Raw genomic sequence first — 72,089 nt, 5'->3', positions numbered from 1 at the left:
GTGAGAGTACACATTCAAGAACAGTCCCAACCGGGGACTATTCAAGACTTTCTCCTAATGAGAAAGCCTTGAACGGGTATCTAGGCATATGATGATACAAGAATTCTATATATTGTTGTATTTATTTGCAATTAAACTATACACAAGTTGCAATATCATGAATAAACTTTTATTAAATGGATAAATAGAAAGAAATATGGCTTAGTAAAGTTTATAATTCATACCAATATAGCAAGTACAATGGATGTACACTTATGAACTACCCACTTGAGCTCAATATGTAGTCCTTAAGCTAAACTCGTGCTTCACATATGAAACTATTAAAAAAAAAACAAAAATTAGCAACGTCACTAATTTTCTAATTTATTCACAATTCTCTAATGTATTCACAATTCTCTAATTTATTCACAATTAAGTAGCAAGATCACTAATTCTCTAATTTATTCACAATTCTCTAAATTATTCACAATTCTCTAATTTATTCAAAACTAAGTAGCAAGGTCACTAATTCTCTAATTTATTCACAATTCTCTAATTTATTCACAACTAAGTAGCAAGATCACTAATTCTCTAATTTATTCACAATTCTCTAATTTAATCACAATTCTCTAAATTATTCACAATTCTCTAATGTATTCAAAATTCTCTAATTTATTCACAACTAAGTAGCAAGGTCACTAATTCTCTAATATATTCACAATTACCCATTAAAACAACCTAAAATTACACATTAAAACATACCAAAATTCAACTAATTAAGTAACACTTTTACTAATCTCTAATATATATTCATAATTACTCATTAAATAAACCTAAAATTACCCATTACAACATACAAAATTTCAACTAAGGAACTAGGTTACTATCTAATCTACAATGTATTCAAAATTTCCCAATAAACAACCAAAAATTAAGAAAAAAATAGGGTAAAATTACATTCAAACCTTAACTTTATTTGCTTAACAATTGTTCAAAATGCAATTGAAAATAATATAAGTACATATTTCAAAATAATTGTTCAATTTTTAACAAAAAAAAAATTAAAACTTACCCTAATTAAGCTAGTTGGAGGTGGAAGCTAAGGGGAGGAGAGACTGAGGACGACCCAGCGGCGGTGGCGGCGGTGGTGTCGGCTGTGGAGTGGTGGAAGCGGCTGTGGTGGAGGCTGTGGTCGAACCTCCGAAAATGAAAGAGAAAGAAAGAGGAAAGAGAAGGACAGGGGAGAAAAAGAAGGAGGCTATGGATAAGGGTTTTCTATCCTCCGGCAATGCAGGTGGCGGCCGGCATTGAAGGTGGCGGCTGTGGTGGAGGGAAAAGGGGAGAAGGACAGTGAGGGTGTGAGAGTTTTCGAAAGCAACAGTGAGTGAGGGTGTGAGCTGAGAACGAAAATGAAAAGGAACGAAGGAGAAGGAAGAAAGGAGGGGGGGAGAAAGCTTTAGGCGGGTTTTTTTTTTCAAAAAAAATTGGCACCGGTTCACTATGGCACCGGTTCAAACCGGTGGCCTAAATATTTTTGCCACTGGTTTGAACTGAACCGGTGCCATTAAGCTTCCCCGATTTGATCTTCCCATTTTTTAGCCTTTTTTGCCACCGGTTTGGACTGAACCGGTGGCATTATAGGGGTGCCTTTTTCATTTTTTCAACTAGTGTATGGAATCTAGTAATATATAAAGTTCCCATCACTTAAATTAATTAAAGATCAGAAATTTAATATTTTAAAAGCTTCAAACACAAACTTTTTCACACACAAAGAAATTAATTTGCAATTTGTGAAAAAATTAGCCAACTTCTTGAGCACTAATTATAACTAGATAATAATGCTCAAAATAGGCTTATATATGCAGTAGGTTAATAATAATAACCGTCTATATAATGAACAATTAATATGCCATCAAACAAACAAGGTTTAAAGATATAATTTTTTTTTGGTAAAACAAAAACAGACTCGAAAACAGTGTTTGCGAGCAGAATTTGGCTTTTGGACAACTCTAAAAGGGTCAAAAGTGTTCCAGAATATCGATTCCACCTAAAATTCACGAGTCTTAGGTCGAAATTTGGGTTCTGGAGCTAAAAAACGACTTAAAATCGAGCTTAAAATAAACAAAACGAGCTTCTAATCTAATTAGCAAGCATAACCAGAAATTTAAAGCCATTTAAATCACCTTGAAAAAAAATAGTTACATAAATCAAATGAGCGAGGCTTCGACACTGCTGTTGGATTTCGTGATGTTCAACACCACGTGGAAACAAAACCCGACCCCAAGACCCGCACATAAATAAATGTAACTAAGCATATTAATCAACACTAATTAATAACATAATTAACAAGAGAAGAGGAAAAATGATTTTACCCTTGTAGCGTGTTGCGCTCCTTAGAGAGCTCGTTCTTGAAAAGCTAGTTCTGCAAGTGCGTGAACCTCCTACGAAAGTCCACCCTCAAGCACGACCCGTACAGCCCCTACCCCGGAGTTAAGTCGAGGCTAGATCAAAAAGAACTTAGAGTATTACGATTTTAAAGGTTTTTCTCACTTATTAGGAGATGCCTTATTGAGTTCAACTCAAAGTGGGTTTTCTCAAATTCCAAAGCTTGGTATTTATAGAGAAATTCCATGAACATTCCTCTCTCCTATCAATGTGGGAGAGTTGGTAAAATATCTTTTTTCCATTTTAATTTAAATCAAAAGATAAATGCAATGCAATCAAGAATCAACAAGTGGGATATCAAGAGAAAGGGAGTAGGTGAGGACCACAATGGGAGGGGACCAAATCCTTGCTCTCCAGGCTTCCCTTACAAACCGCCATATACTCGGCCTCCTCACTCCCCACACACTAGCTAGCCGCAGCCAGCCTTAGGCGCCAAGGCTGCCATGCTGGCGCCTGGCTCCCTTAGCTGGGCCTACTAGCCTTGGTGCAGGGCTACTGCCTCGCCCTAGCAAGCCTTGCGCGCTTGTGGGCTGCTGGGCTTGGGGCAGTGCGCGTCTCGCTAGCAGCAGCTAGCAGGCCCTAGCTTGATGCTAGCCTACTAGCGCTACTAGCTCGATAGCATGCTGATGCTGCTAGTGATGCTAGCACGCAATGCCCGCACCAACCAACGCTGCTAGCAGCCTCGTCTTGGTGCGGCGCGCATGCTAGCACCCATACCCCTAGCACTCGGTTTGTTTGGGGAATTTCGATGTTAGGGTTATGTAGCACTTGTTGATTGCTTGATTTTTACCATCTCGTTGTCTTATTAATCCGACTCGACTCGTGACACCGGTCTAGACACTCCTAGCTCGATATCCGACGTCTATGCTCATAATACTCTAATGACTCATTGATTCCTTTCGGATTAATTCGTCGTTAAGGATCGTTTACTTCATTGGGTGTGACCCATAGGGTTCAATCAAGCTGTAATATTAATTATACATTAATATTATTAATCGAAAGCGGGGTGGGAAGGGATATTATTTCATTAAGGGGTTACTAATTTCTAATGGGGTTGGGGCTAGGGTGTGCGATAGGGGAAGAGGAGGGGTGGTGGCAGGTAAGGGTTTGGGGGCTTTTATAAATTATTTTTTTATTTTATTTTAATATTTATTGATATTCAAAGTAAAACCCAGTGCATCGTCTGGGTTACACACTAGTTAATTACCTAAATAATAGCTACTACATGTTTACAATTACTTAGCATTTGAGCGGGAAATCTTTTCATGAGACAGCGCCATGTGTACAATTTTGAAAATAGATGACATCAACGGTTGTTACTTTAGTATTAGTTATAGGTTGTTAAAAGTTTCAAAAAAAAAAAAAAAAAAAAGGATAAAGTGAAACTAATAATCCCACCCTTGCCTCATCTTTCCAAAACAATCCTACCTTAAATTTTGGAAAAAATCCAACCTTAATAGCCTATTTTCTTGAAATAGACCCTTTTATCTACAACTTCTTTAACAGGTTAAATTTTTTATTTTTTTTAATTTTTTTTTTCTATAATCTTTCTCCTCCTATCTCAATACCTTCTTTCCTCGCAACCCATCATAACAACCATCACCCTTCTATGACTACCACCATATCACCTCCCAACATTCACTCCCACCACTGACCAGCTACCTATGAGCAAAAGAAAGCTCAAAGATCACTGCAATGGCATCCACAAACTTCCACAAATTCCCCTTTACTTAATCCTAACTATCATCAACAACAACAACAAAATCATCATCTTCATACATCCCACTTCACTAAACAAGCTCCAATTCTTTCGAGGTTGATGCCGGAACTTAGAAATATTCTGGGTAACCCGAAACCCCCAAACCCGACCACCCCATTCATCCTTAGCCACCCCTAAACCCGACCACCAATCCGTTCAACCCTAGCCACCCCGAAATCCTTAAACCCAACTAGCCCATTAAACCTCAGCCACCTAGAAACCCCCCCCCCCCCATAAACTTGACCACCCACTAATCAATTTGGCAGGGAAAGAGGTGGTTAGCTTCGCTGGGGATCCAAAGGGGAACGACTTCTTCGGCTAGGAAGAAGGGTAGGCTACTCCAGCATGGGCTGGTGGTTTAGGTGGGTGTTGATAAAAAGAATTGGAAACATGAAAGAACTGGATTTTTTATATTATATTTTTTTGTTTTTTAAAACTTATCTATATTATATATTAAATATATACTATATATTAAAGGCTTTTCGAATCAAGTCAACATACCACATGACACTCTCCAAGACATTTCGAATCAAGTCCACATGCCATGTGGCACTTTCCCAACATTTTTTATGTCTATTATCCCAAGTTGTTTCACATTAACTAAAACATGATTTATATAAAGATTCGAACCCTTGATCTCAAGGTTAATTAATAACTTAACCATTGAACTATGTCCTAATATGTGTAATGAGTAGATAGAATTGAACTTCTGAATGATCCTAGTACTTGGAATCCTATGGATGAAGGTATGGTCTCTATGGATCCTATCGAATTTCATTCCGAGGAGGAAGCTTATAAAGATCGTATTAATTCTTATCAAATAAAGACAGGTTCAAATGAAGTTGTTCAAACAGGTATAGGTTAACTAAATGGTATTTCTTTTGTGGGGGTCTTTCTTTACAGCTACAGAATCGGCTTAAATGTTTATTTATTTATTTTTTAACAGTGAGACTAAACAACAAACCAACTTAAAAATGACCAAAAAAGAAAATGTCGATGACGAGCCTGACCAGCTAACCAATGAGCTAGGGAAACCCAAAGTCGGGGAACCTTCACAATTCGACACGCAACAAATGAGTCCATCAGATGTCGCAAATCCTGAAGAAGCCAATGCAAAAAGATGCCATCATGATGTCGTTTCCCCTGAATAAAACACATGAGGGCTGAGTCTGAATAGATGAGGAACCGATGGATACCCCATCGACGAGCGCTGCGTTAACCCCAACAATAAGCTTGTAACTTAGCATATAGAGATGAAATGGCATGAGAAGCACCAACACCTCCACCTAAAACCTTCGGAGAAACTGAAGTACAGAAGATCCAACCAGCTCCAGACGAGGAATCACTGGCTAACCAGGAACCATCTGTCACCATATAGACATCCAAAGCACTGGAGGTGTCCCCTTTAAGCCAAAAAGAGTCGTCGGTGCTAGGAGACACTGGTCTGCGAGGCAGAAAAGAGCTAACCTGCTGAAAATATTGAGCTAAAAACATTGCAAACTCTTCATACAAGACAGGGAAAGCACTGAAGCCGGAGACACCTGTAGCTGTCTATACTTGCAATCATTCATGGTAAGCCAAATTGCCCAAAGTAAACCAAGAAAGCAAAACAAATCCTCCCAATTCCGAGTAGCCCTGAACAAGAATAATAAGTCCGTAATCCAGCACTCAAAAGGCTGATCACAAAGATGCTGTCGCTGGAAACGTAACGGCCCACAAAGCAAGAGATGTTGAACAAAGTCACAGTTCCGGAAAATGTGATCGACCGACTTCTCCTCTTGATGACAAAAGGAACATAACGGGTCCACCGATAAGCCACGAATCCTAAGGACAGCGGCCACTGGCAAAGCATTGTGCAGCGTCTTCCACCCGAACACTTTCCATTTAGGCAAGATTGGCAAACCACAAAACATCTTTCACTAGTGCGAAGGAATCATAACCGATGAGGGAACATGCACCCCCTGCATAAGCAAAGCCATGTAAGAGGTTTTTGTTGAGAAATCACCATCATTGATAAACTTCCAGTAAACAAAATCATCCATTAATTGATGAGGCCGCTTAAGGGAAAAAATCCAACTAGCCATAGGTGAATCGAAGAACCTGTGGACTAACGAAGAGTCCCATGCGTTTGAACGCGGATCAATAATATTAGAAACAAGAGTCGAAAGATCCGACTCAAGCACAGTCTGCCAGAAAGAAATAGGCCCCCCAAGGAACCCAAGTGTATGACAGAATCCGGACGCAGTCTCCCCTACCGACCCTCCACATCACACCCTTACCCACAACTGCCAATCCCTCTTACAGGCTACGACATCCCAAAGAAGGGCAGAGAATCCTAGCCGCTGGTTGTTGTTTAAGAGTAGGATATTTAGAGAACATGAGTTTGGAAACTAAAAGTTGTGGATTGTGCATCATCCGCCATTCTTATTGGCCCAAAAGAGCTGAATTAAAACTACCCAACTATCGAATCCCCACACCACCCAAACCTTTAGGAAAATGAAGAAGAGAAGTCGACTTCAAAGCAATACCCTTCGACGAGGGAAAAGACCGCCACCAAACCGAGCAAGCATATTATCAATATGTGCACAAATAGAGTGTGGAACCTTAAATATCAAAAGTACATTATTAAACGTAACGAAGCCACCAAAACAGAGTTAATGACTACCAACGTAACAGCGGCTGAAAAGTGAAGGAAGCTAAACGGTCCACAACCTTATCAATCATGAACTGAAAATCTAACACCTTTCTACGTCCTAAATCAACCGGTAAACCCAAATACGTCCCAAAAGAGGAAGCATTTTGAAGCCTCAAACTGTAACTAAAAAATCACGATGATCCTGGGGAGTGTTCGGGCTGAACTTAACAATGGACTTTCTGAAGATTAATTAATTGTATAGATTTCGAATAGAAGAGCTGAAGAAGCCCAATCACAGCATCACAAGACTGGGGAGACACCTTAAAAAACAGCAACGAATCATCTTTAAAGATGAGAAGAGAAACAAACGAGCTACCTCGATAGATACGAATACCAACAAATAAGGACTGTTGCTCCGCCTTTCGGAGCATAGAAGACATGAGCTCCATACAGAGCACAAACATGTATGGTGACAACCGATCCCCTTGGCGAAAACCGCACTTAGGAAGAATGGAAGGAGTAAGAGAACCATTAACAAGAACCTGCTAAGAAACAGTGGTAACGCATTGCTCAATGATTTGGATCCAGTACGGAGGAAAACCGCACGTCTTCAGGACTTTGGACAAGAAATCTCACCGAACTCAATCATAGGCCTTATTCATATCCAAATTAAGGGCCGCATAAAAGACTTCTGAACCTTAGTGTTGTTCATAAATGAAAGTAATTCTTGAGCAACCAAAGCATTATCTGAAAGCAGTCGGCCCGGTTAAAAAACATTCTGAAATTTGGATATCAAGGAGGGAAGAACATGACGAAGGCAACTTGTACTGCATTTTGCAATGCATTTATACAAGACATTACATAACGCAATTGGCCTAAATTGGGAAATCGTCTCAAGTTAAGCCACCTTAGGGAGAAGGACAATGAAGGTTCTATTCCAGTCCTTCAGCATATAACCGTGGGCAAAAAAGTACTGGACTGCAGAGATGACAAAATGGCCAACACAATCCCAATGGGTTTTGAAGAATGCTGAAATAAATCCATCAGGCCCCGGTGACTTATCGTCAGGAATGTCAAACATTGCTTTTTGAATCTCCTGTGAAGAAAAGGGACGCATTAAACCCAATTGCTAATCCAGAGAAAGAGTTGGAATATCTAATGTGTCCCATGGGAAAACTAGCACGTCCTCATGAGGTGATAGAGGAGTGTACTCCTCAGCATAAAAATCCAAAATCATAGACCACACCGTATCTCTTTTCGAAATTCATCCCTAGTTGAGTCCTTAAGACTATGAATCGAATTCCGACCCCTCCTGACTTGAACTAAAGAGAACAGTAGCCTGGAGCAAGATTCTCCTAAGGCATCCCACTTAATTTTGGCCCGCTGATGCCAATAGACAAAAGCAGCATAAGCTTCCTAAACCCTCTAATTGTGGTAAGTAAGGAAAAGGTCGGTCACAAGAGTTGTGTAACGAACCAAAATACGAAGAAATCTCCTGACACAAAGGTCTCCAATTAATACCCCAACTCTTCCTATGGGAAATACACCAGGCTCTGAGTTTATCTCGAATAACATATAACCGGTGAGATAAAGTTAACTGCGAAAATCCCAAAAAATGCAAGCAACAAACTTCCAGGACCAAGTCAAAAACATCTTTCGTAGCCAAACACCAATTTTCAATCCTATAAGGCCGGTGTATGTTAACTTAATCTATGGAGTTCGAAAAAATAATAATCGCATGACTAACGATGAGATGTACGGAACTTTAGGGGAGTCCTCTTGTCCAATGCCCCTACAGTTTTAAGCGTCAATCCTCATTCCGACCTTGGTGTCTCTGAGGGGGAGCCACCAAACCCGTATCAGAAGAAAACCTGAGAAGAACCTGATCCATCATGACTATTGCGATTTTTGAAGGGCAAGAGACACATAAAGCAAACTGAAGAACTCACACTACCAATATTCGAAGTTGGCAGAGGAGGTGCCGATGGAGGAGCATCAACAGCGGCCCTTTTTGCAGGACAAACCTTCCCGGCCTGCTTTGCCCATATATGACCCTATTTTTTCCTTTCTGAAGTGCAGAACAGGAACCATGAAAACCTTTTTTAAGCCGAGGAGCTTGCGAACCACCTAAGACCCCGATAGGGGCAGTAAGAGTAGTAGGGGCCGAGTGAGTCGAAGAATCCGAAGCTTTAGGGGAGTAATCCATGGAAACTGCCTCATCAACAAGAGGGGAAGCGATAAGATCCATGGAAGCAGTTGAGTGATGTGGAGAAGAGAAAGAAAACCGGCCTCAGGATGAGTCCGCCACATAGCCCGACGTTACTGGTGGAGTAGTAGGGAAAGAGAGTGAAAGAGATTGAATGAGATGGAGAAAGAGAAGGAACACCACCATCCCATGGCCAATTTCTAGGCCCACCTCCAAATGGATCATCAAAAAGCGGCCCAAAAGAACCCATAACGACTTTATTATTAATTACTGTAAAGCTACCTTTCCAAGAGTCAAGAGAGCCCGGGAAGTGACTGAACGACCTTCTCCTAGGGAATTCCCTATATCTGATCCTATTCCTACTTACTTTCTTCTTGTTTTACTCGGACTAGTGAAGAAGAAGAAAAGAGTTTATTTTCTTCCAAGCCTTCTCTATGCAGTCTGCAACAAAATATATATATATATATATATATATATATATATATATATATGTATGTATGTATGTATGTATGTATGTTTAATACCATTCACAAATATTGTAGTACGTCTGATAACACAAGGATCGCCAAGCCTAAAAACTAATTACAAAATGAAAAATAGCCTAGTCTAAAAGTGACATGTGAAAACTAATTAGCCTTCTTACCGGGTTACCAATTTAATTATGCGGTTAAAGGCCTCTTTTGAGAATATGGGGTATGAAGGTGAGATTGTTTTCATAATTCGAAAAGGTGAGATTGTTTTGAGGAGATAAGGCAAAGGTGGGATTATTTTGAGAAGTTGAGGCAAAGGTGGGATTGTTTTGAGAAGATAATTTCAATATTTATATATAAAAAAAAGGAGCAAGTAATACACACGTTCATAAAAGAAAGGTAGAGCAAATAATAAGATACGTACGAAGGGAGTAAGAAATACGGAGTATTAAAAACATGTGAGATCTTATTAGTTTTGTCTTATTGTTTATTTTATCGTAGTTTTTATAATTTTTGCATGTATAAAGTAGATCTAAAATTGTTATGACATGCGTTTTAAAGACATAAAAAGTTAAATGAGAGAGATAGAGGGAGTATATCTTTGCCTCACTTAGGGCATGTTCTGATTTACTGAACTGAATTAATTGGAGTTGAGCTGAAATGAAATGAATTATTTATGAGAGAAGAAAATGAGGAAGTGAATTGAAATTAAGTTGAAGAGAATAGGTCCTTATAAGGCCTGCTTCTCCTATTATGGCCACCATTCCCTTATGATACTTTTGCACAATTTTAGGCTTCATGAACCTTAAAAGTTCGAGAAATGTGCTTCACCCTCGACCTTTTAATGTGTTCCAAGGTTCTAATTTCCTCGTTAAAATCTAAAATAGACGGAAATATGCACTCCTATAAAATACAATATGCATTACAATTATTTAAGTAAACTCCCTTGAAAGAAAGGGCTCTCTCTCGAAAAAAAAAAGGGCTCTCTCGAAAAAAAAAGGGCGACCACTATCCTTCGATAGTTGTCTCCGATTTTCGGCGCTCCGACTGGTTTGTTGCTGCTTCTTGCTAATGGAAGACGAAATCGCAAACCTGTGTTCTCACCTTCGGATTGCGGAGGAGGAGAGAACGGCTATAGACCTTAGTGCAATTGATTGTAATGAGGATAATAATAACCTAACCCGTAAGCTGTTAGGCAAATTACTGACTGAACGTTCGTACAATATTGAAGCTTTTAAGAAGACAATGACTGGGATATGGGCGCCTGTCCGTGGACGGGTGCTTAAACCTAATTTGTTGGCTTTCCAATTCTTCCATTGGAAGGACATGGAGAAGGTGCTAAAGGGTCGGCCATGGTGTTTTGATAACATGTTGGTGTTGTTGAAATAGATTGAAGGGGGCGAGCAACCGGAGGAGGTAATATTGACTGAATCCCCTTTTTGGTGCGAATTAAAAATTTTCTCTTTAATTGTAGATCGGATGCTCATATGAGGGCGCCTTGTGGATGGGATGGGGGAAATCTTAGATATAGAGGAAGATGAATTAGGGATAGGAAGATATCTTAGGGTTCGGGTGATGCTTGATACCACACAATCTCTTATGCGTTTTCAGATGATCAAAGATCGCAAAGGCAGAGAACTACAGGTAGATTTCGCATATGAGATACTACCTTTCTTCTGCTTCGCTTGTGGCATAATGGGTCACTCAGAGAGATCGAGTCACGAGGTTTTTGAGGAAGACAAACAAACAGCTTTAGGGTGGAGTTCCCTCCTTAAAGCCACACCGAGGAAGGGACGCACTAAAGAGGTCGAGGACTTTGAAAATTTGAAGGCTGCGAAGCGCCTTACTTTTGTGACAAAAGACTCAGGAAAAGCAGAGTGCGGATACACGGGCTATTTCCCTAATGCCTATTATCCTTCATGATAAGCAGAATACCCTAGCATCTTTTGAGGAATTATGAATCGTGTTGCTTCTAATTAATACATTTAAGCTTGGCTTGTCTTAAAAAAGAGTACAACATGCATTACAAGAGTGTTACAAAGCACATATTCCGTACTCCTATTAATTAAAAAAGTTGGTTCTAGAGAGCACAAATTAAATAAGTTCACATAAGGCCAAAGGATGATGGTAAAGCAATCATTATATAAATAAACACGTCCCCTTAAATATATATATATATATATATATATATATATATATATATATATATATATATATATATATATATATATATATATATATATATATATATATATATAGAGAGAGAGAGAGAAATTCCCTGTTTCTCATGGTGAGAAACGAAATTTGTTTCTCATGAGGGCATTTTCGTGAATAAATCAACAACTTTTTCAATATTGTGGGCTCCACAGTTGAATAAAGTTGAAAAAGTTGTTGATTTATTCACAAAAATGCCACCATGAGAAACGAATTCGTTTCTCACCGTGAGAAACTGGGGCATCCTCTATATATATATATATATATAAACACGTCAGATAACTAACTAACCCCATTTGATAATCATTGAGAGCAAGAGCATGTGACCCCCATTACTCAATGTGTTACCCTATATGCATGTGAATTGACCACTCATAGATCAACCTCTTACAGATCAATCTGAATCAGATATGCTTGACATTTTCTTTTAAGGATGGGTAATTTGGGAGAAGAGTAAAAGAATCCTCACCTCTAAAATGTTTCTTAATATGTGTGATTTGTTCTCACAATTTTCACGTTTATATAGATGTGAGATATAAAATTTAATAGGCAAAACATTTCAGAATATATATATATATATATATAAGAAGAGGACTCAATTCTCAATAGAGTGGTGAAATAAAGGAAATCTCTTGAATGAACCCCATAAGATTGATCCCTGGTAATCTCTAATGTGCAGCTTTAATTAGGTGTTCGACAGTTACTCTTACAATATGTCGAGGTATATATATATACTTCGTTCTTTAATCAATAATCATACTTACATTATTCTTGATTGGGACGTCCTTAGTTTAATTGTTATGATTTTTAATTACTTCATATAGAGTTTGATTTTTCAGAATGTGTCCAAATCTTAGCTCCTAAACCAATACTCCATCATTGACTCGGTTGAAAGATTAAAAGGCAAATAAACCAGTTTGTATATGAACCCTTCCTACGGTGCTTTGAACAATTGCACTAGAGTGTTAATATATTCTGGACCTACACTACTACTTACAGCTTGATAAATTATATCACTATCTAAACTAGTTGAGTGACTCTTCACCACAACTCCATAAGTATACTATGGTACAGAGGTTGTCTCATTTATATTATATATTACATCTCAACTATTTTTATATATTACCTTTGTTTCATATCATGTGCGTTAAAGAGCTTGACATGGATTCCTGGGTAAACTTTGTTTGTCAATGTTAAATAAAATGAGTAAGATAGAGATCAGATGCATGTGATGAGTAGTACTCCGATAGAGAGAAATGATACGTTTCAAAAAGAAAAAAAAAATTATTTGTTACACAAAATGCGTAGCAAAGTTAGCAAGCAATTCAAATTCAGTAAATATTTCACATAATATGAAACAGAGGTACTACTTTTATAACTAAGTGTGTAAAACCATAGTAATTGATTTGACACGTAAAAAATAATGTAAATCGTGTATAATGACTAGATTAGATGTGACACAAATTGGATCGTATAACCCAAGTCTTACCTTGAATTGGAGCCCTAAATAACTAATAATGCCTAAAGATGTCCTTGTGTCCCAAGTATAAAATACGAATTCTTCAAAGAAAATAAAATGGTAAGCACAATGAGAATCTTACTATAGTTGATGATAGCATGCATACTATAAAAATGGGACATATGTGTGGTGTAGTCTCTAATAATTGCTGTAATCGCCAAACTTTTCATGGGGCGGTCTGTGGGCTCCGGATATCCATGTCAATTTAACTCCATTTACAAGTAAGGTAAACTTTACACACGCGTCAATAAGGGATAAGTTATTGAAAAGTAATGAATCAATAATTAATCAATCAATCAATAACTTAATATTAAAACAGGCACTGGGAGTGACACGTATCACATTCTGCTGCTGTTTTTTTCCCTCCAAAACTCCCATTTTTTTTTTTTTTATTTATTTATTTATTTTTGTTAACGTTTGATTCTATAATAATATCATTTCAAATATTTTATGTTATTTATATGACTATTTTTTTTTTGATAATATTTGATTTTGTTTCTATAATAATACCATTCAAAATCTTTTATGTTGTCTTTATGACAAATATATTCTTTTATTTTACTTGGTGTTCATAATTTTTTTTTATACACAATCCTTTTTAATTGTCTTTCAAATGGAGTATTATTAAATTTTGCAAAAAAATAATAATAAATTGATTCATATAAGATGTTAAAGAAATTACTTTAAAAAATACTATATTTTTTTCCACTTCCTCAAGCTAATATTTTATTTCGATTTCGATTTCAATTTCAATTTGACTATAAGTTCAAATTAATTATAATTTTATTTCTGAGATTTTACTACAACGTATATATTATTACAAATTAAGGACTTATAAAGTATAGTATAACTATAAAATAAATGTTGTGTTTGACAATTATATCATATGTCTAGACTTGGCAAATGGGTCATTCGGGTCAGGTATGGGTTGGGTATGGGTTGGGTCATTTCGGGTTGGGTCAAGTTCGGGTCAAAAGGTTATCAGGTCAAGTTCGGGTCGGGTCATTTCGAGTTTCGAGTTGATTTCAGGTCAACTGATAATCGGGTTGGGTCGGGTTTCGGGTCGAGTTCTAGTCGGGTCAAGTTTGGTTTGGGTCAGTTCGGGTCGGGTCAATCTTCGGGTCCAATTTTTGGGTCAACTTTGGATCGGGTCATATTCGGGTCGATGCATTGAGTTAAATTTAACTCTTTATATATATATATATATATATATATATATATATATATATTTTGACGAGAAACTCACTGTATTTATTAAGGCTACTTTTTTCATGAAATATAGTAATTGTTTGACTTTAGATTATTTTGTAATTTCATTTGGTATTGAACATTATGTAATGTACGCATTATTATTGTACTATTTTTTTTTTTTTAATTTTTTTGTAGACTTGTGAGAATTGTGACTTTTATTTCGAGCTTTAGTTAATTTTTTTAAGCTTATGGACAAACTCTGTAGAATAGTCATTAAATTTCAATCTTTTTACGAATTTTTAATAACTTATAGAGATAAAGGCCGAAGAAATCGAGAAAAGTAATGCTCAAAATATGTAAATTACTTACATTGTTACACATTACAAATCAATAAAAAAAATTAAGTCAGTTTGATTGCTGTTTTTTTCTGTTTTGGTTTGCTCAGATCAAATCTTTATTTAGCTTAAATAGATTCTAGTCATTTAAGGTATAAGATAATTTTGGTTCGGGTTACTTTGGGTTTGGAGTCTATTTGTGTCAATTAGTTCAAGTTAAAGGTCGGGTCACTTTGGGTATTGGGTCGTTTCGGGTCTCGTGTCGGGTCGGGTCGTTTAGGGTCTCGGGTCAACTTCGGGTCATCTCGAGTTGGGTTGTTTTGGGTCGGGTCAATTCAGGTTTCGGGTTAAGGTCGAGTTAATTCCACTTCGGGTAGGGTATGGGTCGGGTCGGGTTGATTCGGGTTTTGGGTCAATTTCGGGTCACTGTTTTCAGGTCGATTCGGGTCATGGGTCGGGTCATTCGGGTCGGGTCATCGGGTCTGGATCAGAATCGCCAGGTCTACATATGTCTAATTGTAGGAAAAGGTAAACTATCAATTAATTGTAGTCTAATTATAGGAAAAGGTAAAACATCATATGTTGTTTGATTAATTTTTAATGTTTATTAAAAATTTATTTATAAATAAGTATTTAATAATATAGCCATTAGCTAGACTAGATTTAGCCAAGCCACGCCTGAAAAAAATACTCGGGTTTAGGCAGCCTAAAAAATCCATTTTTGTTTATTTTTTGCTTGCTTATTAATATAGATAGATTATGACATTATAATTTCTATATTTGATGTGTATGCTTTATTAAATTTTATTTGTTGGATATTATTACAAAAACTAGATTTACCGTGCATGGCACAAGCCTTAAGCTAGTTATATACTAAAAGACACACCAGTAATGACACATGTCATATTTTCGGTATGTCCCTTATTTTGAAATTTTTTTATTCTTAAAAATTCCATATATAAAATTAATTGTATACATAAATATAATATTTGATATGCCTTTTATTCATAACCTACCAACTAAAAACCAAAGTATAAAACAAATTTCTTATGAACATTAATATAAGATTTAATGTATCCTTGCATAATATTATATATAGTAAAATCATATTTAAAAATATTCATTTGACAAATAAGTTTTTGTTTTATAATAAATTTATTATAGTATTTAACTAAATTTACTTATATAGTGTTGGCCCTATTCACTTAACCTTAAAAAATAATATTCAGTAAAACTAATTTTAGTTCAGTAAAAGTAATTTTAGTTTAGCAAAAATAATTTCAGTTCAGTAAAAATAAGTTCAGTTAAGTAAAAATTAGTAATCTTAAAGAAAAAAAATATAACTAAAAAATTAGAAAAAATAATTTTAGTTCAGTAAAAATAATTTGAGTTCAGTAAAATTAATTTCAGTTCAATAAAAATAATTTAAGTTCAGTAAAAATAATTTCAATTCAATAAACTTAATTTCAATTTAGCAAAAATAAGGTAAAGTGAACAGGGCCTTAATTAAAAATAATTATTAAAAAAGTTTCGTGTATGACACGAGATCTAACCTAGTGTAAAAAAAGTGAAAATTATGAATGGAGGGATACAACATTAAAATATAATAGTTATTTGTCAAAAAAGAAAGCGTAACATCTAAAAAATGTAAACGCAAATAAAAGTGTAGAATTTAGGAAAAGGGCTTCAAAAGCTTGCCCCTCAATTTATTGATAGAGCGTTTATGTAATACAAAATAATAATATCAAAAATTATGATCAACTAAAAGATATACACAATAATATCTACTCACTCAAATCCTATAATTAAGGAAATATTCTTCCAAAAATATATCATGATAATCCTAACAGAAAGTGTAACTCTTAAAAAATGGAATATGTACCTTATTTTCACTTTGAATAAAATGAAAGATTGTGGATTTACTAAATTAATATTTTAATCTACAAATTTTTTCATAAAACTAGTAATCTCCTTTAAATTGCATCAAAAAAATAATGTTAAAAAAAAATAAAAATAAAATAAAAATAAAAATAAACCATAGATACCTTTAAATTGCTAAATTAAGGGCCAAATTATAAAAAGTATTTTATCATCGTTAATATCCTTAGTTTTGCCCCTGTCTTTATTTGTACAAATTCTACATAAAGATGACCAATTGACTAATCGTCAATAACAAGTTACTTTCATTTTTTTATTTATTTATTTTTTTTTATTTATTTTTTTTTTCTCTGACACGAGTTTAATTAATTATGGAGTAACAAGTTACTTGAAGACAGGGAAAGGTGCATGACATTGAGCCAATTAAAGTTTGGAAATTAATGTAATTACTAATAAAGGTTCATTTGCCCCATTAATTTAGGGATTAGAATATAAGACATGCGTGGGTAATGTACTCTTCTTTTCATGAATAATATGCCTTGTAACATATTAGCTTTTAATCTGACCCTAATTACAATATAAGGCATATTTTTTGTGCATAAATTTTCCACTAATGTACATATTTTTTTGAACAAAATGTGTAAAAAAAATTAGAAAAAAAATGTTGCCATAATTCAATGTGGAATTTTTTTTTTCTTCATAATGTGCATAAATTTTCATTTTATTACCCGCAAATTATTGACGTGAATCAAACTCGAGCCGGAGCCCGAGAATACCCCTAGCCCTTTATAACTTGTTAAATCCCGAATATAACTTGACCTACTATTAATCCGACCCAAATTCAACCTGACATGTTATTGACCCGATCTAAACCAAACTAAACTCGATAGGATTCATGCTCAACGTGTCCCGACCCACATTGACCTAACCCAATATGATACCCCGTATTTTTGAAATTTATTTTCTAATTAATTAATTCTAAAAGGGTATTTTAGTAATTTATTTTACTATTTAAATTTTGGAGCCAAAATGATATTTGAATTTTGCCACCAAAAGTATTTTAAAGCTTAACTATTATTTTTGGATTTTGTATAAGATTTATTTCCATTTATTTTATTTAAAAATCAGATTATATATATATATATATATATATATATATATATATATATATATATATATATATATATATATATATATATATATATATATATAGGGTCAAGATCAAGTGAGAACCACCCTATATGTGAGAACCCATCCCTTATGTGAGGACAAATCTAAACCATTATATTGTATTAAATCCAATATCTGAGATTGTTCAACTACTAATGACAATAATGTAATTCTTAAAATAAACACATTAGCCCACAAAACCCAAATTACGTACTATTTGTATACTCCTCTTTCTCTCTCTTGAAAGCTTGAAGGTGGGTTTACAATGGAGACTAAAAATTGAAGATCGACTATTTCTCTCCCCTCTTCTTCACTGCTAATTTAACAAATGAGCAAAAACTTAATTGCTACTTTGTCAAATGAGCAAATACTTGGTTGCTAATTTAACAAATGAGCAAATAGTTAGTTGCTCATTTGTCAAATGAGCAAATAGTTAGTTGCTCATTTGTCAAATCAATGAAAATCAAACTAAAATCAATGAAAATAAAAAATGAAAACCACTTTGACAAAGAATCAAAGAAGTTTGAAAAATCAAAACAAATAGCAGTAAGAGAGGGAGCAGAGAAATTGAAGGAGGAGAGAGAAAATGGCGCGTCGAATGAAGGAGGAGAGAGAAAACGTTGGAAAATTGTTTTTGAAATTATGTTTGATTGGGATAAATGATAGCCATTGGATGCAATTGATCCAACGGTTGTAATATGTCCTCACATATAATATGGTTCTCACATAAGGGATGTAGTCTTATATGATCCCATTTCTATATATATATATATATATATATATATATATATATATTACTGTTAATGATACTTGTAGAGAATATTTCAAGCATCATGATCCCAAACTTGAACCCCACTGTGATCATACACTAAAGTATGGTGGCGTTCCAAAGGGAAGAAAAAGAGAGCAAAAGAGTCGCCAACAAGTTTTAGGAACTTGTAAACCCAAAAGACAATCCAAAAGGACCATCAACTCCATAAGGTCTTGAACCAAACAGGGTCCGGGGATGAGGGTACGAATCCAATCTACAAAAGAAAGGACCCGCCCTATAAAATAGGCCTCTACTTTGTTCTGCTCGTATTCATGCGCGCTTTTCGAATAACATACAAACATTATATTAAACCTAACCTGTTTAATCTATGTTGGTTGAATATTAATGCACAAATAAAACTATTATTGGCGAACACTTGAATTAAAATCACATTAGCCTAAACCAAATTATTAATTATCTTATTAAGCGTGATTTCAAGTACAAATTCCCTTTAACAATCATAAAAGGTGTGATCAAGCAATATCAATATAAAATAAATCAAGCAACATAATAATAAACAAAATAATAATGATGATAATAATAAGGCATAATAAAGCTTAATAATAATAGCAAGATCCTAGGCATGACACTAACAAGATCAATAACAAATCCTAGCATGTCACTAAACGATAAAGATCAAAGCTTTAAACCTAACATGGTACTAACATGACAACATGATACTAGAAAGCAATAAAATAACATCCTAACATGATACTAGAAATATTAAACAATAATAAGCATGCTTTCTATATTGAAAGAGAGTAATAAGATTACATACTTTGAAGCCTGGTACCTCTTTCTAATAACAAAATACACAAGTTAGTAAACTTCAATGAAAATAATAAAGAATAATTAAATAATTAAATTAAAATCAAATTAAATAAAGTTTTGACTAGATTTGGACCAAACCCTCAGAAATTATCAACCTTTCACGTCTAGGGCGAAGGCAACTTCGAACTTGGCTAAGTGTTTCAAGATCTTGTGAATGCGGAATATTGTGTATGTAAAAAGCTAGTTTAGAAAGAGAGGGAGAAAGAAAGCATATATTGCTTAGAGAGAGAATAGAGAGAATTAAGGAAGAATTGATGAGAATTGATGAGAGTTGATGATTCTGAAAACAGGGATTCGGACCCTTTTTATAATGAAAATAGTCCGGAAAAACATAGAATTTGATAAGGAATAAAACTACACGCTGTCGCCAGGAATCCACTCTGTCGCGATGCGACAATGTCTGTCGCAAGGCGACAACCTGTATTAGCGCGTTTTCTTCACACGGAATCCGATCTTAAATCAACTTGATCTACGGAATCTGTACAGAAGATAAAATACGTATTTTTAAGATAATAAAATAATATTTTACTCCAAATAAAAGTCTATTTTATAATAATTAATTATTAAATCTAATAATATTAGAATTAAAAGGAATCTTCTAGAAACTTCCAGAAAATTATAATTAATCCTAATAATTTTAGGAATAATAATTAACATTGGGCCCTCCTCTAGATCATTGGGCCGTATTTAAATAATTAACCGGGCCCAAATTAGTATATTGGCCATAACTTCCTCAATATTCATCGGAATTGGGCTTATAATATATCGTTGGAAAGGTTTTTTCGAGCCCCATCCAACTACACTATTATTGGACCTTAATTATGGACCAAAATAAACTGGTTTGGATATTTTCAAATAAATAGAGTTATTTTCAAAACAGAGAGAAGAGAATTTTAATTAAAACCAAACCGCAACACTTGACTTTCAACCACTTTCACCTAATTCAATTATGGTTCGACGTGAAAGGCATTCATCACTGGGTTTGGTTTTGGAGAGACACAAATGGGTGTCTACAGAAGCCCCCACTTTGACTGAGTTTGAAGAAACTTACGTTTCGAAAAACGAGAGTCAAAGTATCGATAGGGACGGAGAATGATTCAAAATGTTCTGCAATTCCAAATCATTCTTATAACGCCGATACCTGTAAAACAACCATTAGTTAAACAGATAAAAGAGTTAAGAAACACGTATCTTGCACCGTCGAGCACACGTCTCTGAGCGTAACAATTTTGCTGTTGCTTTTGTTGTTGTTTGTGACAACCTCCACAGTGTTTCGTGAACGCCATCGTTGAAGATAAACATATGTCGTCGTCCTCAATATTCTTGGTGACAATCCTCCACAGTATTTCGGGAACATCGTCGAAAATAACTGTATGTCGTCATCTTCTAGGTTGTGGCCGTACGTTGCCACGGCAGTGCGTCGCCGCTGTAGAAAGTCTCCTCTTTACCTTGAGGGACCGTCAAAGTTTACCTTGCTTCGCCATCTCCAAAATTTGTGACATTGCCTCGCCACGGCCGTGCTTCGCCACTAGACAACTCCTCTCTATGTTGGGACATCGCCAAAGAATCATTCTGCTTATTGACCCTTAATATATTGTTATTATTGTTGTTTTTTATGTTTGTTCCAATGCTTCGGCGCTTCTGTCTTTGTAAACCATTATTTCAGTGCTTCTATTGAACCATTATTTCGGTGCCTTGTTATGAGCCAATACTTAGGCGCTTTAAGCTAAGTGAGACGATTTTTCATCAAGTCGATCACTTAATGCAACTGCAATCAAGCTGACTAAATCATGTCAATTTTCTTAAAGGGGCTAACTGGCGTACCAAGGAACCCAAACTACTAAAATAGGCCCACAAAGTCATAAGGAGGGGCCCAGCATTCTGTCGCCGCTCCAGCGCCGGCCAGAGACACCTGTCGCGAGGTTTTGCCTCTGTCGCCACGCGACAGGGTCTGTCGCCTCGCGACAATTCTGTCGTTTGGCGACGGAATCGGGGTTTTAAAACCCGTCTTCTTCTTCATTTCCGCTGCTGCTCTGCTTCTCATTCTTTCGCAAAAAATTCGATTCACTCGTTCTTGCTCATTTCTCAACCAAATTCGCTCAAACTTGTTGCAAATCGAAGCTTTTCCCATCTATTTTCCCGATCTATGTAAGTTTTGCTCAAACTCTACTCGGTTTTGATGAATTACACGTTCTTGCTCGCGAATTTTCGAAAATTTCGAAACTCACTTTGCTTAATTTGCTTTGTTCGTTGAATTTTATGCCTTGAATTTGTTTAATTATGCTTGTACGTTACCTTGGGAGTATTTTGAGACTTGTTTGACTCAATTTGGTGAAGAAACGAACGATTCACCATTGTTGGACCTCTTAAGGTCGTGAAGAACAATGTGGGTCGTTCTTTGCATTTTTACTGCTTTTGCTTGTACAATTTGTCACAATATTCATCATATGTTTGCAAGAAATTGTTTATTTGCTTAAAAAAAATGCTTCCATGCTTGATTGAAATTTTGCTCTGTTTTAGTACTACGTACTCTGTTTTGCGAACATAGTATCATGCGGCCTAGGCGAACCTTAGATACTGTAGAGCCTTAAATTTAATTACTTTTATATACTTTAGCATGGCTAGACGACGTGGTTCTGGTTCTCGGTCGAGAGACACGCGTCAAGAGGACGAGCCCACCAGTGAGGGCGAGGACTTGCCTTCTACTTCTAGGCTGGGTCTCATGCCGGTTTGGGACGAGCGCACCCTGTTTCACGCGCCGGTTCATCATTTGTCGGAGCGAGTCCGACGAGGTCTTGAGAGTGGGAGCGAGTCCGACGAGGTCTTGCGAGGTCTGCTGCTGCTAAAATCATTGCCTTCCAAGTTCCAAGTACACAGAAAAATGTTAAATGTTTAAAAAAAACTTACCAGCAATTGAGGAACTATAAATTTGATGGAATTAAGTGAAAGGAGCAGAGGATTAGCCAATGATAAAAAAGGGCTAGTAATGACCCATTTCTCACTATTGAGTGATGATTATACCTGACACTAAGCAATATTATGTCCTTTCTTAGTTAGTAATGTATGGATTAGCTCTAATATCACTTTGTTTCGAGATTGGAGTGAATGAGTAAGATAATGGTAAAACTTAGGTTTGCAAATTAGTTCATTTTTATCAATCAGCTGAAGACTCAGTCTGACCTTTAACTAAGACTCTCTTTTCCCATTTTAAACATCTTAAAATATGCTTAGATTAGGACAAATCGACAAAGCTATCATGAAAACATGTTTTCTGTATCATATTTGTTTATTTGGTCTTGTCACAAAATTAGATTTTTCAAGCATTTATCAAACACTGATATTTCATAATATACATATCAATTTTAATGTGTGTATAAAAGTTGTTACCATGCAAGTAGCTTTGGTGATTGTATCTGTATCATATTTGGAAGAATTTTCCTATCCAGACTCAATAATACCAAGCATCACATCACATCAAATGAGCAAAAATTTCTTTGTTCATTTAACAAATGAACAAACAATTTTTACTCATTTGTCAAATGAGTAAATATCTCATTGTTCATTTATCAAAGGAAAAATTGTTAAAAATTATCCCAACTTTTGCCGGTTCGCTCAAAATAATCCTAATTTTGGATTATTTTTAAATAATCCGAACTTTAGGGGTTAATTGGTCAAAATGAGCCCAACCGGTCACCCAACTTGTTATATCAGGTTAAGGGGGACACGTGGCACTACATGATAGGTTGGATATTTTTTTTAAAAAAAAAAAGAAAAAAAAATAAAAAATAAAAATTTTTAAAAGAGGACCAGCCACCGACAACCCACAATAACTCCGATGCCGGCTGCTTTCGGATCCTCCAACCCCCACCGCCGACCTTCCCCCACGCCGGTGCCAGCACCCCGACCATCCCCCCTTCATGTCGGCGCCGGCGCTGCCCTCCTTCTACCCCCTAAATCACCTAACCTCCACCTCAAAAAAACCCGAAACCTTAAAGAAACCCAGCCACCGCACAAACCCCCCCAAATCGGCGCTCCCCCACCCTCATAACCCTAGCGTTAGGGTTCCGAGGGTGGGGAAGCGCCGATTTATATAGGGGGTTTTGTACGGTGATTGGATTTTTTTTAAGGGTTTCAAGTTTAGACTCGGAGGTTTCACGGTGGGGGTTTTGGGGGATTAGGCGCCGGGAACAGGCAGGTCGGTGGTAGGGGAAGGGGTCTGGGCTGAGCCGATGGGAGGAGTGACGCCGGAGTGCTTGACTTGGGTGGTGGTGGGGTTGTCGTGGCCTCGTGGTTTGGGGCTGAGTGCTTTTTTTTCTCTTTTTTTATTATTTTTATTAATTTATTTTCAACCATTCTCGTGGTGACATGTGTCACTTAAACCCAAAAAAAAATATACCTCTTTACCAAGTTACCGGTCACTTAGGACCGAGTAACCCCCAAAGTTCGGATTATTTAAAAATAATCCAAAGTTGGGATTATTTTGAGCGAATCGGTGAAAGTTGGAATTATTTTTTATCATTTTTTCCTTTATCAAATGAGCAAACAATTCTTTACTCATGTATCAAATGAGAAACAAATCTTTGCTCATTTACAAAATGAGCAAACAATTTTTTACTCATGTATCAAATGAGCAACAATTCTTTGCTCATTTATCAAATGAGCAAACAATTTTTTACTCATGTATCAAATGAGTAACAATCCTTTGCTCAATGAGCGAATAATTTTTTGCTCATTTATCAAATGAGCAAATAATTCTTTGCTCATTTATTAAGTGAGCAACTATTCTTTGCTCATTTATCAAATGAGCACAATTCATTGTTCATTTATGAATAGGGCAATATAAGGAGAAAAAATTTATAACATAGAAAAATAATTTAAAACATATATTTAGAGCTTAGGTAGAAAATTCTAGAGCACAAGCAAAAAAAATTTAGAACAGTTGTAGTAAATAATTTTGCAGCATATTCAGTAAATTTTAGAACATATGCAAAACATATTTATAATAACATATGACAAAACCTATTAGCCCAATTGGTATAGCACTATGCAAATGCATAGGATGTAGGTTCAATTCCTACATAGGTTATAACTTTAAATAACATAAAAAATTATTAAAAAACAAAGAAAATCAAATTAGCACTGAATTATATGAGCAAAAAATTTGCTTGAAATGATATATTCTATATTTTGTTACAACTATACTCTCGTATAAACACTTGTCTCCATATTGCACAAATATAATGAACCTATGTGGGATTCAAACCCACATCTTTTGTGCATTTGCACAATGCACTACCAGTTGAGCTAGTAGGATAATGCAAACTAAATTCAAATGAGCAAACTGACATAAAATGAGCATATAAACTAAATGTAAATGAGCAAAGTAAAATTAAAATGAGCAAACGGATCGAACTAAAATTAAAATGAGGAAAATAAAACACATATAGTAAAAATGCATAAATGAAAATCAAATGAGATAAGGTAAGAGAATCTTAGAGAGAGGAAGTAATTAGTGCCATTGGAAGAAGAAGAAGTAGCAACATTTTTTTGCTCATTTATCAAATGAGCAAACAATTCTTTACTCATTTGTTAAATGAGCAAACAGTTCTTTGTTCAATTATCAAATAAGGAAATAATTCTTTACTCATTTGTCAAATGAGCAAACAATTCTTTGCTTATGTATCAAATGAGTAACAATTCTTTGCTCATTTATCAAATTATCAAATGAGCAAACATTTTTTTTTTGCTCATTTACCAAATGAGCAAACAATTCTTTGCTCATTTATAAAATGAGTAAACAATTCTCAGCTAGTATAAAGTTCATTGCCTCAATGAAGGCTTCCTGAGGCTGTCATATTCTTTATTGAGGTTGGCAAGACAACGAGCCACCTTATTGTCATTTCTGCCTACATGACTAAAGACAACATCAATACAATTTTTAGCTACCTCAAGAATATCTTTGATTATAGAACCAAAACTTGTATTCTAATGTATGTTGTTCTTTAGATGTCTTTACACCTTGATGTTGTCTGTTTCTAACACAACTTTTGCAAGACCCGCTTCAATAGCAATTTGAAGGGCATGTTTTTGTAGCGAGAGTGTCAGCGATAGCAACATTTTTACCATGCCTTCCCCTTACTCGCAGGATAGTAGCAGCCATAATGTCCCCCTCATAATCCCTCATTATGCCCCCAAAACCAATATGACCATCATTAAACATTGTAGCATCCGAGTTTACCTTATACCAACTCGCCTCGACAAGTTACACCCAGATTAACAATTCATATAGCTTTATTGGCTTTCTCATACTCTCCTATTATGCTCATATAGGAAAAATTGACACAATAATAATGAGAAAAATTGAAACAACAAATTTCATCAAAAAAACAAAAAAATTCATATAGGCAGGTTATTCATGCTATACATTAACTAAGAAATTAGATAAAGAATTCAGAAGTTTAACTTCCTTTAGCCTGCCATAATGTATATGCTCGAGTCATTTTATATTTCTCATGATACCCTCGAAACCAATAGCATTAGTTATCCTTAATTCATATACTATGAATTAGCATACATAAAAAGAGGGCCAAATACTTAATACAACATACCTGCAATTCCTTAGCTAAATCTACCAATTCATCTGTATTTTTAATTTGTTAGTAACGTAACCTATATGTTATGTACTTAAATAGCCACTTGCAAGTGTCGTTGACCAACTTTAGACGAGACACATAACATAATTATATTGTTATACTTTTTGATGTGCTAACCAAATTTAAATGAGCAAATTGACATAAAATGAGCAAGCTAAATTCAAATGAGCAAAATTAAATTAAAATGAGCAAACTAAACTAAAGCAAAAATGATTAAACAACTCTTTGTTCATTTATCCGTAAAAAATTTACAAAATCACAAAAACTACACTAAAGTAATATGAAAATCATTGATGATTAGTAAAATTTACCAAAATTTCAAAAACTCAACCGAAATGAACAAAATTATATTAGAATATCATAAAATTGCTCCATACTATCATCACACGATACAAACTACAAAATATTACATCAAAACCAAAGTAAAATACCCAAAATCATATGAACGACCATCATGAAATCATCCGGAAAAACCAAAAGAGAAATAATTTAATCACTGAAAAATTGATAAAGGTTACAAAATAAAGAAAAATCAATAAATTGGTACTTACATTCTTCGTTATTAAGTAACAATAGCTTCAGTTGAAATCATTTGATGAAGAATTCACGATTTCTAGGGTTCCAACAAAATCACAAAACCTAACTCAACAACAGACACAAAAGCATAACAACCTAAATTAGTCGAATTTGAAGAAAATTGTCATTGAATTATTGAAGAACTTATTTGAATCTAAATAAACTTGCTGAATTCGATAAAGATGATGAACTTTTCAAGGATTTGCTTGATAAACTAGAGAGAGGACAAAGAGAATGATTTTCGAACTGCTAATTTCATTTAGAGGGAGGAAGAGAATGAAGTGTAACAGTACATAAAGTTGGGTCTTATGTCCCCCATAATTACCAATATGCCATTATTAGTGTTGAATTCTAAGCCATTAGATCTTGTTCCTTTAATGGCCCAGATTCGTTCTCATATATAAAGTGTTCTCACATAAGAGATGTGGTCTCATATATATATATATATATATATATATATATATATATATATATATATATACATATACTTAGTCTAAAAGTCAATGGGAAGACATGAGTCCGCCACGTGTCATGATGAGTAGGCAGATGATGTGGTGCCATGTCATTTCTTGAGTAATTCTTATAACCCCCAATTTAAAAGGATGTTTAAGGTGATTAATCAACACCATAATTCTCTTGATAAGTAATTCTCATAACCTCCAATTTAAGAGGATGTTTAAGGTGATTATTCACCTCCCTTGATGTTTATGATTATTCTTCTATGTTCTTTCATGTTTCTTTTTAAATAAAAGCCTTTTTCTGATTTTTACACCGAAAAATACATCAAGCACAATAGTCTAAACACATTCTCTGTTTGCATAAGTTACTTGACTCAAACTTTCCACCCAAAAGTGTCTTTTGTGTGGAAGCGGTGGGTTAACCTTAGGGTTCGTGCCGGTGAATACAATTGAGCACCTTGGTTGCACCGAAAATTCATTTTAAGTCAGTGATTTGCATCATGACGCAACGATATTGTTCCATTGTTTGTGAGATTATCTTTTTATCTTACTTAAATATTTTTATACGGTTTGTACTAAACTACTTTATTCACAACAAATGTAACTAATTTAATCTATATTTGTATTATATCAAATAATTTTTTTATTATAAAACCTCATTTATAATATACATATAATCACCCGGGGCGTTGACCGGGCCAAAAACTAGTTATATTATTAAACATAGAGAGAATATTATTAAAGGAATAAAATTAAGTTGTTAAAAAAGGAAATGTTTCATTTATATAAACACGGCCACAAACGGAAAACATTTCATTTATTTAAACACAGAGGAAGTACTTTATCTACTTTTTTCTTACACGCCGCCTTTATTACTCTAACTCCCCTTTACGTTATTTCTTTTGCAAATAGTATAACGTAACCTATATGTTATGTACTTAAATAGCCACTTGCAAGTGTCGTTGACCAACTTTAGACGAGACACATAACATAATTATATTGTTATACTTTTTGATGTGCTAACCAAATTTAAATGAGCAAATTGACATAAAATGAGCAAGCTAAATTCAAATGAGCAAAATTAAATTAAAATGAGCAAACTAAACTAAAGCAAAAATGATTAAACAACTCTTTGTTCATTTATCCGTAAAAAATTTACAAAATCACAAAAACTACACTAAAGTAATATGAAAATCATTGATGATTAGTAAAATTTACCAAAATTTCAAAAACTCAACCGAAATGAACAAAATTATATTAGAATATCATAAAATTGCTCCATACTATCATCACACGATACAAACTACAAAATATTACATCAAAACCAAAGTAAAATACCCAAAATCATATGAACGACCATCATGAAATCATCCGGAAAAACCAAAAGAGAAATAATTTAATCACTGAAAAATTGATAAAGGTTACAAAATAAAGAAAAATCAATAAATTGGTACTTACATTCTTCGTTATTAAGTAACAATAGCTTCAGTTGAAATCATTTGATGAAGAATTCACGATTTCTAGGGTTCCAACAAAATCACAAAACCTAACTCAACAATAGACACAAAAGCATAACAACCTAAATTAGTCGAATTTGAAGAAAATTGTCATTGAATTATTGAAGAACTTATTTGAATCTAAATAAACTTGCTGAATTCGATAAAGATGATGAACTTTTCAAGGATTTGCTTGATAAACTAGAGAGAGGACAAAGAGAATGATTTTCGAACTGCTAATTTCATTTAGAGGGAGGAAGAGAATGAAGTGTAACAGTACATAAAGTTGGGTCTTATGTCCCCCATAATTACCAATATGCCATTATTAGTGTTGAATTCTAAGCCATTAGATCTTGTTCCTTTAATGGCCCAGATTCGTTCTCATATATAAAGTGTTCTCACATAAGAGATGTGGTCTCATATATATATATATATATATATATATATATATATATATATATATATATATATATATATATATATATATATATATATATATATATACATATACTTAGTCTAAAAGTCAATGGGAAGACATGAGTCCGCCACGTGTCATGATGAGTAGGCAGATGATGTGGTGCCATGTCATTTCTTGAGTAATTCTTATAACCCCCAATTTAAAAGGATGTTTAAGGTGATTAATCAACACCATAATTCTCTTGATAAGTAATTCTCATAACCTCCAATTTAAGAGGATGTTTAAGGTGATTATTCACCTCCCTTGATGTTTATGATTATTCTTCTATGTTCTTTCATGTTTCTTTTTAAATAAAAGCCTTTTTCTGATTTTTACACCGAAAAATACATCAAGCACAATAGTCTAAACACATTCTCTGTTTGCATAAGTTACTTGACTCAAACTTTCCACCCAAAAGTGTCTTTTGTGTGGAAGCGGTGGGTTAACCTTAGGGTTCGTGCCGGTGAATACAATTGAGCACCTTGGTTGCACCGAAAATTCATTTTAAGTCAGTGATTTGCATCATGACGCAACGATATTGTTCCATTGTTTGTGAGATTATCTTTTTATCTTACTTAAATATTTTTATACGGTTTGTACTAAACTACTTTATTCACAACAAATGTAACTAATTTAATCTATATTTGTATTATATCAAATAATTTTTTTATTATAAAACCTCATTTATAATATACATATAATCACCCGGGGCGTTGACCGGGCCAAAAACTAGTTATATTATTAAACATAGAGAGAATATTATTAAAGGAATAAAATTAAGTTGTTAAAAAAGGAAATGTTTCATTTATATAAACACGGCCACAAACGGAAAACATTTCATTTATTTAAACACAGAGGAAGTACTTTATCTACTTTTTTCTTACACGCCGCCTTTATTACTCTAACTCCCCTTTACGTTATTTCTTTTGCAAATAGTAACTGGTATGAACATTATTTTAAACTATTCTAAATTACGACATCCTTTTTTTTTTTTTAAAGTCATCATAAAAGTCAATAATATTTATGGAGTACGAAATTTTTCCAAGTTTTGCTGAAACAATATATAGCTAATAAAAATGTAACGGAAAATCCTAGCTAGCCCAAAGTATAATAAATGAATAAATAACAATAAAAAAAAAAAAATAAATAAAACCTGTAGGAATTTTGAAAAATTATGATGCAAGAAATGTCTTACCACAAACCAAAGCAAAGTCATAAGGCAGCAAATTCTAGCAAAAGGACACAAAATCAGAATACAATACATTTATAGCACGATAAAATAAACATAGTTTGTGCTATTTATGACTTTATTTGCTTCTTTTAGCTTGGGAAAATTCCCTTATTCTATTACAGTACATTGCTTCCAATTAAGAATACCAATTTGAGAATTAGGCTTCTACTAGAAAAAAGTGATGCTTATTCTACTACATTGTAGACAAGTAAAGGCAACTAAACACTATAAATAGCTCCAACAATCGAGTAACATAGAGTTTGTAATTATTTCTTATATTTGTTCTAGTGAAGTATACTCACTACCAATTTCCATTTATTTTTCTTGTCACGGTGAAAATGGCAAGCAACGCTTTGGCATGTTCAGCTACTACTCTGGTCTCAAGCAGGGCTTTTACCAGCCCAATGCCTTTTGGGTTGATCCCGCAACCTTCTGTGGTGTCGGCTGCACCATCAAAGAAACCTTCTTCAAGGTCGTCTTTGATGGTCCGTGCCCAACAGGCTGGTGGGCAGCCAATTGACCCTGTCCATCCTATGACTGGTGAACCCTTTCACAAAAAGGTTGCCCTCCTTGAAACCTCTCCTTACGGTAAATACCATCACTTATAGCAATTTTATTAAGATTATTATTGGCATTGTGACACTTTTAATTCAAAGGGTCAACCAAATAATTTTACGTGTGATATAGCTATGTAATGCTTTAATTAATTTGCAGTCCGAACTCCCTGGAATACTAGTGAGGATGAACACGAGATCAGGATGTGGTTCGACATGCCAGGAACTGCAGCAGAAAATATCGAAGTTGAAGTGGTGGATAACTTGCTTGTGATCAAAGGAGAAGGTGGAATTGATGCTTTTGGAAGAAAGATCTTTAGCCCCTATGACAGCAGGGTTCAATTGCCATCAAATTCGTGGAACGAAGAGATTACAGCCGTGTTTAAAAATGGTGTTCTCTACATAACTGTGCCAAAGATAACCAAATTTGAGCACAAAATCATCCACATTCCAGTTAGAGCTGCTTAAACGTAGCTCGTTACACAAGCTAAGAATATTAATTGTCTTTCAATCTGTCTCGGAGAAAAGTTATCTTATGTTTATCTTTTCATTAAAATACTATACGTAAATAAAATGCTTTACTTTGTTTGCAATGTTATTGATCAATATGGTCCAATTACAATAGTGTACGAACTACAAGGGTTCACAAACTTTACGTCATAATATAAATTTGAAATTGATCAATATGAACCGACTTAATGTATGAATGATCATCAATATTAATACACTCCATCGCACACACGGTTTACTTAAGATGTCCCGATCATTTATATACAATATGCTCTATATGCCTAAATATATAGCATCAATTCTTTTTTGAGGTAGTTTTACAACTATTACTTGATACTCCCATTGTTTTTTAGTCTTTACATCACTTTGACTCACATGTATTGAGACATAACTGTGACATATATCACATTTAATTATTAATGGCATGTTTGGATTTAGAGTAATGTGTTACTAGGGTAATAAGTCAAGCTAAAAAAAGTGAATCCATGTTACATGGACTCGAATATCCATGTCCAACACGGGTATGTGTCCAAGTGTCCGACTCGGCTATTTTGTGGGAAAAAAAAAATAAAAAAATAAAAAAACCATGGTTTTGAACCAATATTGAACTATCCAAGTGCCATATCCATGTCTGAGTGTCGAGAGTCTAATATGAGTACTTGAGGTGAAATGAAGAGTCCGTGTAACATAAGTGAAAATAAATATAGGGGAGGAGGAGATAGTGATGGTGTGATTCAAGAAGTTTTTATAATGATGGTGTGGTGATAGGTGAAGATAGTGGAACTATTACCCACATTTTGGGGGTAATGGTTACATAGGGGAGAGGGTGGGCAACTAGAGATGGCAATGGATCGGATTCGGATTGGGTGGAGTTTCACCCGCTGCCATCCATTATTTCAATCACTCCATCCACATCCATTCGCTACCCGCTTTACCCATCATCCATATTTATCCATCCATCATCCGCAGATGAAACGGGTGGAGTGAAGGACTAATGGATGAGTATTTAAAGTGAGAAATAATCCACATAAACTCTTTTTTTTTTTTTGTTATTTTTATACATTCGTTTATTATTATTATTATTATTAATAGAAAAAGATACGGTAACAACATAATAATGTTTGAAAATAAAAAGTATGTAATTTTCATTCACTTTTCTTTTTTTATTATTAAAACTCTTAGATAAAAAAATAATATATGTTAAACGGGTGGGTGGATGGTTAGCAGGTAAAGTAGAGCATCATCCACATCCGATCCGATCCATCATCCGCTCCATCCGTCACCCCGTTTTTCATCCATTTAATTTGGATTTTCGTCCATTAACTAACTTAAAGCGGGTGGAGTGGGTTGGCCGATAGTCATATAATATTGCCATCCGTATGGGCAACTATATATTGTCCTCATTATGAGGATAATGATTCATCCACCTCTCTCTTTTTCTCAAGTCACAAATGCCTTATTTCATTGATAAATACTTTATCTCCTTGCAACACCACCTTTATTCAATTATGTTTTTCTAAGCTTGACTTTTATTACCCCTTTATTTATCACCCCCAATTCAAGCATGTCCTAACTAGTAAAAATTATTTACAAAAAAAATTATAAGAATAGACATTATGAACAATTTAGTGAAATATTATATAATGACATTTATTCATGATAATAGCAAAAAAATTAATTCAACGAGAGTATGTGAATAATAATGCATAAGACCAAGTGATGTAAATATTATAAACTGGAGGGAGTGCACATTTTAAGAAATAAAATATTTCTTTTTCGAAATCAAATCTAGCCTAAATTCATGTGACCTTAGAAATATAAGACCTAAACTTGATCTGAAACTGACATAAAATAAATTGAAATTGGGTACGTGAATTTTTTTTTATTTTTTAAATAATTTTGGGTCCTTCTTTTTTTACAAAAATAAAAAGGTAAGATTAGTCTCAACACCCTGAATTATAACTTGGGTGCAGCAAACACTTCAAACTTTGACTAGTAGTAAGAACACCACCAATTATTGATTTGGGTGCAACGAATGCCATTAATAGGTATTTTGGGACTTGAACTAAGATATTTATAGCCAATTAAGAGTAATTAATGGCATGCATTACACCCAAATCAATAGTTAAGTTCGGGGTACGGTGTTGGCTGCACTCAAATTACTGTACAATGTAATATTTCCATGTGGGACGACAAAGAAGAACTGTATTCTTTTTAGGGATGTCAATGGGGCGGGGCGGGGCGGATGTTGGCCTTCCCATCCCCATCCCCACCTAATATTTTCATCCCCATCCCCGCGGCGGGTCCAATTTTCATCCCCATCCCCGCCCCACCGGGTACAACTCAAAAATCATCCCCGCCCCATCCCCCACTTGGATATCCATCCCCACCTTATCCCCACAAAAGACCCGCATAATCCCCACCCAAGATCCACCTAATCTCCGTATCTCAAATAAACAATCTTACATAATTAATACGAATTATAAAATAAAACATTCTACACACAATTTTTGTGTTATAATATAAGTGTCATACAAAGTATTATAATTAATATTGTATTTCACGTAATTATTTTAAAAATAGTATAAAAGTATGTAATTTTGCTTTAAAAGATATATAGATGTGGGTATGAGGTGGGGATGGGGCGGGTATGAAGTGGGGCGGGGCGGGGCGGGGATGGGCCGGGTACAACTTAAAATCCACCCCCGCCCCATCACCCATGGCGGGTATGGTTTTTATCCCCATCCCCGCCCCACCACCCGCCAAACCGAGACCCATCCCCGCCCCACTGGGATGGGATCTTGTTGGATTCATAATTATATGGGATCTTGTTGGATTCATCTCATTGCATATTTTATTAATATCAAGATTTTATAATTTTTACACGTATAGAAATGGAGGTGTATACATCCTCTGTCCAAGAATAAATTACACAATTAAATTTTGCACACATACCGATGCACTAGTTTGATCTTACTTTTACGTAAGTAAATGTTAATGAATTCATTGACACCCCACCTGTAAACCCCTAAATCTCCAACCCGCAACCCCCTCACAAATGAACCCACTGACATCCCATCCATAACCCCCCTAAATCTCTAACCCGCAACCCATATCATTGAACACGACACGAAAAGGAGTAGGGGTTAGGTAGGATTTGTCGACAGAGGAAGAAGTGGGGTTTGGGTACGTTTGGCATTGAGGGCTAAGTTGGGGTTCGCCGGCTAAGGTGGGTTGTGTGGGGATTAGCTGGTGTTTTTTTTTTTTTTTTTGGGATAAATGTTAGTTAATTAGATTAGTTAGGTTCTAATTAAGATTAGATTTTTTTTTTTAAAAAAAAAGACTTAATTAATTATTATTATTAATAACTAGACAAATTAGGATTATAAATTATTTATACATATATTTTGTACGTAACCTGGCATTGCAGGTAACATACAATTTATGTATTGTTCATTAAAAATACGTATCAAAATTTATCTTGTATAATTCAAAGTTTGTCTTGTTTAAAGAAGGTTACCCAAAGTTTGTATTATTCTTGTGAATTTTATTATGAAACTTTACATAAATTCTTATCTAACAACATATTTTATGATAAAATATGTTGTAATCAATAACATAATACTAAAATAGACACCAGGAATGACACATGTCATTTCCTGGTGCTGTATTTTCCCTCCAAAAGTCTCCTTCTCTTTTTTTTAACAATTTTTTTTTTTTTTTTGTCAATGTCATCAACAACCTACTATAAATTATATACAATATTCACCAAATCATATACTTATGATATTTTTTATTCACATATTTCCCAAATCTAAATTAAAATATTCTCCACATCTATTAATTCATAACTATAAATATTACTCCATATATCATATACAATACTACTAGGTCAAATATATGATTAGTATCGTGTCTATAGATTTGGTGAATGCGACGGGTAAATCTAATTTGGTCAAATTGGTGAATATGCCAAGAAAATATTAATTTTTTCCCTACGGAGTTAGAAAATCTATAGCTAATACTAAAGTAATTACCGCTGATATCATCATTATACATGTGTCACCTTCTTATAAAAAAAATTTCCCTCCTAAATTATTTGCATTGTGACATCATTCTCTCCTTTTTTTACTTTTTTCTTTTTCCTTTTCAAAATAAACCTAATGTTTGAAAATTATTGGTTAATTATACATTTTTTAAAAAGTTGTTATAACTAAAATGGCTAATTACACAATTTATTAGTGATAGTAGAGTTTGGATTATTTTTCCCTCTTCATTAATTCTTCAAATTTTCTATAATGAATCAAAAACGAATGATAAAATTTTAAAAATTTTATCATAACTATAAAGTTAACTAGAATATTTTTTAGCTTAATTAATCTAACTAAAGGGATCGATCACAATTTATTATGTTTTTCTTAAAATATTTATATTACACACATACAAGTAAGTTTTTAATTAGATGCACAGGATTAACCTAGTTATGTTAATAAAATTAACTATAGTCATAGTTAATAAATGAATAGTGAAAAAAGTTCAACGCCTCAATTATTCTAGGACGGAGTAAGTACATTTTAAGACACATCTCAAAGAGCATAAAAAGTCAAATGGGATACAAAATAGGACAAAGGGAATGAACAATTATGCTTTTGATATCATGATAATTTCTTTGGTTTGCGATGTCCCACAATATTGTTAAAATAAAAATGAATTCCTTTTACATGTCGGTTTAAAAACAAATTCTCCAAATACTGTCTACTTAAGATTGACGTTGGTTGCCAAAACTTTTTTTTTTTTTTTTGATTTGGTTCTGCTTAAAACCGCTAATGGAGACAATGATTTACCGGTTTCGGGAAAGAGACTGCCTTTTTCTATTAACAGCTCTCTTTTCCTCTTTACTTTGTGTAAGGTAAGTGTTATGGGTCATTTTGTACGACCGTTGACCGACGTCGACAACAAAGACCAAGATATACAAGACCATGTCAAGATAGTTAGTAGTGGTCCCTAAAATCAAGGAGAAATAATAGGTTAACAAAAATAAGTGTTCAAGGTTGCTACAATGTATGTACTCCCTAAAGCAGTCCAAGTTCGTTAAAGGGCCAAGTAAAAGAGTTAATCACTACTCCTACACATAAGGAAGTTGCCGAGAGAATCAAGGGATGACTATGTAACAACCACCCGTAAGATCTCCATGCTATCAAGCCTATAAAATGGCAGCCATCCAAGAGATGATCCACGACCTACGTATAATATTACTCCTCCAGTCCCAAGTCTTCTGATTATCTAATGTCTTCATCCACTTAGACATTCCACCAATTTACATACACTATACTTCATTCCGAGAGATCTACTTCCAATTCGTTACGCCATACATGATAGACCTCCACCTAACTCCTCCTATTCCACATGTACCACCTTCCATTATCCAACCTACTATATTTTAACCCAATCTTGCTCCTTAAATACAAGTGCAAAGGCATACATTATTAACACGATGAATACCCACAGCCATACTACAAAATCCATACTCCCCATTTATTTGTAATTAGCTCCGTATATTCTATATTTCTATGTGTATCTTATACATTGTAATTGTAATATTTGGTTTCATGCCCATACTATAGTGGATTGGTGGACTCATTGCCATCCGCGGTTTTTACCCATCTTCATCAGGGTTTTCCGCGTCACCATATCGTGTCCCCTCCCTCTCCCTTTAGTTTTTCATCATTTACTTTCTGCATTCTACGTTCCCTATTTTAATATAGTTGATCTGTACCCCGTATCCCACATCAAATCCTACTTGACGAAATTTAGCATAAACAATAAGTACGGAGGAAAAGAGAGTTATTAATTAATAGTGAAAGGCGGTTTCTTTTCCTCCTTACCTAATTCACCATACCTTGTCCACCAGCAACTAAGAGAGCGCCAAGCTGCCAACATTAATATTGCTAAATTCAAAGAGACTAGCTTTCAGTAATAAGCGGTCTCTTTGCCTCTTTTTTTTAAAAAAATACAAAACAGCTAATATTGTTAGTGGTTTTAATATAAAATCATCAACTACATTAGCGGTTTAAGCCAAATAAAATACCAATCGTACATAAATGATATTTTGGGAATTTGTGTTTAAATTGGTACATAATTGAATTTTTTTTCCTTTTTTTTTCAACAATATCGATGGTAATCGCTCGATTATACATTAAACAAAAGCAATTTTTAAATTCTTAAAATTAATTGGTTACAAGTGGACTATATCACCAAACTTATACCTATATATAATTTATATCCTCCATTAGTGTTATTTTTTTTATTTATTTTTTTTTTTTTTAATATAGCAAAAACTCAATTTGTTATGGAAACAAATTAATTATAAGTCACATATTATGGGTTATTTTTTTTATATATTAGTTGGAGACATTTTGCATTTTTGCTCCGTTCTGTTTTAATTTTTGTTTAGCATGCAAGTGAGTTACGTACAAAACAAAAAGGGTTGCATTTACAATAATTTTTGCTTGTCGTATGATTCAATTTGTATTTTTGTTTCTTTCTTTCTTTTTTAATGTTGCAAGTGATGTCTTACCACCAACCAAAGCAAAGTAACGAGGCATCACATTCCAGTAAAACGACAGAAGCAAAATATATACAACAAATCTATCCGTAATAATTAAAACATATAAACAATGTTACAACTAGGTTTTGTACTGTTTATGTGCATCTTTTTGCTAGCAAAAAGGCCTCATTTATAATTTTGTTTTCAATAAAGAGCATCAATTTAGGAATGAATTATGAGGCTTCTTATAGAATAGAAACATACAAAGAAGACAAGAAGTAAAGGTAAACAAAACACCTCTATATATAAGCTGTAATGAATGAGTTAATGACATAGATTATTCTTGCAATAATTACACTAAAACTTTGAATCTCCATCAATTGCCAAATTTTTTCGTTACAACAAGAATGGCTAGCAAGGCGTTGGTGGCATGCCAATCTTCAACTCCCGTGTCAAATAGGCCCTTTACCAACCCATTACCAATTGGGTTGATCCCACAATCTTCTGTTGTATCCGCTACACCATTAAACAAACCTTCAAGGTCGTCTTTGATGGTGCATGCCCAACAGGCAGGTGGTCAGCCAATTGACCCTGTCCATCCCGTGACAGGTTCACCATTTCACAAAAAAGTCGCCCTCCTCGAAACCTCTCCATACGGTAAATGTTACACTTATATCACAGTGTCGCTCTTTTCCTTGTTACATGCTTATTGCCTATGCTGTATAACATACTTTTTTTATATAAAAAAAAAAAAAAAAAGACAAGTAGCATAATTAATTAGAGTAACACATTTAAATACTACATAAATAAATTTAGTGCACTTTAATGAATGTCATAGACATTGTCTATAAAATACGTAGTATTGAATTTATAACATTTTCTCTTGAAGAGTAAACCAAAATATTATCCAATCATATACTACCACTGTTGCATATTATGTACAACTTTTGGGTATTATTTATGAGATATAAAATATTCTAAAGTTGTACATAATATATTGATATGACAGAGGTAGTATATATGCATTGACGTAATACTTGTACCATGTTTTGCAGTACGAACTCCCTGGAACACAACAGAGGACGAGCACGAAATCAGGATGTGGTTTGACATGCCGGGGACTAATGCAGAAAACATCGAAGTGGACGTCGTGGATAACTTGCTAGTGATCAAGGGAGAAGGTGGAATTGATGCATTTGGGAAGAAAATCTTTAGCCCCTATGACAGCAGGGTTCAATTGCCTCCTAATTCTTGGAAGGAAGAGATCACGGCCGCGTTTAAAAATGGTGTTCTCTACATAACCGTGCCAAAGATTACCAAATTTGAGCACAAAATCATCCAAATTCCAGTTCGATCCGCTTAAATACAAATGAACCGTCACTCTTATTACTCCGTAGTAGATGTGTGTTATACTTACATACTATGAAAATAAGCTCTGTTTGAAATATGTTCAAATGGAATGACCTATATGTTGTAATGAAACACTTATATACCGTATATTATGTATATTCCTTTTTATTTACAGATCAGTATTTACCTTTGATTTTTTTTTTTTCGTTAGTTGTATGCTTGTATCATTTTTTTAGGTACACATTAAACTATTAATTTAAGGGTGATTTCTTAAGTGAAGACGATTAAAAGTAGACCCACTAAAACATAATTTACTTTCTTTCTTCTATTAGTCATTGGAGAAGGTAGGCCACGGTATTGAGAGATGATGTGTTTAGCTTCTTCAATCTACGACAAAAGTAAAAACAAAAGGAAACTAAAATGGATTACTATGTTACATAATGGACAGTTTTTAAACGGATACAATAAAATTGTGGCCATTATAATTGAGTAAATCTCAACCTTTCATTTAACAAAATTCATCACATCCATCCATTTAGTTTACTTTAAAATACACCTTTTAAAAAAATTAAAAATGAAAATTAAATAAAATAACAAAATTTCAGGAGAGTTTTGCAATGGCTATAATAAAATTGTAGTCATTATAACAATGAAATCTACACCGTTGATTGTTTTTACATAAATTAGTACCATTGATTAAGTTGACCAAAATAACTACCTTAGAAAAAAAATTAAAATAAAATAAAATCTTTTAACTATTTTTTCCCTAAAAATAAACTGCTCTTACCGAAAGTTTCCATTGGTAATTCTCTGCGATTTGTGATCAATCATTCAACCCAGTTAACATGAAATTCATATTCGATCACCAATCAAATGGAAAAACAGAAAGCGAATGATAATTTAATATGACCAGCAAGAGCTATGAGAGTAATCATGTACTGTATATACTAAAGTAGAGATATTTTTTTAATAAACAGATATAGGTTGGAATGGATTTTTCCATTGATTTTCATGGAAGGTATAAGTTTTTAATCTTTTGATCTTGAAGTTTAAAAAAGAACATTATTTTTATACATTTAACGTTTAATTCTAGGGAAAAGAGTGTTTCTTACTGTTTTTCAAAACTAATTTATATTTTTTTTGTTGACATAAATGAATGGTTAAGATTTAATATATTATAATGGCTAAAATTTTATAGTAGCCATTGAATTGTCTTCCCAAAATTTCATCTTATTTAATATTGGAAAATTTGGTTGAAGAATTAAACTTATACAGAGTAATGATCTATCTTAATTGATGTTTTCATGGATTTATTACCTTTAGCGTCAAATGATTGGTTTTTTGAAAATTAGAGACAAATCTCACAATTTTTATATCTTCATTTTCATCTTTGTTTTTTCCTCCCTTTTTTTCTTACGGAGTATTTTCTATTATGGAGGTGGAGGCTGATTCAATTTTTTTTTTTTTTTTTTTTTTTTTTTTTTTTTTTTTTTTTTTTTTTTATAAATTTGATGCAAAGTTATTGTTAATAAACTAAAAGCAGATGTTGGTTTTTAATGGAGGTTGGAGAATTGTCAATGACAAGGGGCAAAGTTCAGTTTTTTGGTTTTAGAAACTGAAAAACAGTTTGTTTTAATCATAATCAAGGAGACTTTTTTTTTCCCTCCATTTCTTGGTCAAAATTGAAGTCTATTGGATGAATGGGCAAGATTGATCATTAAAAATATAGGGTCAAAATTAAAACTAATTACAATAGCCACAATTTTATTGTAGCCATTGAATAGTCTTCCTTACATAATACTAGTATACCATTTTTCCTTATTACGTGGCCCGGACGATTCTTCATGTTGCTACTTTTTACACCACTATATAATGTTTTAGTTTGATAATTGTGCTCGACTATTTTAACTGTCTTATGATTGTCACATAATGGTAACAAACAACAGTTATTACCTTAGTTATCAATATTGTTGTGAGGTAATAAAGTATATTAAATGGATAGCTAAAATGATGACACGTGTAATGTAAAACTCGTTGGTCTCTATCTCGGCGTCGTGCTCTGCTTGTTCAGGGTTTTTCAATGGGGATATTTTCGGCGATCATGTAGTGAAATTTTTTTCCTGGAGGCGGATGCACGATACTCCGTGCATCCTTTTTATTTCTTTATTTTTTTTTGTTTTTTTGAAAAAGGCTGAATGAACATTTAGTTGTTCAGTAAAGAACATCTAGTTGTTTTGTAAAGAACATATAACTATTTTATAAAAAACATTACATATAGTTGTTTTTTAATAAACATATAGTTGTTTTAAATTTGTAAAGAACATATAGCTATTTTGTAAAAAAAAAAAAAAAAATCCAATTTTATGTTCTTTATATATATATCTAAAGAATATCCGTAATATTAGTAAAGAACATGATAATATAATGTAATGAACATTATTTTTATTCAACCACTATAATTTAAAGACAAAATTCAAAGAACATTTCAAAATAAACAATTAATTTTATATCACAAATAAAAGTACATTATACTGACAATCAAAAAATATGAAGATAATGAACATTATTTAACATGTTATGTCCTTTACAATTTTATAACATGTTCTTTTCACTTTAACTGAATGTTCTTTACATTTTTATACAATGGTCTTTTATGCTCTTTACAATTATATAACATGTTCTTTTCACTTTAACTAAATGTTCTTTAAAGTTCTATACAATGTTCTTTCCACTTTTTTTTTTTTTTTTTTTTGAAGGGATGCACTATACGGATCATGCATCCGCTTGCAGGACCACGCATTGATCATGTAGTGTCGTATGTCGATGTATGGGTATTAAACATCGACATATTGTTGTTCGAGATACCCTTGTTGATGTTTGCTACTGGTATAGGATTTCATCAAGGAAAGAGGTTGACATTGGGTTGTGTGGGGGGGAGCGACAGTGCCCTTGGCCCTATAGATGTTTTACTTTATTCTTGGGATCGTGGTCGCAATATCTATGTTGACTTGATAGGATAGGATCTTCTCCTTTGACACAGTCTGGACTATCAAACTTTGTTCCTTGACGGGTTGTAGCTGATGCGACTCAAAAGCGGGTCAAATATGAATCTAATTGTCGGGCAATTGGATATGATTTTCTTCCCTTCTCCTTTTCTTCGCTTGGGGAATTAAAGAAGGAGGTTGTTGCATTGCTAAATCGGGTTTAGAAATTCTCGACAACTCAGTACATTGGGGCACATGTTGCTGCTTATATTTTCACTAGGATAGGCGGCTTTGCTATAGCTAGAGGAGAGGGGGGCCATATGGTATCTCAGCTTTCCACTATTTTTTCTTAGGTTGTATGATTTTGTCAGTTTTTAATAATAATAATAATAATAATAATAATAATAATAATAAGGATGTTATAAATCCAACGCCCTGTGTGTGTTTATTAGCTTTTTCCTAACAATAATTTCAATAATTTTTGGTTTGAAAGTCATTTTTTGATTGGTTAAAGGGTGAAATAGATTAATTACGTGTCAAAATAACAATATGTTTATACAAAACAGGTATAGATGGCATAGTGGTATCTTCTTGTCCCAAAGAAAAATAAAAAAAGAAAATATAATAAAAACTGGCATAGTAGTAGCCAGGGCCGTCTCCGGCAATTCGGTGACCCTATTCTAATTATAAAAATTGGGCTCTTAAATTTTTAAAGGACTATTTTTAGATTTTGGATGAATTTTAAAGGGAATTTAATTTTGTTTTGGAAATTAAAAGGCAAAATTAAAGATTTAGGATAAATTTTGTGCATTTTAATTTAGAAATGGTGGTCTTTTAGTTTTACGGGGAAGAAGGTGAAAAGATAAGGTTAAGATTTTTTTCTTGTAATAGAGTCAGCGCTTAGCGCTTTATTTAAAAATAAAATATGTCCAAAGCCGGACTTGGTAGTAGCAGCAAGCCAGCAAGAACTAAATAAGAGTTTGAGTTACGTACAATCAAACAAAGGATCACACATTCACATTCACATTCACATGAATATTATCTAAACAAAGTAGGGAAGTGATTAATAACTGTACCTAGGTGCATACTCGTAGATGTTGCTCCTTTGTCAAACGAGAAACGACAATACAATTAATTCTAACGTGTTTTTGCTCCTTATAACTTAGAATTTCCCTTTTTTATATTATTCTTATTTTTTGTATGCAAAATGATGTAATTATACCTTTTCCTTTCTAGAAAGCTGTCTATATTTTCCTGGTAAGGCACTTCTATAGTACCAACGAAGTTGAATTGGTTCGATTTTGAAAAAATCAACAACAGAAATATGAAAATTTTCAATGGGGTTGGTCCAATGAAAAATATGTATCTAGTCATGCGTTCACTCAAGGACGTTATTGGAAGCTTCATCTATTATTTTTTATGTAATAGCAAGAAACTTTTATTATCATCACATATATTTCATGGTAACACCATAACATCTTTACAATAAAAATTAAAAAATATATATATATAAAACACAACTTTACAATAAATTCTAGATGGTGTAAGAATGCAAGGATGGGGTTTTAGTTTGGACTCTCACAACACCTTTTTTTTTTTTTTTTTTTTTTTTTTTTTTTTTTTTTTTTTTTTTTGACAACACCACAACTAAATTTTTATTAGTATACAAATACATTATATATACCAATACATGTTTAGAAATTTGAGGAAACTTATAACTGCTTTTCCTCCGTGGTATGACTGCTTTTTTTTTAAGGCAAAAGCTAATTAGCGCCCCCAGGACATTAGATAAGAAAATTAAAAGTGAAAATATTAGAATAAAACTAACATTAATTACACTGAACGACGTGTAATTTTGTCATACTTTCCTAACTTAATACTATTTTAACCAATATAGTTATTTCTTATCTAAGGCCCTGGAACACTCATTAGCAAGATCATTTCTTTAAAACATATACAAATCTTTGTATGCGGCTGGCCACATGGTGCGGCAGGTGTTACTTGTAAGGTGTTACTTGTATTCTAGGGTTACTTGTAGGGTGTTACTGGTTTCGATCGGGGTATTACTTATAGATGTTACTTGTATTCTGGGGTTACTTGTAGGGTGTTGCTGGTTTTGACTAGGGGTTACTTGTAGGGTGTTACTGGTTTGATATGGGGGTTTGGTCTAGGGTTACTGAAAAACAAGTAACAACTAGAAGTAACCCATACAAATAACCCCAAAATACAAGTATCACCTACAAGTAATCCATACAAGTAACCCCAAAATACAAGTAACATCTACAAGTGACCCCTGACAAAACCAGTAACACCCTACAAGTAACCCTTGCTGCACCATGTGTCCTGCTGCACTAAAAAAATCTCTGTAAAACATATAATAAATCATAAAAGATGGTAAAATTTTTCGAATGTGTATAATATTAACTACGATAAAAAAAGGATTGAGGAAGTATAATAATTGAGGTGTCAAAATCTCAACTTTAAACAATCCCTGCAACCAAAACCCCATCCTAGCATTCAATCATTTGTACACATTCTCTTCTTTAAAGAAAAAAAAAATTGAATAAAACTTCGCATACATTGAATCTATCTATATAAATCTCTATCTATATAAATCTACACAAAAAGAAACAAATCAATTTTTTGTTAATATCTTGTATTAACACCGGTAAAAAATTTTCTAGAAGGGGGTGATGTATAGTACAATTAAATTTAGAATAGCAAATTTAGACACATGCATAATGGATATAATCTACTTTGATCAACTCTTCCCTCATTTGAAGTATTTTATTAGCCATGTTCAAAGCGGCTGCGCACAATGTCCAATTTCCTAACATCATCCATTATTTCAGCCCTTTCAGGTAACCTACTAGATTTCCCTATTTAGCTTTTTAAATTAATAACTAATACGCACCATATTGATGTAAATGGAATTTTAAGATTATATATTTTCATATATTTGTTTAATCATTTAATATTGACTTTTGGTCCAAAATTTTGACTACTTCACACGGAAGGATGACTATATATATAGAAACGAATGTCTTCTAAATAATAAACCAATTACATTGAAAAAGTTTATTAAGATGGAAAGAAGCAAAACACCAATGCTATGGTTTTCTCTCTTTTTTCTTGTTATCCTTTGCTCATTCTCAATACCCACTTTAGCTCAAGAAGTTGGTAAGAATAACTACACGATTTTGCTCTATCTTTAATTTTGGTCATCGTACTATTCGCCTTTAACCATTCATCTAATAATCCCTTGAATTTCTATTTTTACGTCTTTTAAGGTTAAGCACATAGCAACTGTATTATATATAAATTAGTAAAATTATTTTACTAATTTAACGTAATACATCAATTAATTTACAGGTAATTATACATTGATATGTTATGTTATGTGTTAGGTTTATATGTTAACAAAGTCGTAATCTGTAAATTATTTAATGATGGATGGCAGATGACGAAAGAGATTTTGATTACGTGAAAGGGAGCAAAAGGGGGCCGGAACACTGGGGAGAACTAAGGCCAGCATGGACGAAATGTAACACAGGAGAAATGCAATCACCCATTGATCTATGGCATAGAAGAGTTAAAGTAACACCAAAATCAGAAGAAATTACAAGGTTTTATAAACCCGGTAAAGCAATACTAAAAAACAGAGGTCATGATATTGAGGTATTTATCTTTTATCACCTCATCTTGTATGCGGCCGACCATACTATATGGTCATTGTAAAAGAACAATAGAATTTGTTAAATACACCCGGATGTACTGTATATTCGGGTAATTTGCTCATTAATTAATTTTTACTCATTTAATAAATGAGTATTTTTTTTTTGCTCATTTATAAAATGAGCAAAATTTAATGAGTAAATAATACGGGTTTACAGAACAGACTCTCAAAGAACAAACTTACTCTTATAATACTTAATAAGTAACCTCTGTAATACTCGGGGGTCAGGGGTTACTCGGTTGATTAGGGTTATTCATCCAGTATATTGGTGTGTGTCAACTGGTCACACGTTGTGGCCAGCCACTGCGTTGTTGTATTTATTGTTTCATCAAATTTTTATCTTATCCTCTTTTTAATATAAATGTATTCTATTTATTGTGTCAACAAATTTTATCTAATTAAGTTTTGACATTTATTGTGCATGCATGTATACTAATTTCAATGGAGTGAGATGATGTGGCATTAAAGAAGATGATATGGAAGAGGTAGGGATTAAAAAAAAGGGGGGGGGGGGATTAGGCTTTATAAAGTTAAAGATAATAATAAACATATTAACTTAAATGTGAATTACCTAGTCCAGATAAAAAGAGATCGATTGTTTCAGTTATATCACTAATTGAGACTTAATAACTATAGTCCGATTGAGCAAATGATCTTACATTCTTACCTATATACTATAATAAAAAAATATATAAAACATGCTTTTTTTATGTTTCAAAGAGTCATATGACAAAGTCATATTTGCAATGTCGTCATAAATTAAAATATAAAAAAAATTAATTTCTTTTGTTATGATAGGTCGAGTGGAAAGATGAAAGTAGCAAAATTAAAATCAATGGAACAGATTATATTTTACATCAATCCCACTGGCATTCACCATCAGAGCATACAATCAATGGAAAGAGGTATGTGCCATCATTATAAAGCTAGCAATACCGTGTTTTGGAACAATCCTTTTTAAAACTCTTTGAATCATTGTAAATAGATTATCAATATACTTTGGCTACAATTATATTGGTTGAGCATTAACAATTTTCGTTTGGTATCACTGTGGTTTTGTGTTTTTTAGTTTTTTGTTTTATAAAAAGTATATGATATTATGATGTATGTCCATTTGGTATAGAGCAAGTTTGGGAGAATCATTGTCCAAATGAAATCTCTCCGTATGTACTCTAGGATTTGTTGGCTCTTAATAATTAAATGATGTATGTCCTTTAATGAATCATTAGTTAGTCAAAATTATTATAATCATGATAATTTTGAAAATTAACATCAGAAAATGGGGAGAACTTTTTAATTTTTTTGTTTACTATTTTTGGTTTTTTGTTTAAAAAAAATACAAAATTAAAAATAAAAAACGATGTCTAACAAGACACTTGCCATTTTACAATTAACCTAAAGTATTCCTTAACCCTAAACAAGTAAATTAGAAAAGAGGTAGAAAAGATTCCAACTTGAATCACTAATTTTGTCACTAGATCAAAACCTAATTGTCCCCAACATGTACAAAATTATGGTCTTGAGCATAAAGGTTGTTTAAAGTTTAAGTATCAAAATTCAAGAAAGTTTGTTGTCTACACCAAAATTAGGTATGATTTGGAAGTGCACATTGTTCATCAAAGCAAAGACGGGAAGATTGCTGTAATAGGACGTCTTTACAAGATTGGCAAGCCTAATCAATTCCTCAAAAAGGTAATTATTCATCATGCAAACAAAATATTATCAAAGCCAAAGGCTAAAAATTAAATTAATTAAAAATATATATATATAAATGTTTTAGTAAGTAAATTTTACTCCTTTGACTTGGTCAAATAATTTTATTTCTTATTATTGCAGCTAGAAAAGCAAATTAAGTTAATATCTGATACTTCATTGGAGATAGATGTTGGCTTAGTAAATCCGGCGAAGATCAAGATGAGAGGGAGGAGGTTTTATAGGTACACAGGCTCACTCACCACCCCTCCTTGTACTGAAGGTGTCATTTGGTCTGTCAACACTCAGGTACATCTCATAACTTTTTCGCTTTCTGTTGTATATTCATTACTGAAGTATATTAATTGGGGAAATTCCCTGTTTCTCATGGTGAGAAACGAAATTTGTTTCTCATGGGGGTATTTTCGTGAATAAATCAACAACTTTTTCAATATTGTGGGCTCCACAGTTGAATAAGTTGAAAAAGTTGTTGATTTATTCACAAAAATGCCACCATGAGAAACGAATTCGTTTCTCACTGTGAGAAACCGGGACATCCTCAATTAATTGAAGTATATAAGACTGTGAAAAAACAAATGTGGCCTATATTCAAGGACGAAGGAATTACAGCATGCAAAGCCGAGAGATGGTACTTGAGCAGCTCGTGTAGGGCCGTAGGCTAAGTGTTAGCTAGAACATAACGTGAAATGGATCAATGTGACCATAGCTTCGATCATATATGACTTATGAATTACAGCATGCAAAGCCGAGAGATGGTACTTGGGCAGCTCGTTAGGGCCGTAGGCTAAGTAGTGTTAGCTAGAACATAACATGAAATGGATCAATGTGACCATCGCTTCGATCATATATGACTTATGTATGATATTGTCCGCTCTGTGCCTAACCCGCACGAATTTGTTTTTGGACATTTTCCCAAAAGGCCTCATACAATTTGGAGTATGCTTTTACTTATAAGGAGCTTCTCACTTAATCTTTCTATGTGGGACTTGGGATGAATACCCCAACAACTTACGGCTGAAATTTTGCTGTTGTATTTTCCACAGATTGGGACTGTTTCACAAGATCAAGTAGATTTGCTGCGGGAAGCTGTTCATGATGTAAGTTGTAACTTGCTTATACTCAACTCTATTAATTCGACAACCATCGATACGAGTACATTTTTACTGCTGATTACAATTTGAATAATATGATGAGTTATGTTGCTTCTGTTTCATTACAGCATGCAGAGAAAAACGCGAGACCCTTGCAGCGCATTAATGGAAGGAAGGTGAGCCTCTACGCTCACATGATCAAGAATCGTCAAGATTAAAGCACAATTATACCCACATATTCAAGAATTGTCAAGATTATAGCACAAGGATTACAGATTTCTTCATTACATAATTTACTAGACGTTTTTAAATTTACAATAAGAGTACATATCATTAGTACCCTTTCTTTCATACATTTGTAAACAATCTTAGGTTACTGATTCAAATTGATGTCACATTATTTGTGACAAATAAATATATTGATAATATTCATTAATTCATTGATAATACAGCATAGAAAATTTGTTATCACATTTGTTATACTTCCTCCATTTAATTTAGTTGCATTACTTACTACAACATTTAGGAGGTGTTTGGTATAAAAATTGTAAATGAAATGGAAAGGATTTATAAAAAATAGGTGAAAGGGTAATGATAAACATTGCCTTTACTATATGTTTGGTATCCTAGTGGAATGGAAATAATTTGAGTAGATTGTGATTGAGTAAGGAAACGTATTTGTTTCAACTAGTTTGTCAAGGGTAACAAATTGGGGGATTTTATTATCCTTAGGAAACGGTATTTGTTACTTTTAACACATACCAAACAATTAGAAATGAAAACGCTTAATTGAATCCATTTCCTACATTTAAAATTACTATACCAAACGCCCCCTTAGATCTTAATACTTTTTTCTCCGGCCTCATTGAAGCTACAATAGTATACACTAATTGTTAGTTGAGACAAACTACTACAAGAGGGGTGAATTGTAGTGAGTTCCTAATATAAGTGACAACTTTTCATGGAAATTAAAATCCCTCCAAAGGATTTCAAACACCAAACTAATCCACTATAATAGGGCAACACACCTAGTTACAACCCATCAAACACATATCTTTAGTCACAAGTTCCAAACTGAACTTGCTACTCGGTAAAACCCTATTCTACTTAACTTAAGTTCCAGCCTTAAGTTCCACTGAATCCCGAAACTAATATGATAAAGCTCTTACACTTGGAAAACTTACACTCAAGCACTTTCAAGATTTTCACGCATAAATTAAAACTCACACCTTGCTTAGAATATGAACTCTCCTATTTATAAGAGGTGTTCATACGCTAAGTAGGGTTTTACAAAAAGATAAACTTTGAAATCTTCCGTAGCATTAACAACCCAGTAAGAAATGAATCATTCTATGAAATTTTTTATGAATACCGATCAAATATAGAATTTAGAAAAAGATAGCATTAACAACCCAATAAGAATCATTCTATGAAATTTTTTATGAATACCGATCAAATATAGAATTTAGAAAAAGATAAATATTTTATAAACCAAAGTTTATAAGATAAAATCACTCGAAGATTATTTTCATAAATTAAATCTATCTTTTATGTAACTTCCGATTTTATTTAGCTTGCCAAGTTTTATCACCTTTCTAATAGATTTCATGCTCATTTATCCAACATATACTTACAACATTTCTAATAAAATTAAACTTATCTTAAATCTCAATGAAAGTCTTCAAGTATATCATCGGATTGCAACATCTCTATAATGCTTATTGGAACTTGGATTCTTCGCATACCAGGATTAAAATCCTGTTGTCTTCTTTTCGCCAGTACCTTGCTAGAACTCGCAATCGCAAGTTCCTCTGGAACTTGGCTGTCTTCAACGCAGTCCAAGCTTGTCTCCTTAGTTTGATGTCCATGTGTTCTTGTTAGGGATCACTTCTAGTTTCAGTGTGGAACTCTTCTTCTATTCTTTTTGTCTTTCTCTTACTTCACTAGAAAAGCCAGATTTCCCCTGCTTCAGTCTACTTCACCTGCACTAGTTTAATACTAAAAGAGAAATCTCATTATTGAAGTATGCTTTTTCCATCATCATCACAGCTACTTAAGGTTCAACACTAATATTATTGTAAACTGGGTTACTAATGATTAAAAAACAAAAAAAAAAAAAAAAAAATTACAATCGAAAGATTATATCTGTTCATTCATTTATATCAAGTTTTAATGTAGTTGTGTTAAACTCAAGAATATTGTGGAGAAAACAGCTTAGCCTTTGCATTGATTACCACGACAATATATATACATAATACAAAAGGAAACCTAACAAGCCTAAAACTCCTAACAAGATAAACTTAACATAAATACAATATTAACATATTTAACTAACTGACTTCGAATACTCCCCCTCAAGTTGGAGCATGCAAATCACGAATGCCCAACTTGCGAAAAAGAAAACCAAACTGTTGTCGCCCAAGAGCTTTTGTAAGAATATCTGCCAACTGGTTATGCGTCGAAACATAAGAGGTAGAAATATTACCCTTCAACAACTCATCATGAACAAAATGACAATTTACCTCAATATGCTTCGTGCATTCATGGAACACTGGATTCTTAGCTATATGCAGGGTCGACTGACTATCACAAAACAACTGCATAGGTTTTGAATGATTGACACCATGAACAAACAACAACTGCTTCAGCCATTTCAGCTCACGATTAGTGAATGCCATAGAGCGGTATTCGGCTTGAGCCAAGGATATGGCAATGGTAGGTTGTTTCTTGGTCTTCCAAGAAACAGGGGATCGACCTAGGAACACAAAATAACTTGACAAAGAACGCCGAGTCAAAGGACACGCCGCCCAATCACTATCACAAAACACCATCTAGCGTAAGTTCTGCATTGGTCATAACAAAATACCTTGTCTCGGACTACCCTTAAGATAGCACAAGACATGAACGACCGCATCCCAATGAGAAACCTTAGGAACAATCAAAAACTGTGCCAAAACATGCACTGAGTAACTCAACTCTGGTCGAGTGACCGACAAATATATCAATCGTCCAACCAACCGACGATACTGTTCTGGTTGAGCAAACGGCTCACCGGAAGCATGTGCAAGACGATGGTTCTGCTCCATCGGAGTATCAATGGGTTTACAACCCAACATTCCTGCCTTAGTCAAAATATCTAGAGCATACTTTCGTTGAGAAAGAAAGATGCCTCCGGACTCCGAGCAACTTTAATGCCTAAAAAATACTTAAGCACACCTAAATCCTTTATATAGAAGCATTTGCACAAATAGGCTTTGAACCGAACAATGACATCATGAGAGGAGCCTGCAATAATCAAGTCATCGACATATACAAGAACATACAAAGAGACACTGCCTTGTACATAGCTAAATAGAGAGTAATCAGCATATGAGTTTTTAAACCCAAAAGCTCGCAGAGCACTAGACAACTTTGAAAACCACTGTCAAGCCATATAAAGACTTCCGCAATCTGCAAACTTTTCCAGGTATCGGAGTACCGTATCCTGGAGGAAACTACATATACACTTCTTCATCCAAATCACCATGAAGAAACACATTATGAACATCCATCTGATGTAACTCTCAATTTAAAGATAGATTAACAGCTAATAAAATACGTACCGTACCCATCTTTGCAACAAAAGCAAACGTCTCATTATAATCAACACCTTCAACCTGTCAGTTGCCATGAACAACCAAACGAGCCTTGAGACGTTCCACCTTCGATTTGTCGGTGTACTTGATTTTGTACACCAACCACAACAATAACCCTCTTGTCGGGAGGAAGATCCTCAACGGTCCATGTGCCATTAAGCTCTAAAGCGTCAATCTCATCTTGCATCGCCTTACGCCATCCCATGTCTTTAACCGCCTCTTTGAACGAAGACGGTTCCTTTCCCTTAGTGATTGTCGCCAGGAAACACCTGTGTCTCATAGAAAAACGATTATATTCAACATGACAAGCTATAGGGAAAGGTTTACCTGAGGAATGTGATTGAGGAGGGACGACAGCTGATGTAGCGGGGTCTATATTTTCAATGATGAAGGTATGAGTAACATAATTACGATGCCACGAAGGAGGTCGTTTTTCACGATGACCACGACCCAAATTATCCGACAAACTCTTCCTCAAATATTCTGGCAAAATATAAATATTTTCACCGTCTAATTCTTGCTCAACAACACAATGTGGTCACTCGACATCACCAACACCACCAATAGTCGACGGACCACCATCTAAGGCCACCACCGACTGCTAGACAACCTCAGGCGAACTGGTGGCTGGCTCAGTCTGGGCAGGCAGCACAGCACGTAGCTGTTGGGGCTGTGCAGTGCTGCTATGCTGTCCCGTGGCTGCGCTCCCAGCACGCTGGTCTGAGGTGCTGCTGCCTCGGCCTACGGGCGCAGGATATCCTACAGGCTGGTCACCACAACTTGCGGACGCGGGGCTGTGGGGCTGGTGCAACAGCCGTGGCACCCCCCGTGTGACCACCACCCAAAAATAATTCATCCCCACCGTCATCCTCCCATATCGGAGGTTGAGAAAAATACTGTTGCCACAATAATTTCTGTTCATCCGGAAGAGACTCCAGATACGGGAATTTATCCCCAAAAAACTGAACAGCTCGACTCACAAAAAATCATTCATCTCTAAATCATAAAGACGCTAACCTTTCTTACCATGAGGATAACCAACAAAAATACATTTTCGGGAATGAGAATCAAAGTTATCTTTAATCCGAGGACGATTAGCAACATAAGCAAGACAACCAAAAACACGCAAACTATCATATGAGGGTCTTTGACCAAATAAACTCTCATGAGGTGTTTTGCCTTTCAGAACCGGAGTAGGTGTGCGATTAATGAGATGTATCTCCGTCATAACACACTCACCCCAAAAATATTTCGGCAACTTAGCCTGAAACCGTAGAGCACGAGCCACGTTAAAAATATGAAGATGTTTCCATTTAACTTGACCATTCTGTTGATCCATGTCCACACATGACGTCTGATGTAAAATACCTTTCTTAGCAAAGAAAGACCCCAAACTGAGAAACTCTTGGTCGTTGTCACTACGGACCACCTTCACCGTACGACCAAATTTAGTCTTAGCCATAGCAAAAAACTCACAAACCAACTGTGAAGCTTCGTATATTCCAACCATCAAAAACACCCAAGTAGCAAGAGAAAAATCATTTAGAAAATAACTAGCACCATTGCTAGAAACAATCTTATTTGGACCCCAAATATCACAATGAATCAAATCGAATATACTAGATTCCCTATTCGTACTCAATGGAAAAGAGTTGCGGGGTTGCTTTCCCATAAAACAAATATCACAATCAAACAAACAACCAGAAGAACTATTTTGACCATGAGAGTTATGAGAAAGCCCCGGAAGAGAACTAATCACTTGCATCGATAGATGACCAAGACGTTTGTGCCATAACTAACTCGCATATGAAATCACCACTTTGTTTCCCTGAGGATTCCGAGCACGAACCGAACGAAAAATATAGAGCCCATCACACTGCTCTCCCGCTCCAACTTGTTCCTCAAACTACGGTCATGAATAATGCATAGCCTGTCAGTGAACATAACAAAATAGCTCTGTTTTTCTAACAACTGAGACACAGAAAATAAGTTTCATTTCAGAGAAGGTACATAAAGAACATTATCAAGAGCTAAATTATCATACAGAATAACTCTCCCTTCTTTTGTAGTAGTAGTGATCTTCCCATTAGGCAAACCAACAGACGACGAAATATCAGATAAATTAGTGAATAAGTCAATATTACCAGACATATGATTTGAAGCTCATGTATCAATGAGCCAATCAACAGAATTATAGGTGCGATTAGACGAAGAACTCGAGCGTTGAACGATAGCTAGAAGATCTTTCCATTACTCATCGGTAATAGTAGGAACACTCCTACAATTTGCTTCAGTAATATGCTCAAATGCGCGGTTAGATTGAGCCCCCATTGAAAGAGAACACCAATCTATCTCAACAGCAAAATAACTCAAACGATAGCAAAAATCCAATAAACACAAAAATCCAATAAACACAATAGAGCACCAACCACACACACCAAAATCAAATAAATCACCAAATATAACCAAACTTCACCAAATATAACCAAACTTCATTAAATATCACTAAGAAACACTATAATACTCTGTGTAGCACAAAGTCCATCAAATTGCAGAAATACCACTACAATTGCACAAACCAAGTAAAAAATGAAGGATACCCAACTTGCTCCCACAAGAGATATAGCAGCAAGTATGAATAAAAAAAAAATAAGAGCCACTAATTGGAATATCCTCTGATAAAAGGATACTACTATAATGCACTAACTATTTCTTCCTCTGATTAAAAAAAATAGTAAGTACCAACCTTAACAATGCAATGAATAAACCAAACACCTTGGCAGTAGCACACTGCAACTCGGCAGCTAGCGCACCAAACCCAAACCAACAAGTGCAACACGCACTTGAATGAAACCAAACCAAACAAAAACCAATAGCACACATGACTCGCACAGAAGTAGCGCACACCAACAACTCACAACACCAACAAGGCACCACAACAACCAAACATAGAACAACAGACGCACAAGCTGCCAAAGAACTCAGAGCACGCACACACACTCCTTGCACACCACACCCGTAGCTCACGCACACACTGCCCACATCAACAACAACCCACGCAACACACACGTACCACGAAACACACCATCGAAGCATACATGCACTACGCAAGCACACAAGCACACCACACAATAATCACAGCAGCACCACGCAACAACCGCAGCACCACGGAACACCCCAAGCAGCGCACACACCGATGCACACCACTCACACCGAGCACTACAAATCGCAGCACTCAAACAATGCAACTCACGAAATTAGGGTTTGTAATCCTAATTCCGAAACCACAAATAACAGGGAAAATTTAAAAAAAAAATTTGAGGAAAAAAACCAAGAAATTGAAGCCGTAATTTCTGTAAATAAATGCGGAAATAAATTGACGAACAAACCAAGATTGAAAATTTCTCTAGAAAATAGAGAGGCGTGATACCATGTTAAACTCAAGAATATTGTGGAGAAAACGGCATAGCCTTTGCATTGATTACCACGACAATATATATACACAATACAAAAGGAAATCTAACAAGCCTAAAACTCCTAACAAGATAAACTTAACATAAATACAATATTAACATATTTAACCAACTGACTTCGAGTAATTTGCAGTTAATTGCTTAATATATGTAGCTTACATGTTAAGCCTTAGTGTATAGTACTTGGGATGATGTTATGAGCCATAATCCCGTAGCTTGTATATATATATACTTTTACTTACTCTAATATGATATGCACATCACTATTCTCTGTATTCTTGACATGGTATCAGAGCCTCTATAATCTACACTCTAAAACACAAACCCTAAACCCTAAATTTTTGAAAAAAAATTTTCCCTGCTAATTATCTGAAATTTTTTCTCTAATTCTCTGCTTGCTTGATCGTAATGGGTGACAAAGGAAAACTTGACTCAACTTCCCCCTTTTACCTTGGCGCTAGTGACCAACCGGGAAACCTGATCACACATGTGGTCTTGAAGGCCGACAACTACCTCACTTGGTCTCGAGCAATTACCCTCTCATTGAAATCTCGAAGGAAATACGGATTTATCGATGGAACCATCGGTAAACCGCCGGAGAAGAAGAAATTACTTGACTGGGATACCGTGAACTCCATGTTAGTTTCATAGATTTTGTGTTCTATTGACCCAAAACTAGCATCGTCCATCCCTTATTTCGAGGAGGCGAAGAAACTCTGGGATTATTTGGAGAAGAAGTTTTGCAAGGCTAGTGGACCTCGTTTCCAGCAATTACGCACCTCTATCACTAATTGCAAGCAATCTAAAACTATGTCTGTCGAGGAGTATTATACTACTTTAATGGGGTATTTTGATGATCTTCTCCGTCTCAAGCCCCTTATGGCTGTGAATATGGAAATTGTACATATAATGTAGCTGAGAAGTATGAACTTGATAGAGAAGAGGAGAAATTACACCAATATTTGATCGGAATTGATGATGATAAATACTTTGTTGTGCGCACTAACCTCTTGTCTCAACAACCTCCGCCGACCCTTGATCTTGCTTACCAAACTTTCCTTCAGGAGGAACATTCCCGTGGCATTGTTCAAGGGAAGGCGCATATGGAGAAAGCCGAGGCACATGTCTTTGCTCTTACCTCTAATCGGCATTCTTTTCAATCAACTCCTCGGATTGATAAATCAAAGTTGTTTTGCTCTCATTGTAAACGATCGGGACATGATAATTCCGGTTGCTTCATACTCCACGGCTACCCCGATTAGTGGCTGAAAAAATTCGGAAAAAAGGGAGGTGCTGCGACCTCTAATCAGCAACCTACAGGCCATGGAAGCAGGTCTCCTGCTATGGCTGCTGCCCCTGCTTCTTCTCTTGCTACTGCTGCCGTGGATTCCACCAAGCTAAGGGCTCGGGCTAATGCTGTGGGCAGTTCACTTGGTGCTTCTTCCAGGCCCTCCCATGATACTTTTGCCGCTTTGTCAGACCTCCAACCCAAACATGTTCGTATGTTGTTAAATATGGTTAATAGTCACCAACAAGATAAGATGACCGGTGAGCCTATTTCTTTGCCTTGGATAGTCGATACTGGTGCTTCTCATCATGTTACCGGGAATGACTCTTGTTTGATGAATGCGCAATATATTTCTCCTTTTCCCGTCGGCCTCCCGGATGGTGCTCATGCTATGGCTACTAAGGAGGGTCGAGTGTGTTTAGCAGATGACATTATACTTGAGAATGTTTTATTTGTTCCCAAATTACATTGCAATTTAATATCGGTGTCTAAAATGATTGATGACTCTAAATGTTTTGTCCAATTCATTGACTCCTTATGTGCTGTACATGTTCAACACTCGGGGAGCCTGATTGGAGCCGGTGAACGGATATATGGACTATACTACTTCCGGGGAATTCCTAAAGTATGTGCGGTGACCGATCTAGAAGTATCTACCTTTGAGTTGTGGCATCGTCGTATGGGGGATCCGTCGGACAACATTGTCAAGTTAGTGCTTGCTATTAGTGGTAGTTCTAGTAGTAAATCATTGAATAAAGCTTGTACTGTGTGCCTGCAAGCTAAACAATCACGGGATAGTTTTTCTATTATTGATAGTAGAGTTAGTCGTATTTTTGAAATGATACATTGTGATTTGTGGAGGTCTTATAAGATTCCTTCTACTTGTGGTGCTCACTAATTTTTTTATTGTTGATGACTATTCGAAAGGTGTTTGGGTTTATTTATTGAATGACAAAACTGAAGTTTATTCTTCCTTTTGCTTTTTCTTTGCTAAGATTAAATGTCAATTTGATGTCACTGTGAAATGTGTGCGGAGTGATAATGATACAGAATTTAAACCCATGATCCCTTATTTTGATGAACATGGCATTCTCTTTCAAACTTCTTGTGTCGGTACACCACAACAAAATGGGAGGGTAGAGCGTAAACACCAACATATTTTAAATGTTAGTCGTGCTTTGATATTTCAAGGAAATTTGTCGATAGCTTTTTGGGGAGAATGTGTTCTTGGGGCGGTTTATTTAATTAGCCGTTTGTTAGCCAATAAAACCCCATATGACCTTCTTTTTGGCAAAGAACCTTCTTTTGATGAATTACGGGTGTTTAGTTGTCTTTGTTTTGCTCATAACCAAAAAGCTAAGGGTGACAAATTTGCTCCTAGGAGCCGTAAGTGTGTCTTTGTGGGTTATCCTCATGGCAAGAAGGGTTGGAAGGTGTATGACTTAGAGATGGGTGATATTTTTGTCTCATGTGATGTTAAGTTTCATGAAAATGAATTCCCATTTATGCATAGTGAAGAACCGAATGATCCTCATGTTAGTGCCAAAAGGGTGTCTATTGTTGAAAGGGGGGTTGATGTTGATTTTTTGGATGATCTTGAACATGTGCTCGAAATTGGTGAAGCTTATACTGTGCATGGTTCTAATGAAAGCAGCCTGCAACCCCCTTCACCACCTGCTACTGCTGCTGTACTTGTTTCTACTGGTAGCTCGGGGACATCTGTTGCCTCGGGGTTGGATGCTGTTGGCAGCATGCTTCGCAGCTCCCTGCAGCTGCCAGCATAGACCGTAGCCACCCCGCGGCTTCTTCTTCCTCTTCCACTAAAGGCAGTCCGCAAGGTAGCACAATGGCTACTATGGACTCTCCTCCTCATGCTTTGGGGCGTGGACAGCGTCCTAAGCATCCTCTGAATTGGCACAAAGATTATGTTGCACATGTTATCTCTAGTCCATCTATCTCCTCTCGTTCATCTTCTGCTCCATGCTCCTCAGCTACTCCCTATCCTTTAGCACATTTTGTGAATTGTGATAAATTTTCTGTGCGACATCGTGTCTTTATTGCAGCTGTGGATACTATTGTAGAGCCACGTAACTTCAAGGAGGCTATGAAAGATGAAGGGTGGAGAGAGGCGATGCAAAAAGAAATTTCTACTTTAGAAAATAATCACACATGGGTGATGGAGAAATTACCTCCGAGAAAGAAGGCTCTTGGATGCAGATGGGTCTACAAAGTCAAACTCAATTCTGATGGTACTATTGAAAGGTTGAAGGCTCGTCTTGTTATTTTTGGTAATCATCAGGTTAAGGGTATCGATTATAACGAGACATTTGCTCTTGTTGCTAAAATGGTGATTGTTCGTGCTTTTCTTGCTGTTACTGCTGCGAAAAATTGGGAACTGCATCAAATGGATGTTCACAACGCTTTTCTCCACGGTGATCTTGATGAGGAGGTTTATATGACACCTCCACCTGGTTTTCATGGTACTTAACTGGGTTTGGTGTGTCATCTTCGTAAGTCTTTGTATAGTCTCCAGCAAGCACCTCGTTGTTGGTTTTCTAAGTTAGCTACCTCTCTGAAAAGGTACGGTTTTTTACAGTCGTCTCTAATTACTCTCTATTTACTCTGCAAACTGGGTCTGTTCAACTTAGTGTTCTGGTATATGTTGATGACTTGATAATTTCTGGAAATGATTCTCTGCAATTTCATCATTCAAGTCATATTTTAGTGACTGCTTTCATATGAATGATTTGGGTGTTTTGAAGTATTTTCTTGGTATTGAGGTTGCACGGAGTCCAGAGGGCATATTCTTATGTCAACGGAAATATACCCTTGATATTATTGCAGAGTCTGGTTTACTTGAGGCACCCCTGGCAGGTACTCCTATTGAGCAGAATCATACTCTAGCAAAATCAGAGACACCTCTTCTTTCTGATCCTGAAATGTATCGACGTCTTGTTGGTCGTCTCATTTATTTGTCTTTCACTAGGCCAGATTTGGCATATACAATCCACATTCTATCTCAATTTATGCAGCAACCTCGCCAAGCCGCACTTTGTACGGTTCATTACTTGAAGGGTTGTCCGATTCAAGGTATTCTATTGAGTTTAGATTGTGATTTACATTTGACAGGCTGGTGTGATTTAGATTGGGCTAGTAGTCCTCTGATCAGACGGTCTCTTTCTGGTTGGTTGGTGTTTCTTAGTGGTTCACCTATTTCTTTGAAGACTAAAAAGCAACATATTGTTGCTAAGTCTTCATCAGAGGCAAAGTATCACTCGATGTCTAAAATCACTGATGAGTTAAAGTGGTTGAAGGCATTACTTCTCAGTTTGGGAGTTTCGCATCCACGTGCGATGAGTTTGTTTTGTGATAGTCAATCGGCGTTATATTGAGCATAATGCAGTGTTCGACGAGTGTACTAAGCATATCGAGGTTGATTGTCATTATGTTAGGGATGCTATTCGGGACGACATTATTAATCCGTCATATGTGAAGACTACCAAACAACTAGCTGGTATATTCACTAAGGCACTAAGAAAAAACCAATTTCTGTATTTACTTGGCAAGTTGGGCATTTGTGATTTGCATGCCCCAACATGAGGGGGGGGGGGTGTTAAGCCTTAGTGTATAGTACATTGACCGATGTTATGAGCCCTAATCACATAGCTTGTATATATATACTTGTACACACTCTAATATGATATACACATCTCCATTCTCTATAATCTCTCTATTCTTGACATTACCTTCTTTTTTTCTAATTTAATTTTTTGTGCCCATTTTGTTCCATGTTATTATATTAACAATTTCCTCCACAATAATACTCCGTATAATTTTGTTTTTTTGGCTGCCAAAATTTATTTGTAGTAATCCATATATATCTTGTGCATTACAGAAAGTAAAAACTAAAAAGATATAATAAGATATAATTAAGGATAAAAGTAAAACAAAACGTTAATTTTTCCATTTCTTGTGCATTACGGAAAGTAAAAAGGTCGGTCTCCGTTACCAACAATTGAATCTAATATATATATATATATATATATATATATATATATATATATATATATATATATATATATAAATGAGAGTTTTTTTCCGAGTTTTTAGAGAGCCACGTAGGATTTAATTTTCTCAGCGCGCCATGTAGGATTATAAATCTTAGTAATAGCCAATTAAATAAGAGATTATTAATTTCTTTTAGAATTAAATAATTCAAATGCCATGTAAGCAAAATTGGCGAATGAGATTTTTAAGTTTAAATTAATTAAATATTATCTTTTAATATTAGGAATTTTACCTAAATATATAACAAATTTTAGCTCATAAATACAAAAAAAAAAAAAAAATCAAATAAACCGTGCATTGTACGGGCTTCATCTAGTATAATTATATAAATAAATACAACCTTCCATCCATCAAACTGCATGCTTTCTAGGAAGGGACACCTCGTTCTTTTTTTTTTTTAAATGAATTTATCAAGACGATTTTTCTGATTATGTGTTCGTCTTCGCTGCGATCTTTTTTCTGCAACTCGATTGAATGGCAATGAGGTATTAATTTCTGTCAATTAAATATATTGTTACTCTTTGAATTATTTCTGTTTTGTGCTTCGGATTTGTAGATTTCGCAGTTCTTTAGTTTTCTAAGCAAAAACGATTAAAGATTTTTGATATCGGTGTATGGCAAACGCATATCCCTAGAGCGTAAAGTACTTGTAGTAGTAATCTATCCATACAATGTGGTGTCTTTTCTTGTCGCAAAGAGATCGAGATTGAGTAAGCAAAAGATAGAGAGCGATACAAACACACTACAAACAAATCAAAATAGGAATCGAAGCATATCAAATACGGAAAATACACTACGTAGTATAGATTGATTACTATTATTGTTCTTTCTCTCAAAGATTATACATTTGCCATGTACTGATACGCAGTGGCGGATCTTGAAGGTTTTTGTTTCAGGGGCCAAAATTTTCTAACATAATTGTATGCAATATGCATGTCTTAAAAAAAATATAATATAATAAGCTTATAAAAATTATTAATAAATTTAATGCGAATTTGTAATAGATGGTAAGGGGTATAAAATATTTTTGGCTAAAAACTAATCAAAATAACTTACCAATTTGATTGCACCAAAAAACAATCGAATTACCGTATATTGATAATTTGTTTGGTTTTAGCCAACAATTGCTATTTTGACATGTAATTTGGAAAAAGTGCTTAATTATATTAAATGTAATCGTAGGAGGGTGGGGGTGGGGGGGGGGGGGACATGGGGTTGTGGGTTGTCAGACTTTAATTATTTGGGAATTGGGTTGCTTTCTTAGGTGAATAAAAAGAGACTTAGCTTGTTGTATTTATTGGGCCATTCTTATTGGACTAAGCGCATGCAAATATCAGCCTTTTACTCCATTTTACTACAAAAAAATTTCCCAAATCCAACAGGGGCCAAGCCCCACTGAGCCCCTTAAATAATCCGCCCCTGCTGATACGTAACTTGGTACCATTATATATTGTTAGTAAAGTTTTGTTATATATCAAATTCTTAAAATTGCTCAATTTTGTTAGAGGTATGCGATTATATGCTGTTAAGCCCGTATATATTTATTGTATTTAGTTTGTTAACGGGCTATGTTTAGGCCCTTGGCTTAGGTTGTATATATACCTTGTTTACACTCAATACAAACTAAGAATTCACATTCTTGACATGGTATCAGGCCAAAACCTTAAAAACCCTAAATTTAAAAAATAAAAATAAAAAATTAAACACAGCAAATTCAATGCTCGATCATCATCTTCATCAATGGGTGATGAAGGGAAAATTGATCCTGCTTCACCGTATTACCTTGGTGCTGGTGATCAACCACGAAACTTGATTACTCACGTAATCTTGAAAGGAGATAATTAATTGGCGTGATCGAGGGCTATCACTTTGTCTTTGCGGTCTCGTCGAAAATTTGTGTTTGTTGATGGAACCATCACCAAGCCTACCAAGAAGAAGAAGCTGCTTGACTGGGAAAGGGTTAATTCAATGCTCGTTTCCTGGTTATTGCGGTCTATGGATTCCAAAGTTGCGGCATCAATTCCTTACTTTGAGGAGGCGAAACGTCTTTGGGATTATTTGGAGAAGCGCTATTGTGTCTCCATTGGACCTCGCTTGCAATTATTGCGGGCAAAGATTACTGATTGCAAGCAATCGAAGGGTGTAAGTGTCGAGGAATACTACACGAAATTGTTAGGCTTGTTTAACGAACTTATGCGTCTCAAGCCCCTCCATGGCTGCGAATGTGGCCATTTTACTTGTGATGTTGCTGGAAAGTTTGCTTTGGACAGTGAGGAGGAAATTTTGCATCAATTTTTAATCGGCATTGATGATGACCTATATGCTACGGTGCGAACCAACCTGCTCTCACAACAGCCTCTAACTGACTTGAACCGTGCATATCAAGCTTTTTTACAAGAAGAGTCACGTGGCATTGCTAGAGGGAAGGTCGAGAAAGAGAAATCAATGGAGGCTCATGTGTTTGCTCTCTCATCAGCTCATGGGAAGGGCTCTTATGACCGTCAAGACAAGTCGAAATTAATTTATTCTCATTGCAGGAAGTCGGGCCATGATATTGATGGCTGCTTCGAACTCCATGGTTTTCCCGAATGGTGGTTCAAGATGAAGGGGAAGGGGAGAGGGAAGGAGAAGGGGGTTGCTGGTCCTTCGTAATTTTCTATCTCGGGGTCGAAGCCTCCCCCTACCCCTGCTTCCCCTACCACACACACACCTGTTGCCCGCACAAATGCTCTCACTGGCTCTACACAAGGCAGTGAGGGGGATGTGTCCCTAGCTTATCTAAAACCTGCTGACGTTCAAGCCTTGTTGCACATGGGAAGCAATAACCAACAAGAACGGATGCAAGGTGAGTGTGTGTCACCTTCTTGGATTATTGATACGGGGGCTTCTCATCACGTGACCAGCGATGAATCATGCTTATTTTACGTTTGTTCGATTTCACCGTGTCCCGTGGGCCTTCCTAATGATGATCAAGCAGTGGCTTTGAAAGAAGGCTGTGTTCGCTTGGCGGACGAATTATTCTAGGAACATGTTTTATTTGTTCCCAAATTACAATGCAATTTAATATCGGTGTCTAAAATGATTGATAATTCGCATTGGTTTGTTCAGTTCACTAATTCTTTATGTGCTATACAGGACCAACATTCGAGGAGCCTGATTGGAGCCGGTAAACGGAAGGATGAAATCTATTATTTTCGGCGAATTCCTACAAAATGTGCGGTGTAAGTTCTTGAACTATCGAATTTTGAGCTGTGGCATAGAAGACTTGGGCATCCGTCTGAAAGAGTGGTCAAGTTAGTTCCTGTTGTTCGTAAAATATCTGCTAAGAAAAACATGAATTAAGCTTGTGTTGTGTGTCCTCAAGCTAAACGACATAGGGATAGTTTTGTTAATAGTGATAGTAAAGCTAGTCGTATTTTTAAGTTGATACATTGTGATTTGTGGGGGTCGTATAAGACTCCTTCTACTTGTGGTGCACATTATTTTTTGACTTTGGTTGATAATTATTCAAGAGGTGTTTGGGTTTATTTGTTGAATTCTAAAACTGAAGTTTATTCCGCATTTTTGTCTATCTTTGCTATGATTGAGTGTCAATTTGATACAACAGTCAAAATGGTGAGGAGTGACAATGGAACAAAATTCAATTGCATGCTTCCATATTTTAATGAATACGGTATTATTTTCCAAACTTCTTGTGTTGAGACACCCTAACAAAATGGTCGCGTTGAGCGAAAGCATCAACATATATTGAATGTGGGGCGTGCTTTGATGTTTCAAGGGAATTTGCCTATTGGTTTTTGGGGTGTGTGTGTTCTTGGGGCGGTTTATTTAATCAATCGTACTCCATCTCATTTGCTACAAAACAAAAAACCTTATGAGATTTTATTTGGTAAAGAACCTAGTTTTGATGAGTTATGGTTTTTGGCTCTCTTGCTTTGCTCATAATAAAATAGCTAAGAGAGATAAGTTTGCACTTAGGAGTCGAAAGTGTGTTTTTGTAGGCTATCCCCGTGGAAAGAAGGGTTTGAAGCTTTATGACCTTTAGTCGAGTGACATATTTGTATCTCGTGATGTGCAATTTTTTGAGAACGAGTTCCCTTTTGCTAGTGATACTTCTTTGAATATGGACTCCGAAAATAATGTGGCTGTGACATCTTTGAATGAGAATGACTCGGGGGTCGACTTTGATTTTTTGGATGATTTGAAAATGGTCTTGGAGGTTAGTGAAGCTGCTCATGACCACGATAGCAGTGTACACTGCAGCCCTCCTGCGGCACGCAGCAACAGCCGTAGCCAGGGTGCAGAGTCCCTTGTTGTTGCTGGCAGCCCTGTTGCTGCTGCTGGCAATCCCCTTCCAAGTAGTCCTGTGGCTGCTGGCAGCCCTCACGTGGCCGATGATGATGCTGCCGCAACAGCCACCAACACAAACCTTGAGCTTGGTCGCGGCAATCGAGACAGACACCCCCCGGGATGGCATCGGGATTATGTAGCACATACTGTACAAGCGACGAGTCCTCCTAGTTTACCTCCTCCATGCTCCTCAGGTACTTCCTATCCTATAGCACATTATGTGAATTGTGAAAAATTTTCCCTGTGACACCGTATATTTCTTGCGGCTGTAATTGCAGGCACTGAACCCCGTAATTTCAAAGAAGCTATGACTGATGCAGGGTGGAGAGAGGCATAGTAGAAAGAAATCTCAGCTTTGGAGGACAATGAGACTTGGGTGATGGAAAGGTTATGTAGGGAATATTTCAAGCCATTAACCCCAAGCTTGAACCCCACTGTGATCATACACTTAAGCATGGTGGCGTCCAAAGGGAAGGAAGCTAGAGCAAAAGAGTCGCCAACAAGTTTTAGGAACTTGTAAACCGTTTACAAGGTGAAGATTACACCCCTTAAAGATCCAGGAGATCGTCAACTCCAAAAGGTCTTGAACCAAATAGGGTTCGGGGATGAAGGTACAAATCCAACCTAAAAGAGATTGAACCTGCCCTAATAATAGGCCTCTACTTCATTTTTCTCGTATTCATGTGCGCTTTCTGACTAACATGCAAACAATAGGTTAACCCTAGACCTGTTTATCTATGTTGGTTGAACTTAATGCACAAATAAAACTATTATTGGTGATCACTTGAATTATAATCATATTTGCCCTAAACAAGATTATTAATTATCTTATTAAGCGCGATTACAAGTACAAATTCCCTTTAAACATGCATAAAAGGCGTGATCAAGCAATAATAATAAATAAGCATCAAGCAACATAATAATTATAAAAATAATAATTATAAAAATAATAAATTATAACAATAATAATCATTTTAAAGCATAATAATAGCAAGATCCTAGGCATGATACTAACAAGATTAATAACAAATCCTAGCATGTCACTAAACAATAAAAATCAAATCTTTAGCCCTAACATGATACTAACATGATATTGATATGATATTAGAAAGCATAGGAAGCACCCTAAACATGATACTAGAAAGCAATAATAACATCCTAACATGGTACTAGGAATTAAACAAATTTAAACATGCTTTCCACAAGAATAGAGCAATAAGATTACATACTTTGATGCCTCATATCTCTTTCTAATAACAAAATACACCCGTTAGTAACTTCAAGGAAAATATTAAACAAAACAATTAAATTAAATAATTGAAGTAGAGATTTGGGACCAAACCCTCAGAAATTATAACCTTTCACGTCTAGGGCAAAGGCAACTTCGAATTTGGCTAGGTGTGTCTAGATCTCGTGTATGCGGAATTTTGTAAGAGGGAAGGTTTAGAAAAAGAATAGAGAGAGAAAGCTTCTAGCTTTTGAGAGATGATGATTGTTGATTGATGATCGTTTATTGATTGATTGATAAAAAAACGGAGGTTCAGGACCCTATTTATAAGAAAACAGTCCGGAAATAAGTAGAATTTGATAAGGAATAAAACTCCACTCTGTCGCTGCAAAACCGACCTTGTCGCCAGGCGATAGGGTCTGTCGCGTGGCGACAGCCTGGATTTCTACGCGCTTTCAACACGGAGTCCACATATGAATCAAAATCGATTTGTAAAGTCTGTATGAAAACTGAAATCGTATTTTTCATAAAATAATATTTTATTCCAAGTAAAACTTTATCAAAATCTAATTATTAATTCTAATCCTATTAGGATTAGAGAACCTTCTAGAAAATTCTAGAAGACTATAATTAATTCTAATAACTTTAGGAATAATAATTAACATTGGACCCTCCCCTAGATTATTGGGCCGCATGTAAAGATCAAATCGGGCCCAAATTAGTATTTTGGCCATAACTTCCTCATTATTCATCGGAATTGGGCTTATAATATATTGTTGGAAAGATCTTTGCAAGCCCCATCCAACTACACTATTATTGGACCCTTGTCGTGGACCAAACTAAATTGGATTGGTTGTTTTCATAAAATAGAGTTGTTTTCGATAACAAAAAGAAAGAATTTCATAAAAACTAACTGCAACACTTGACCTTTCACACTTTCACCTCGTTTGATTATCATTCGACGGAAAAGGTATTCTTCATTGGGTTTGGTTTTGGGGAGACACATTTGGGTGTCTACGGAAGCCCCCACTTTGACTGAGTTCGGAGAAACGCATGTTTCGAAAACGAAAGTCAAAGTAGCGATAGGGACGGAGAATGATTCAGAACGTTCTGCGATCTTAAATCATTCTTGTAACGCCGATACCTGCAAACTAGCGTTAGTTAAAGTAGATAAAAGAGTTAAGAAACACGTATCTTGCACCGTCGAGCACACGTCTCTGAAGTAACCGATTTGTTGCATTTGTTGAAGACCCCTCTACTTGTAGCTGCCTCCTATTTTATCGAAGATGACTCTGCTTGTAGTCATTCTCCGCCGCTTGTGACCATCTTCTACATCCTAGGGAACACGATCGAAGATAACTCTGCTTGTAGCCATCTTCAGTTTTTTTGTGACCATCTTCCGCATCCTAGGGAACACGATCGAAGACAACTCTGCTTGTAGCCATCTTCGGTTTTTTGTGACCATCTTCCACATCCTAGGGAGCACGATCGAAGACAACTCTGCTTGTAGCCATCTTCGGTTTTTTGTGACCAACTTCCACATCCTAGGGAACACGATCGAAGATAACTCTGCTTGTAGCCATCTTCAGTTTTTTGCGATAATATTCCGAAGAAAATTACCGAAGATCAACGCCTGTCGATCCTTAATGCTGCTTGAATTTTGCTGTTGATGCTTTGGGTGATGACAATCCTCTTTTCTTCAGGAACAGTTGTCAACACGACTCTTGTATGACGTATGACAATTCGATTTAGGGAAAGTTATCAATGCCACGTAAAAATCCATCCTTGAAAATGTTGCTACGATGAAGCAACAATCTGTATCTTGGAAAATTTGCCAAAATCCAATTTTGGGAAAAGTTGCCAATGCTTCGTAACAATCTGTCATAAGAACTTTGCTACGATCGACAATCCACATCTTGGAATATAACTCTTGAAAGCAATCCCCCTTGGAAATTTGCCAACGTTATGCGATAATCCTTTTAGGAAAATATTGCCACTATTGACAATCCGCGTCTTGGAACATTTGCAAAAAAAGAGTCGACCGACAATCCACTTCGGGAAATTTTCCACTTAATGAAATGAATGACAATCCACGTTGAGGAACCTTTGTCGAAATTTATGATGAGTAGAGACCTACGACAATTCTTTGGGAAATTTTGCCATAGGGAACTATGTGTATGACAATCCAATCTCGAAAATATTGCCAAGGATTTGATGCATGTATGACAATCCGAACTTGGAAAACTTGCCAAATAGAGAAAGAGTACGACAATCCATGCTTGGAAACATTGCCAATTTGAGATGACAATCCAATCTTGGAAAAATTGTCGAAGATTTGATGAATGTATGACAATCCGAACTTGGAAAAACTTGCGAAATAGAGAAGGAGTATGACAATCCACGCTTGGAAACTTTGCCAGAGATGACAATCCAATCTTGGAAAAATTGTCGTTTAAGAAGAATGTGCGACAATCCACTTTTGGAAATATTGTCAGTTGGGGATGACAATCCAATCTTGGAAAAATTCTCATAGAAGTGCTTGCTTTTGAACCGATGCCTTGGTGCTTGTAATGAGCCAATGTTTAGGTGCTTAAGCTAAGTGAGACGATCATCGTCAGGTCAATCACTTACTGCGATTGTAATCGAGCCGACTACTAATCATGTCAATTTGCTTATAGGGGCTAACTGGCGTACCAAGGAACCCGAAATTGTTGTATGAGGTCCGCATAATCCAATATGGGACCACGCATCTAATTGCTGCTCCGGCGCACGCTGGAAACCGTTGTCGCCGCGTCCTCGCTTTGTCGTCAGGTGACAGATTTTGTTGCCAGGCGTCAGCCTTGTTGTCTGACGCTGGAGTCAAGTTTTCATTCGCGGTTTTTCGAAAAATCCGGGAATGTTCTTGCTCACTGAAATGTACTTGCATTTATATTTTGGACTATAGGACTTTGCTTATCTTTCTTTAGGGTTGACCTAAGACTTAGTGTTTCTTGACTCATTGACTTGACATGACTCAAGGTATAAACTTAACTTAATGATGACTCACTTTGTGTGAATCATGTGTGCATAGTGTTGACTCCTGAAGCTCGATATGTACATGACTCAAAATGCAGAAAACAAAAATTTCCGTCATTTTTGTGGAGGGTACCGACTTTCTCCCGAAAATGAAAGACGCAAAAAGGAAGAAGTTTTTTACGGTGCATGTTGAATGAGTTTAGTTAAACGTTGTTTGATACTATCTCTCAAGGTCCAAGGATTAACTCATCCTAGGCTATCTCAATTGTTGACTCAATGATGAAAGTATTTGGGTAACTTAGGCGCGGAGGCTAAGTACTTCATACTTTGTGATGCAATGATAAGTGATGAGTGATTTTGTTATGACAAAGTATGCTCCAACGTTGTGTTAAGATTTCATGACAAAGGGTTCCTAAGGGAAGGACTATTTGGTCATGTATCTGTGATGTGTATGATAGTGACACTAAAGTTAGGCAGCAAGGGCTAACGGTGGACAATTATATTGAAAAGAGTCAAATGGTGGTGACTCTTAGGCTAGGTAAGCTAATGATGTTAGGATCAAGCCCCCAAGTCTAGCTCTAAGTAGATAGGGATGAGCATAGGAGATCCCTTGATATGATCATGCATGTTTATTACGGCCGCACCTCGATGTGAGGTTGCCTACGTATCCGTTAAGAATCAGGCCGAACGTAGCTCTAGCCGAACCTCACACAAGTGTGTATACCTCAAAAAGGTCTTTTTAAGGGTTGTAATGTGGTAAGGCTAAAGGTTTGAAGAAGAGGGGGATAAAGGCTCAACACCCTAGGTAAGCCCCCAAGGTGTGCAACCAAAGTGTGGGCAATCCCGATCATGCGATCTATCACTCACTTGGCATTCATGTTTCTCAGGCACGGTACCGAGCACTCGATAAGAAACGCAATCTGAGACGTGCTCATATCAAAGACATGTTCATGTCAAAGACATTGGAACACTTTCCCTTTTGTACACTTTTATTGTTTCTATTTTGCTATTTTAATCTTTTGAAGTCACTCAAGCTTTTTATGAAATTGAAAATTGCATAAGTTGTACACCAGCCCATCCCAAGGTTAGGTAGATATGGGTTGAAAAATAAAAGGTCTATCATTAGACGAGGCTCAAAGTGGTTTATCAAAAAAGTATTGCATATTTGAAGGGTGAAAGGTGATATGATGTGGCTACAAGGGGTACCTCAAATCACTGGTATATCTTGTGCTTAGTTTGACATGGATTTTTTTTTTTTAATGCGATTTAATGAAATGATCATATGCAAGAAAATAAATGCTTATTTTATTATAGGGAAAAAGAAAAAAACCTACAAAATAAATCTAAGAAAGGGGCCTATGCTAGACTTATTGGGGAAAGGAAAAAATGAAAAAGAAATAGAAAAAAAGGTCATGAAATCTTGTCGTTGACGTTCGCCCTTTGTCTTGTGTTGTTTGCTTCAACATCACCCAGTCTTCTCGCTAGCTAGAGGCAATGGGATCTTGTTTGCTTCTATAAGATCTTGAATGAGATTTTGAAACCTGTAGCATTCATCGATGGTATGACCATTTCCTTTATGGTACTTGCAATAGGAATTGGATCCCATCTTGAAGATCGCTTTTCTGGCGTTGGATCCTCGGTAGGGCCAATGGTTTGATTAATCCTCGATCGTAGAGACGATCGAAAGCAACATCGTAGGTCATTCTAATGGGTGTGAACTCTCTCCTGGGTTTCTTTTTATATCCTTGATTTTCCATATCTAAGACACCGTTATTGTCAAAGGTGCTAACATTGTTACTAGAGTGGGCGTTTCTAGAAGAAGAAGGATTGTCGTTCTTCTTTCCTTTCCAGCCGCTATGGTTACTATTGTTAGTAGCTTTTGCTTTGCGAGGTCATCTTCGATTTCAATACCGATATCATAGACGGCCTTGAAAGTATTCAAATTATGTTGATACTTTAAATGTTTTGAATAATTCTCTTGGAGGTTCTTGATAAACATCCTCACAGATTCTTTTTCGGAGGGCACCTCAATCATCTTAGCGGAAGTTTCCCTCCACTTATTAAAGAAAGAAGTAAAGCCTTCATTCTCTTTTTGTCTTAGCAACTCAAGTTGTCTATAATCGGTTTCGACTTGAATATTACATTTATATCTATCAGTGAAAGCGTTTACAATAGCATCCCAAGAAGAGGTTTTCTTTTTATCAAGAGAACAATACCATTGCTGACAAACAGT

At 35.3% G+C, this 72,089-nt stretch overlaps 4 protein-coding genes across 4 annotated transcripts; all 4 read left to right on the top strand.

Moving 5' to 3' along the window:
* The first annotated feature begins 30,587 nt into the window (after nt 1-30,587).
* On the top strand, nt 30,588-31,468 carry LOC145572443 (small heat shock protein, chloroplastic-like). Its single transcript, XM_081631418.1, has 2 exons — nt 30,588-30,902; nt 31,029-31,468. The coding sequence occupies exons 1-2, from the start codon at nt 30,653-30,655 to the stop codon at nt 31,334-31,336; spliced, it is 558 nt and encodes a 185-aa protein (XP_081487544.1). The 5' UTR covers nt 30,588-30,652; the 3' UTR covers nt 31,337-31,468.
* A 6,723-nt stretch (nt 31,469-38,191) lies between these two features.
* LOC145572442 (small heat shock protein, chloroplastic-like) lies at nt 38,192-39,434 on the top strand. Its single transcript, XM_081631417.1, has 2 exons — nt 38,192-38,582; nt 38,981-39,434. The coding sequence occupies exons 1-2, from the start codon at nt 38,333-38,335 to the stop codon at nt 39,286-39,288; spliced, it is 558 nt and encodes a 185-aa protein (XP_081487543.1). The 5' UTR covers nt 38,192-38,332; the 3' UTR covers nt 39,289-39,434.
* A 5,902-nt stretch (nt 39,435-45,336) lies between these two features.
* LOC145572441 (alpha carbonic anhydrase 7-like) lies at nt 45,337-49,163 on the top strand. Its single transcript, XM_081631416.1, has 7 exons — nt 45,337-45,439; nt 45,720-45,937; nt 46,794-46,900; nt 47,585-47,687; nt 47,832-47,996; nt 48,752-48,805; nt 48,928-49,163. The coding sequence occupies exons 1-7, from the start codon at nt 45,346-45,348 to the stop codon at nt 49,015-49,017; spliced, it is 831 nt and encodes a 276-aa protein (XP_081487542.1). The 5' UTR covers nt 45,337-45,345; the 3' UTR covers nt 49,018-49,163.
* A 13,840-nt stretch (nt 49,164-63,003) lies between these two features.
* LOC145571212 (uncharacterized) lies at nt 63,004-63,915 on the top strand. Its single transcript, XM_081630282.1, has 2 exons — nt 63,004-63,084; nt 63,187-63,915. Exons 1-2 carry the CDS (start codon nt 63,004-63,006, stop codon nt 63,913-63,915), a joined length of 810 nt encoding a protein of 269 aa, XP_081486408.1.
* Nucleotides 63,916-72,089: the final 8,174 nt, after the last annotated feature.

The sequence above is a fragment of the Chenopodium album genome, chromosome 12, assembly GCF_948465745.1.
Source record: "Chenopodium album chromosome 12, dcCheAlbu1.1, whole genome shotgun sequence".
Classification (NCBI taxonomy): Eukaryota; Viridiplantae; Streptophyta; class Magnoliopsida; order Caryophyllales; family Amaranthaceae; genus Chenopodium; species Chenopodium album.
The sequence above is the reverse complement of the archived record's forward strand: the minus strand, read 5'-3'. Positions and strand labels throughout refer to the sequence as shown.

Coding starts and splice junctions, on each gene's coding strand:
- LOC145572443 (XM_081631418.1), top strand. CDS start 30,653: ATGGCAAGCAACGCTTTGGCATGTTCAGCTACTACTCTGGTCTCAAGC. Junction 30,903..31,028: donor CCTTGAAACCTCTCCTTACG/GTAAATACCATC, acceptor ATTAATTTGCAG/TCCGAACTCCCTGGAATACT.
- LOC145572442 (XM_081631417.1), top strand. CDS start 38,333: ATGGCTAGCAAGGCGTTGGTGGCATGCCAATCTTCAACTCCCGTGTCA. Junction 38,583..38,980: donor CCTCGAAACCTCTCCATACG/GTAAATGTTACA, acceptor CATGTTTTGCAG/TACGAACTCCCTGGAACACA.
- LOC145572441 (XM_081631416.1), top strand. CDS start 45,346: ATGGAAAGAAGCAAAACACCAATGCTATGGTTTTCTCTCTTTTTTCTT. Junction 46,901..47,584: donor CATACAATCAATGGAAAGAG/GTATGTGCCATC, acceptor CACCAAAATTAG/GTATGATTTGGAAGTGCACA. Junction 47,688..47,831: donor CTAATCAATTCCTCAAAAAG/GTAATTATTCAT, acceptor TTATTATTGCAG/CTAGAAAAGCAAATTAAGTT.
- LOC145571212 (XM_081630282.1), top strand. CDS start 63,004: ATGGGTGATGAAGGGAAAATTGATCCTGCTTCACCGTATTACCTTGGT. Junction 63,085..63,186: donor CACGAAACTTGATTACTCAC/GTAATCTTGAAA, acceptor ACCATCACCAAG/CCTACCAAGAAGAAGAAGCT.